Raw genomic sequence first — 72,089 nt, forward strand, 5'->3', positions numbered from 1 at the left:
TCCCTTGAAATCAAGGATTCAAATCGAAAGCACAAAATCTGATTTTCGCTATTTCTCTCATTAAGCGGATACAATACAACTTAGCAGTACCTTTTTTTACTTGATCTTAGTTTTAGGATAGAATTCATACCTATGCATTGAAAACTCAAAAAATTTGTTTAACGTTTCTTTTTTTTGTTGCAAGAAGCAGCATTTGAGCATTTGAGTGAAAAGGGAAAAAATTACTATAAAACTAATGTAAATGAGGATAACTGGATAAGAATAAGAGGAGGTTATGTATTGCAGCAAAACCTCCAGCGCCATTTTCTGAGGGTTTGAGGAGCAAAGTACCTTGCTTAGAAAAGCAATATATCACTTAAAAATTGTCTAGGAAAAGAAGAATTCAAAACATCGTGAAGAAAGTGAGATTTATATGAAATTGCACGGAATTATGGTGAAAGTGACGAGAATTTTATAGTAAGGTGCTACTAGTCCCCTTCCATCCCTTTTCAAAGGTAATCGCTAAACAAGTCTTTTACAACTGTTCCAATTTTTTAAAGCACAAACAGTCAGAGAAGACGTTTCCTGCGTAATCTAAGGATTACGAGCGTCAGATGAGCTTAAACTAAAGAATATTTAACACATAAATTGTAGAAAATAGCAAATATTGCTTTCCAGTAGAACCCAAATAATAAAATCAAGAACATCTTGAAAAGCACCAGTCTTAATTTATAGGTCTAAAACTTCTAGGAAGAGAATATATTTTGGAATGGAAGGAGCATTAAAACCGTACGAACGGTTAAATCATACGAGAATTATAGGTTACTGAATATTTACAAAAACGATGATTGTTGCCTGGGGGGTTTCAATTTGTGCTCCTGTATGCCTCCTGTGCACTGTCGTATGTGACCATTTCTTGGAAACTGTACTATTTGTTATCACAAGGAACAGAGAGAAAAACAACCTACAAAAGCTAACAATTTTTTGCTATGCAGCTTATCACAATTGAGTTACCTCATTTGCCTGTGAAATATGATCTCTCTTAATGTCTCGGATTTATTCCTGAAATCAAGAATAGAACAATACTTGGCCGTGTTTAGCTGCTTGGAACTTCCGGAGGTCAAATAACCGATTCATGATTATATTAATACGAGTTATGAGCATGTTCATGCTTTCCTTTACTCTAATAACTTAGTTCCATTCCTTTCATCCATAATTTAAATTTCTTGTCCAAATACTTTGAAAGCACAATGGTCTTTTTTCCCTGTTTCCTGAAACTTTAGTATTATCAAATCTCACTTTTCCTTTGCATTTCTAGGTAACTAAACTTCACCTTTTCTAGTGGATAGCGTCATGGGCGTACGTAGCTTCTTGTCTAGGGGAGGCAGCCAATCATTTGTTGAAGGGCGGGGGGAGGAAGCTGAATTTAAATTTTCACTTCACAAAACTCTATATTGCCTGAAACCTCTGTCATATTTATGAAATTTATATTAATAGACAGTTACAAAAAGTCATCAATAATTTTCAGTACTAATCTTCTTGTATTGGAGATAAAGTTCTCCAAGACTATTTGAATATTATCTTATTTTTTTACTTTTTTTTTTTCATTTCAGCTTTTTATTTACAGTTTTTCCAACAATATCTAGAGTACATTTAAAGTTCTAGGGGGGCAGCAGCCCCCTCTGACCCCCCCCCCCCCCCTCCGTACGCCCATGGATAGAGTGATTCATCCCAATATTATGAGGAGGGAAGGGACCACTTTCTAAATTCTCTATACAATACTTAAGTCTCCCTAAACATTAATTTGTAATGTTCGGCAGAAAATAAGTCTTTAACCTATTTTCCAGACTCCACCACCTAAAAAATTGTTGAAGGCTCGTCTGTTCCTTAGTACAAATTTAACTAGCAACCTTGGTTTACCTTAGTCAAAGCCTTGCTTTTCCCTATATGGAAATTTTAATTTGAGTGACCCCTGAAGTAAGCATCCAAAAGTGATATCTTGAGTATGGATAATCTAAGGCATTACTACAAATCCAGGTTTACGGGGGACGCACGCAGTAACCTAATTTTAGACCTGGAAATGGAGACAAAACTTTAAACTTTAAGTCGGACAAAAAAAGAGATACTCATATACACATTGCAGAGAAAACATTTGAAATGATGGGTAAGTCTGTTAAGACCTTGAGATTTCTTGTGAAAGCTGGGCCCAAATAGCTCCTTTTACCTGTGTACCTACTAAAACTTGGTTAATCAAATATGATGTGATACTTTTCAAATAGTTCATTTTTCACAACAATTATTCAAATTACTCATTTTTGTCGTAATAGTTAAATTTTTTACTGACAAGTATTTAGAAACAAAATTTGAAGATAAAAATGAGGTAAACATAAAAAAAAAAAAATCAGAGCTTCATTAGCCCTATAAGTGGAAATGCGTTTCATTAAGGAATGATTTTTTCCTGGAGGGAGGGAGTCATAATAACAATAGAAAACAAGCACTTTACATGAGAATTACAGGAACTTCGTGAATATCTACAAGAATACTAAAATTATGGTTGGGATTGGGGCTGCGTCATGCCCTCCCCCCTCTACGTGCAAACTGAGAGCAGCCATAGATGGCGACTTCTTGTAGGTATTAAGGTTTGATATGACAACAAGAGGAAGAAGAAATAGCATAGAAAAACTGGAATTTATTGCTATGCCCGCTAATCATACTGTAATGAAGTTATCGTATTTATATGTGAAATGAGATTTTTGTATCTTTTTAAGGATCTATGCATTCTACATTCTGCATATATTTTAAGTATTCTGCACTCAAGAACAGAACAACACTACCATGTTTAATGGTTTGGATCTTTTCTCAAAATAATAATTTACTCTTGATAGATTTTCAGTAAATCCGTTTCAAAGATGCGTCAACACTGACGGGAAACTAGATGGTTACAGCTACCGTACCTAATATATGATTCCAAGTTAAAGCTGCATATTTCCTCTCTTTACAGATGTAATCTCTTTGGACAGGGCCATTCACAAAAATTATTTCTGCTGGACAGGGATTTTACATGAAGAGATGAAGTGGACTTATCAGTTTATAGAATGCCTAAAAACGTACTATTCGGTGTAGTTACCATAAAGGTAACTACGTGTAGTTACCAAGGCAAGATCTGGTAAAACGATGGTTGATGACGGAGGACTGAACTCCGAGAAGCCCCAGGATATAGCATTAATTCGGTGTCATATTAAACTAGTAGCACGCAATTCTGATTAATTTATATTACAATTCATAAAAAGAAGAACCAAAAACAAACAATAAAAAACAAGACACTACTGCAACTATAAAAAAATCAGTAAAAACTTTTCACTCAAATAAGGAAAGGCACAGCCAAAATAACAAATAAAAAAATAATACTAGTGATTGTATCTTGATGTTTGAGGAGGACTGGACCCGTACAATGCTGTATCGAGAGGTGGAAGTTCTTTTTCGCCAGGTTGATCTGAAGTAGCGGTATCTCTTAGACCTTCACTAACTGGAGTCTTTCCAGTGACTTTGAGCATAGCAGCTGCTTCCATATCAACATCCAATATGCTTACTTTCTCTGTCACTTCTTTCTTGGGTTCAATTCCAACACCCCAAATCTCTAAATGCTGAACTTTAAATTCTTTCTCATGAGACAACTGCGGATTTCCATACGTGGAGCTACTTGGAGAACAATAACCTTTTCCGAAATCACTATCAATCCAAAGACAAAAGTATTCCAACTGACCTCCAAAGCCCAATCCATTGGGAAATGTATGACATTTTATGTTGAAATACTGATAATGCTCGTTATAACCCGTACAACCGAAAGTGGCCATAAGTGGCTTGACACTAAATAAAAACGCAGTAGGTTTTCCGTAAAAGTGTGGGTTGACCCTCCAGTCCTCAGCAGCAAAGCCACCAAACCTATGACCATGAGTATCCTCCACAAAGACCAGTGATGGCCCCTTTTCTAAGATATTTCCAAACAAAGTTGAAAAACTTTCCCCATGTGCAGAAGTGGAATATAAAAGTCTCCAAGTGTCTCGCACTTCAAGAGGAATGGCCGTATTTACAAATATAATTTCGGAAAAAGACAGGAATTTTTTGTAGCCTGAATTTGCTTGGACCATGCACAAAGGAATCAGAGGAGCAACGACATTGGGAGTTGACATATTAAAAAATCTTGTAAAAAGCATTGAGTGAATTTCGGCCAAAACATGGTTATGAATTAACCACTCACTGACTTCCAGTTCCTTAAAATTTTTGTCTGGAATTTCTTTCAAAGTGCTTCTTTCTTTAGATGGTATATCTTGGAAAAATAAGTCACGCCCCAAATATTGACAGAAATTCTCAATCATAGGATCTTCATCCATCATATAATTCTCCCAGCTCTTAAAAGATGGTTCCAAAGATGAGAACAGTTTGAAAAGTGAAGCGATAGTCTTCAAATAGTTGATTATATCCTTGCTTGTTGCAAATTCACTTTGACCAGAAGCCAAGTAGATTACAACGGAAGCCTTTCCTTCAGCTGGTCCCTTTAATAGCCTCACAGCATACTTTATGTAATTTTTAAGGGTTATATGAGTTCCACCTGTTGTATATTCAGAGAGTATGTCACAAAACCTTTCAACAAATAATTCATTCTCTTTGCTGCAAGTTTCGGTCAGCTGTTCAAATATTTTGCTTCTAGGAACTGTAGACAGGTGATCTAGTTTGTCAGTCCCAAAAAGTATAGCAATAGTTTGTCTGTCTTCATCACTTAAAAGTGACAAGTCTTTTTCTATCTCTTTGCTTTGAGTTGCTCCCATTATCCTAGAAAATATAGAAAACACGGTTTATCTTTTGTACACAAAGATAGCACGTCAGAACCGAAATAGAAGCCAGAAGATAAAAAATAAGTTTTTAATTAGAAATCTTACGATTTTTCAAGATTTTCAAAAGTAGATTTACCATATGTTTCATTACATAGCACTTTCGGCAAAAAGAAGAAGAAAAAGCCAAAAAAAAAACACACACTCAAAAAGATGGTACCAGGTCCATAATAACTGTGAAATCTCCAATCCAAAACAAATGCATTCACTGCAAAAACAAGCTCCGATTAAAATCCACAGCGTTTGATCATTGGCCCTATTCTATGGATTCACGACGTCTGCAAAATCGAGAAAACCTGCGTACTTTTCTTGCTAGATCTATCTTGTTAAAAACATATTGTTTGTCTTTACTCTACAGGCAACTTAGTAACTCCAAACTGTAATTGCTAAAACATGTGTTTTGCAGGTAATATGGGTACTTACGTGTTATCCCAACCACACTCAAGAAGTGAAGCTAGACAATCATAATGAAATGTACCAAAATCCGATGAAAATATACTTTAGTAACGAAACTATGGCAACTACAACAGAGAATTATAGAAAGCAGGTCGTCCAGAACTTATTATATTAGATACATAACCTAATTTAACCAACTGTATATATTAAATATTTAATTAAAATATACTTGCATAGTAGTTTATTTCACTTAGGCTAAGCTAATTGTCTCCTAATATAGACAGAGAAACTTGTTTTAAACAGATTAAACTTCTCGAGTGTGGTCTGGATAACACGTAAGTACCGTAATACGTGCTAGATTAGGACAAGCAAAATAATTAATTTTTCTTAAATTGCAGCTCTTAGTTTACATTTTATTTAAACTATAAGGTTCCTTGTATTCAATTTCTACAAATTAACAACAAACAATTCCACAAAGAAGTTTTGAGTTTCGTTTGAGAAGGGGTGTTCTACATACGTAGCTAATGGAAATAATCAAAAGTTGAAGTAGTATAGTGTTTTAAAAGAAATTACTGCCCTAAGTTATCAGCATTACAAAAGCAAATAACACATGAGAATTTTGTAATATTCGCGGATTAGGGACCAAATTGAGACATTTCACGAGACAATAAATGCTGACAATTCAAAAGACTTTAATCTCTATTTTATTTTGTTTCAAATGGACCAATCATAAAACAAAGAGAAATTCATGGATCTTTTACATATTAAAAAAAATAACGATAAATTATCTTATTGAGACTTATTGGGATATATACATCATATGTAGCACGCACAATAGCATTAACACTACATTACAATATACAAATAAAGCATTAACATTAGTGAGTTAAATAAACCAGAATACAATTTACTAGTAAAAAAACATGTTAGTTCATGTCACATGAGATGACTAAATAATATGAAAACCACAAAGCTTAAACAAAATACAAATTTCAACAAAACAACCACTTTGTGTATAGACTGGTAAGAAAAAATCCTCGAAGATGGTGCCTTAGAGCGCGATTAGATGCAAGAGGTTATTTTAATTTAACTCGAAAAAAGCAAAAATAAGAATCAACTGCTTTTTATTTTAATTAAAATAAAACCAAATTTGAATTAAAAAAAAACATGTATTCTTCTTTAGATGAGGTGGCTGCCCCTTCCTCAACTTTCACACTTTACACTAAAATCTTAAGGTTCTTTAAAAATATTTCTCATTGAAATTCGAGGGAGCTTGTAGGTGAGCAGTGTACCTTAAATAATTGTGGCAGAAAGTTTAACTTTATTGTAAAGAGCAATTGTTGAGGAAGGGGAAGTTCCCCTCATATATGGAATAATTTCTGTTCGTTTTAAGTATTAATGTTGCTCTTTAATTGCAGTTGAAAAAAAAATGCTTTTTTATTCAGTTTCTGATTGTTTTTCAAATAGTGTCACAAAATCCCCTTCTCTCCTCCCGTGTAAAATTTCCCCTGAAAAACTCCCCCGCAAAACTTCTCTCTCCATGGAAAATTCTCCCCGTGAAATAATGGGAACAATGAGGAAACTGCATAGCTTACAATCCTACCCCCAGCGACTACGGGGGATCATGTCATCCCCGAGGGCATTGTCATTTGACCTTTCAGCTATGCTGAATTAAGTGGCTATCTCAATTTTTTTTTTATCAGATATCTTCAGAGAAAAAAGGGGCGTTGGAGGGGGGGGGGTAGCTTCCCTCCAAACTTTTGGACACTTAAAAAGGGCAGTAGAACTCTCCCGATCTCCTAGGATCATTGCTTCCATGCGATCACCCCCTTAAAAAACAACAAAAAAAGAAAAACACACATCTGTGATCTTTCTTTTGGCAAAAAAAAAATAATACAAATTGCACATTTTTAGATAGGTGCTTGGAATCTCTGCAATGGCGTTCTCGGATATGCTGAATCTAATGGTGCGATTTTCATTAAAATTCATTGACTCTTTCGGGATATTCCCCCCCCCCTTTAAAAAAATAATATACAAATCTTATCAGGCTCGTGGCTTTTGATGGGTAACATTAAACCTAAAGAATTTTGAATATTTTGAACACAGTTTATATAATTATCCAGTATGATCATTCCCTATCTCACCCATTATAAAAACCCGACCGGGGTGCGAGAGCTCCGGAGAACGTTTTTGCAGATATAAACATAAGCGGTATCAGATCTTTTCCCGGGTAGACAAGTCAGACACGAAACAATCGGAAATAAGTGGAAACCCGCTATTACGAATAATGCACTTTGTAACCATTTCTCATTGATTGACGCAAACACACTGATCCATAAGTGAAGAAATAAGTGGGAGGAGCTTTTTGTTCGCACCGAGAACGAAGACCAGAAATGATCTGCGATAAACTTACTGGATAATTCTATAAACTGTGATTTTGAATTAGCATAAACGCCAATTCTTTTGATGTGTCTATTGTTGTCAAAATTTGTTTTTAGAGCTTTGGTAGCTATTGGGCCGAGTCGCTCGTTACTTACAGTTCGTCACCATGAACTGTTTGAAACAACTTTCCCTATCCTTAAGGGTAGGCATTGGATCTACCTAGAGATTAAATAAAAAAAAAACAAGTTTTTTCAACTGAAAGTTAGGAGTCACATTAAAACTTAAAACGAACAGAAATTATTAAGTATATGAGGGGGTTTGCCCCCTAGTCAATATTTCGCTCTTTACGCTAAAGTTCGAATTTTGTTCCAATTCTTTAAGAATCACCCTCGAATGATAAAGGCCGTTTAATTAGAATAGATAGCGCTTTTGAAAGTACTAAAAAAAAGCTTTAGCGTAAAGAGCAGGGTATAAACTAGGGGACAAACCCCCTCACATACATAATAATTTATGTCCGTTTTAATTTTTAATTTTGCACCTTACGTTCAGTTGAAAAAACTTGTTTTTCTATTTAATTTCTGATCGTTTTTTAAAAAATGGCGGGAAATCCGGCGCCCCCTTCAGAGAAACGCCAATTCCCCCATGAAAACATCCTCCATGGAAAGTTCCTCCCACGTAATCCCCTTTCCCCGCCTCCCTACTAGAAAAAATCCCTCCTAAAAACGTAAGTATACTTCCCAATAACCAATACTATATGTAAACAATGGGCAAAGTTCATAGCTTGCAGCTCTTCTCTGGGGACTGTGGGGCATTAAGTCATCTTCAAAGACATAATTATTAGATTTTCGACTATGCTAAACAAAATGGCTATCTCAAAGTTTTTATCGGGTGAATTTGAGAAAAGAATGAGCATGGGAGGGGGCCTAGTTGCCCTCCAATTTTTTTGGTCGCTTAAAAAGGGCACTTGAACTTTTAGTTTCCGTTCGAATTTGCCTTCTTGTGATATTCTAGGACCACTGGATCGATACGATCACTCCTGAAAAAAAAAAAAAAATTAACACGCATCCGTGATCTTTCTTCTGGCAAAAATATGCAAAATTTTACATTTTTGCAGATCGGAGCTTGAAACCTCTACAGTAGGGTTTTCTGATACGCTGAATCTGATGGTGTGATTTTCATTAAGATTCTATTACTTTTAGGGGGTGTTTCCCCCTTTTTACAAAAATAAGGCGTTTTCCAGGTTCATAGCTTTTGATGGGTAAGACTAAACTTGATGAAAGTTACATATTAGAAATCAGTATAAAAATCCGATTCTTTTGACGTATCTATTGGTATCAAAATTCTGTTTTTTGGAGTTTCGGTTACCATTGAGCCGGGTCGCTCCTTACTTACAGTTTGTTACCACGAACTGTCTGAAAACTGCGGTTGATAAGAAATAAATTTATAATAGACCTCTTCTCCAGAACCTGACTTGATCTGACCATAATATTGGAAATTCTACGATTTTCTTACTTTACAACACTACATTTGCATTTCCAGGTTCGCAATCGTAGTTCTAACTTCAGAAAACAAATTAATTTACACAAAGGTATCTTAGGGCACACTTGGTCAAATTCACATATGTAATAATTGGAAGTCAAAAGCCTTTTAGCATAAGATCTCCTTGAAAAATATTGTCTTGTCTCGATAATACTAGCTTATAAATTTACTGACCAAAATCAAACAGTTCGTGGTAACAAACTGTAGGTAAGGAGCGACTCGGCTCAGTAGTAGCCGAAACAGTAAAAACTCAAATTTTGATATCAATAGATGCATCAAAAGAGTTGCCGTATTGTTCTCGTTCAAGATATATAAGGGTCGTTAAGTTTAGTGTTAACCATCAAAAGCTACGAGCCCGAGAAAATTTGCCTGATTTTGGAAATAGAGGGAAAACGCCACCTAAAAGTCGAGGAATCTTGATAAAAATCCCACGGGAGAATTTTCATGTTTACATCAATTTCCAAAGGGAGAATTTTTCGTAAGGGAAAATTTCCAGGGAAATCTTGACAGAATTCCTACATAAAATTCTTTTTATCTGTATTAACTTTCTCTTTGCCAACTCAGTTTTTCACATGGAGATATTCCGGTGGAATTGTCCTGGGGAAAGTTTCAGCGGGTTTGGATTTCCGGGAAAAAAATTCCAAGGCAGGAGGGATTTCCAGAGTTACCTGAAAAACGACTAGAAATTAAAGTCTTTTCAAATCAAAGTATGATAAGTAGAATTTTTCAGACTGTATCGTCCCCAATAAATTTTATGGGGGGAGGGTATTTAACATGGGAGGAACTTTACACAGAGGAGTTTCCCGTTAGGGGAGGGAATTTTACATGGGAGGTGAGCCAGATTTACCAGCATTATTTGAAAAACAATAAGAAATTAAATGAAAAAAGAGTTTTTTCAACTGAAATTAAGGAGCAATAATAAAACTCAAACCGAACAGAAATTATTCAGTATATGAAGGTATTGCCCCCCTCCTAAATACCTTGCTCTTCACGCAAAAGTTTGACTGTTTGTCCTTTTTTTATAAACGACTCCTGAATCACAAGAGCCGTTTAATTAAAATAGGAATATTTTTTAGAAGTGCAAAAACTTTAATTACAACTTAAGTACATACTTTGAAAATTGCTTTTAGCCGAGTATTAACAAACCTCGAAGGCCGGTTTATAGATCCTTAAGTTATTCAGAGAAAGCATCGGGATAAATTGAGTTATTTGACAGCTATATATGCGTGAAGGATTTGAGAGCTTATTTTTACTTAGTTTTTGGGTGAGACGGTAGCATCAAGAGTAATGTAAAAAAAAGGTTAGCATTCATCTTTTAATTTAAGGAACTTTAATGTAAGCAAACCATTCTATGATTTTTATAGATATTCTATTATACTAGGTTGTAGCTTCGCTGCAATAATATCTACGCTTTCAGACGCAATCTCACTTAGATTTATTAGCTTTATCAATCTTTAATAAAAAAGATTTCTAGAGATACAACTTAAGATGCATACAAATCAAACATCAAGGACAACTTACTGTTTTTATCATTAATATAGATAATTATTCACTAAATTAACTTTTTAATAAACCTTTTAGTCTTTTCTAAATTGTGTTATGTCTAGTCTTTAGGTTATTTATTAAAAAAAAAAAAACTTTTCTGGGGAGGTAAAGAACAAAGTTGAAACTTAAAACAAATATATATTATTGCTTTGCACTCTATATAGTCTATATCATATTTCCATATGTTTGTATGATTATTGAAAACTAGCGCTTTGCTGAAAACAATATGGGAGTTCTGATAGAGTAAAAGCAAACCGATTAAGGATACTTTTTACAGTATAAAAATTAAGCATTTTGGGATTGTTGCTTAATTTGTTTCTTTTAATTTGGTATCATTTCTGCATAATAAGCTTAGTCCAATGATTGGCTCTTGTTTTGGTTCTGAGAAGGACATTCCATGTTTATTTTGTAGACAAGTCGAAAGTGAAGCCATTTTGATAGTATTAAGAATATAGACTAGCTTTAGAATTTTATCATAACTTGAAACTCTCTGTTGCAGAGAGAGAGAAATAACCAGATTTCAGGCATTCATATTATGGTTTATTTGTCCTTCATTTTGAGTAATACTTAAGCGTGTTTCTACAATTTAAGATTGTATATTACTGACGACTGGTATTATAGCTGGTGAGATCAAGATGTTACACCAATCCATTATTTTTATATGCTGTTTAATGACTTTGCGTATATTAAAATTCTATTTATTTTTATGCTTAAGTTTTTAAGAAAATTTTAATTGTATACTGAAAGTTACTGATATCACACCTGGTGTAAGGCTATGAAAAGCTTTATCGATTGAGTTTGTCATGATTGGGCTAAGTATTCACTGTTGACTCCTAAATCGAAATTCTTGTTTTTTATACCTGGCTTTTGCGTTTTCAGTAAAGCACTAGTTTTCTATAATCATACAAACATACGGAAATATGATCAGTTGGTTTATTTGCACTAGTTTTATCGAAATATGTTAGATAGACTGTGAAGCAACTATTTTTCTTCGTTTTAAGTTTCAACTTTGCTCTTTACTTCTTTCAGAAGAATTTTGTTTTTTAAAATTGATTTTTGTCCATTTTTAATTTAAATTTAATGTAGAAGCAATACTTCCATGATCTGTTTAATTTTTTAGTCTTGGGGGACAGGGCAGCCCCTCACATAAGGAATAATTTCTGTCTGTTCTAAGTTTCAATGCTGCTCCTTACTTCCAGTTCAAATTTATTGTGACGGTTTTTCAAATAATGTCAGGAAATCCCCCTCCCCCTGTAAAATTTCTCCTAGAAAGTTCGCCCAGAAACTTTCCATTATATGGAAAACTTTTTGTTGAAATCCCCCCTGCAAAAATCCCACCCTAAAAAATGTCCGTAGATTTTCCAATAACAAATACTAGGTTATATGTGAACAATGGGCACATTGAATAATTTAGAACCTTTCTTCGGATACCCTGGAACCAAAAGAAACAAAGAATTGACAAATAGGAATAACTAGATTTAATTTTTTTCCAAAATGCTAAAAGAAGATGTAAAAAAAAGTGAATCCATTTTATTTACCCAGAAATTATCAGAAATAAATCAAGCTCAAAATCATTCTTGGCAGTTAATTGCAATTTTTGGCGTAATAGAAAAAAACAAGTTCTCCAAATAATCATAGGCAGTGCAAGAGCACTGCCTAAGTAAAGAGCAATGTGGGCACAATGTTTTTTTTTTTTTTTTTTTTTTAGACCAGGGAACTTTGTATAAAATAAGTTGTCTTAACAATTTTAAAAAGAGCTCATTTGATTGGAAACTGAGAGGGCTAGTGCCTTTCTTAATAGTCAAAAGTGATTGGAGGACAACTAACCCCCCTCCTATGCCCACTATTTCCCCGAACACATCCAATCAAAATTTTGACATAGCCATTTTGTTCAACGTAGTTGAAAAGTCCTGAAATTATGTATTTGAGGAAGAAAATCCCCTTACAGTCCTCAGGGCAAGGGTTATAAGTTATGCCATGGGGGCATATAAGGTCTATATAGAAAGGGTGATTGTATAATCATTGGAGGGGGCTCATTGGATTGCTAGTCAGAAGTTTTAGTGCAATTTTGGAGATTCAGAGTTATGGGAAGGTGGGTATATTTCTACCCACCAAAAGGTAGTAGAGGTTCTACTACGTTTTTAAGATTAAGAGTGATCAGAGGGTGGATACCCCCTCCCACACCTCGTATTTTCAGAGTGATGGGAAGGTGGGTTCCCCCCCCCCCCCCAACCTCGTATTTTCCCAAAATGCATCTGATAGAAATTTTAAGATGGCCATTTGTTGTCAAAGAAACTTCAAAAGAGCTCATTCAATTGGAAATTGAAAGGGCAAGCGCCCTTTATAATAGTCGAAAGTGATTGGAGGGCAAACCACCCCTCCTCCCACCCCCACCGTTTCCCCAAAAACATCCAATCAAATCTGTGAGATAGCCATTTTGTTCAACGTAATTGAAAGGTCCGGCCCTGGGAGCATATAAGGTTTATATAGAAAGGGTGATTGTATAAACTTCGGAAAGGCCTCATTCAATTGCTAATCAGAATTTCTAGTGCCCTTTTTGAGATTCAGAGTGATTGGAGGGTGGATACTCTCCTCCCACACCTCGTATTTTCCCGAAATGCATCTGATAGAGATTTTGAGATGACCATTTGTTGCAGTAGAAACTTACAAAAGAGCTCATTCGATTGGAAATTGAAAGGGCTAGTTCCCTTTTTAATAGTTGAAAGTGATTGGAGGGCAACTAACCCACCTCACATGCCCACCCTTTCCCTAAACACATCTAATCAAAATTTTGAGATAGCGATTTTGGTCAACGTAATTGAAAGATCCAGAAACTATGTCTTTGATGATATGACAACCCCCACAGCCCTCAGGAAAAGGGTTGAACTTTTGTGCCCCCAGGGCATAACTTAAAAACCCTTGACCTAAGGGTTGTGAGGGATTGTCCTCCTCAAAAACATTTTCCATCTGGAAATCAACTACGCTGAACAAAATAGCTATCTCAAAATTTTGAAGGGAGGTGTGTGGGGGAAGTATGGGGGTGGAGGGGGGGGGGGGCTAGTTGCCCACAAAACGCGGTCGACGATTAAAAAGGCCAGTAGCATTGAATTTCCAGTTGAATGTGCCTGTTTTTAAGTTTCTACGACAACGCCTTCTATATAGAAAGATTGATTGTATAAACTTCAGAGGGAACTCATTGGATAAATTAGCTTATGCAGAAAATAGAGACTAAATAAATGAGAGCCTTGGGGATCTTCAGTCCCAGGCCAACAACATTCCATCAACCAGCAGCTGCTTTAGAATGACCATCAGTTCCTCAAAGACAAAAGCCATGCTCTAATCACAAAAGCCTGAAAACAAAGAAAGCTCAAACAGCCAGCTCAGTGGTGACAACACAGAATGGGTCGAAGGTTTCCCCTACCTTGGTAGTCTTATAACGTCTGATAACAACCACTCAATAGATATTAAGAGGCACCTGGCACTTGCCAACTCTAGCTTTAAAGCCTTGATGCTGATCTGGAGGAACAAGAATTTGTCAAAACGGCTAAAAACAAGACTCTTCAACACACTGATTATCCTCAATGCCAATTACGCTTGTGAATCATGGACCCTAAAAACAGATGACCAACATCGCCAAGCCACATTCGAAACAAAGTCACTTCACAGTATTGTGGGCATTACGTACCTAAACAGGAACTCTCATCTTAGGCTGTTTGAAAGCCTCAATATTAAACACACCATACTTGATAAAATAAAACTGCAACAACCTAGGTGGCTAGGTCACATCCAGCGTATGGAAAATTCCCCTGTTCTGAAAATAGTCTTCCATGGTCACATGCATGGTTCTTGCCCCAGAGGTCGGCCCCCAAAGAGATGGAAAGACAACTTCTCTACACTCAACCTTCTGCAAATTCTATGCCAGTCTGAAGATAAATGATCATACAGATGCCACGTCAATAACATACTGAATGAAGAGGCCCCAAAACAACCTTCAAGGATGGATGGGACTTAAGTGAAGTAAGTCATACAAAAATGAATAAATAATGATTCTTTAATCTGAAGTCAATTCTTTTTTTCTCTAGTTAGAATGAAGTGTTGGAGTTGGAGTAATTACTTATCCTCAACATAAAAGAATGTATCCAAAATCTTGTTAATTTGTTCCAAAACTGTAATCTTTTTTAACCTTAAAACCTCATCAGCATGAAGATCTATTGGTTTTATATACAATTCTCAATTAGAAGTATGGGAGTTATTGCATCTGTATTCATATTTATTATTTGGTATAATGCTTTCAATTTTTGAAGTTATTGGAAAAAATTTAATATTTGATTACTAGCTATTTGAACTTTTATCCAGGGATATATTAAAAGTTACACCTAGGCAAAAATATATTAGAATTGGAAAGGTTTTTGGTTATATTAATCTGCTGTCTATTAAATGCTATAAATTATAGAGGCTAAGTCAAAGCAGCTGTTAGAAATACTGCAAGTCTTCAGTCAAATTATAGAGGGAATTAAATTCCCTGAACACATTAAGCTCTCTTTCAATTGCCTATCTGACAGAAGCTAGACTGGCCAGGTACCAAAGAAATCATCTTTACATATTACATGCCAAATTGGAAACCATATAAAGCATAGCAAGCAAAATGGCCCTAGGACTTCACACTTGATATTCCTCAAACAAAGTGATACTTTTATCTTTTCTACCATCTATTTTAGAAAGATGAATACAAAGATGGGTATTGCTTCTGTTTTGTTTCTAGGGTACATGTTTCTCTACTGTTTATATCAAAGAAACAGAACAGAAATAAATGTCCTGTTCTTAGTTTACCTGCTCTGTTTCAGTTTTTTCCTGGCTGTTTTCACATATCTTAGTCAGTTTATAATCACCACAAAATATTATATTAATAATGGTTTTCATTACCATCACCTAGTCTAGTAGGGATCAAGTGACTACAGTGTAAGATGACAAAAAATTTATTTTTAATGAAGTTAAAACTACATAAAAGGTGATATATTTCTTCATTGCTGTATGTTTTGTTCATTGTATTGTAATAAGCATTTGGCTACCTTTGAGATATTGGGAAAGTCTGGACCACTTTCGTGGACCAAAAAGAGTTGAGAACTCTCTAAATTAGAACCCTGTATATGCCCTCTGATTTTATTTGTGAAAACGTTGGAGCCATGGGTATCAAAATGCCATTTCTTGTTTTTTGATTTTTAAATAAAACAGTTTGAGGAGCAAAGTTTATTAGTCTCCCCTCTCTTAAAAAAGGGTGAAGATCCTCTCCACAAGTAACTTCATAGTCTCATATTTGTCAGTCTCACTTTATTGAACTTGAGTCTATTTAAAATACTGGAAAAGGGCAAATTTGTTCTAGTAAAAAAGATGAAGTGAGGGACTATGAGCCCATTGCTTCCCTCAAAATATCAAGATTCTTGCATTTTTTTTTTTTTGTAATTTCTTATCATTACTCACCTATGTTTTGCACTTTTTAGAAGTTGTGCCCCATCCACAAAAGAAGATAAAGAACACACTCCTGCTTTGTTTAATAATTAGATCCATCAGTATTATAATTATGTGGCAACTGTAATTTTGGAAATTCTGTAAATAAACAAACATCCATACTATTGAGAATACTGAAGTTTGGTTTATTGTGATTTATTAATCTAATTTTAGGGGGAATAAAAAGGCTTGTTTTATTAAGAAGGCATCATTTCAGTTCATTCCTCATTTTCTACCTTTTATTAAGAACAATATTAATTTTAGTTCCACTACACTTTAAAGAGTGCAACTCTACTCTCCTCTATAATTTTACAGCACACTCTAGTCAATCAGTGGGAAGAAATCAACAGACTGATAAATACTTGCTGTAAAATAATAAAGAAAAAAAGGGTAATACTATTGTAGAACATAGTAGGCATATACATAGTGGTCTCTGCATCCATCAAGGAGGGGAAAGAGGGTGTAAAGCAATCTGCTTTACAAATGGGATATGTAAATATTAATGATTGTCTTGAAGTAGCTTACTTATTCTTAGAATTTTAGTAAACATTTTTCATTGACAAATAAAATGGCATAAGGTATCACTTTTGGCCTCTTTGAGGGCTCAAGCAAATCTTTGACATGACATAGATAGTTGGGGCAGGGCTAGATAGGATTTATTGGCTACAATTTAGGAAAACTTTATGAATGAGTCTGTCTATGACTTGTATACTTTGTACTAACTTTTACACCATGTCAAAAATTGGGCAGAATTTACCAAGTGCGGGCTCAAGCCTAAAGTGTTTGTCCATGATTAGTCCCTACTGTTGACTATCAGTGGATTTAAACTTTTTAGTGTTGTATAGAGTTAAAATAATCAAATTTGTCATATACTTATTAAGAAAATTTTTACAAATCCAATGGTTCTCTTTCTGGGTTGTGTAATAGATTTCACAGTAAGGCCTGTAAAGACATTATAATTGAATTTAAACCAAAAACAATTATTATATTCAGAAAGAGTGTAAAAAAAGGCATTGAGTGGTATGTTCACTTCCTGGGACATGCTTTAGTTTGTAGACACATCCCTGAAAGTTTCATGTTCCTAACCTAACCACTTTCCAAGATACCAAAAAGTAGCTAAGCTAGAATTTTGGTGTATATGTATGACCATTCTACTACATAAGGAGATATGTTAATCTAACCTAGCCTAACCTAATTTATCAATATTTGGCTATTAATATCTTTTTGGTAGATTGCAGTGATAATGTTTAAATTTCATAAATAGGGTAAAAGACCTCTTTTTAGGAAGGACCACTTTTCTTTGGCATCTGAAAAAATAGCAAAAAATACGGTTTTTGACCACCCCTTTTTACTACAGCATGATGCAATGTGAGGGCAGCAACAAGAACCCTGCCTTCATGATCAAATTTCTAGCAATAGGCCTAGTTTGACAGCATAAATTAAAAATGTTGTCTCTTTTTGACAAGCAATTGTAAAGAAAAATTATATTTAATATTTATCATTAATAGAACAAATATCAGATAATAAAAGTTACATCTCTAGAATCAGAAGAAAATCAGCTTTCTGTTAATATGTGAATAAAACCAAAACACTAAAAGAATATACATATCAAAATAGGATAATTGGTATTTTCAAAAAGAGGTTCCTGTAGGTAAGTCAATAAATTATTAACTCTGTGTTTGATCTTAAATAATTTTAATAATAACCACATTAATGCATAATTTAGATTTTTAGCTATTCATTAATATATGCAATTCTTCTCAATACCTCTTTGGTAACAAGATGTGAGGGTTTTAGTATTCCATAGACTAATTTTACTCAATTGGATAGCGGAGAGAGGGGCGAGACCGCACGGGGGCGATTCCGTACGTTTGACCTGTCGTGTAAAGTTTTTGAGCTAATCCTTTCAAAAAATTCCCGCTAGATGCCCTTCATGTAACGCACATTTGCTGCAAGTTTTAAATTTTGTAGAAAAGAAACAACCGAGAAAAGAGGTAAAGAAGTTTTTATATGCTTGCCGGAAATCCTGACACAGGCAGTCTTTGTCAAATATTTTTAAGTTATTGTAGCTCTTGAGCCGTGAGTTAGCTGGATCAGACAAGGTATACCCATGCTATTTGCATGGTAATTTTCATCAGTAAATATCAGGCCGTTATCTATGAAAAAAAAAAAAAAATTAAAAATGGCGTCAATATGGGGTTACTCCGGACACTTTTTTGGGGGTGATTCCAGACACTTTTCGTGGTGTCCGGTGTCCTGTACTGACGGAACTCTTTCATAAGTTGCAAAACGGAACTATATGTAGCTGGAAGCAGAATATTGGTAAAATTGATCATATTCCTGTTGTGTTATAGAGAAACTGAAGTAATTTATTTTGACTATCAAACTTTGTTTTGAACATTTACGCTTAGACAAAAGTTACCCCTTGCCTTACAGCCTAGTTTATTTAAACACAACTACTCTGCATGACAATCTTTGTCTTGAATCAAAGTTGTCCAAGATTAAGTCTGCCTATTATTTAGATGCTTTGTTCCAACTTTAAGATCCTGTGTTCAAGATTGGACAGCATTTTCTATGATTTGGCTAAGCTTAACCTTTAATTTCTATCCAAAATTAAGCTGTACTTTTGACTGTCTATACGTTTAAAATAGTCTCGGCATGTCACTGTTTATGGCAAACATATTCAAGCTAATCTTAATTGAATATTCTTCAATACTTTCTAACTGGTGTACCAATAAACCTTACCCGAGCAGAGTGGTACATCTCGAGCAGAATGGTGCTAGTGGTAGCAATTTTGACAATGACCTTGTTCAGGAGAGCACTAAGTTTGTTTTTACTTCCAAACAAGAGAAAGAGCTTGCTGCATACCTCGAACAATGCTCACTGCTTAACCATGGACTGACTCCCTAAGTAACAAGAAAGTTAGCCTACCAATGGACAATAACATTGAAGATAAAATTCCCATCAAACTGGAAACTGTAAGAGAGAGCAGGAGTGGATTGGCTAAGAGGTTTCATCAAGCGGAACGCCAGTTTGTCCATCAGAAAACCCTAAAATACAGGCCAGGCTCGTGCTGCAGGCTTTAACGCTGTTGTAATTGGTGTCTTCTTTAGAAATCTTCAGGAGTTATATTGCAAGTATCATTTTCCTCTTGGTCGAATTTGGAACTGCGATGAAACAGGATTACCCACAGTTGTTCAGGCCCTAAAGGTGATTGCTAAAAGGGGAGCAAAACAGGTAGCACAGACTGTGTCAGCAGAAAGAGGGGAAAATACCACAATGCTATGCTTTGTATCTGCAATTGGTCAGACAATTCCACCAGTGTTTGTTTTTCCAAGGGTCAAAGCTCCAGAGAGGATGTATCGAGATGGACCACCAGGATGCATTGGCTTAGCCCATCGCGGTGGATGGATGACTTTGGACAATTTCCTTTGTTCCATGGAAAACTTTCTAAAAGAGGTCACACCCAGAAAAAAAACCCCTGTTTTACTCTTGTTTGACAATCATGAAAGCCATATTTCAGTAGAAATAGTTTCCTTGTGTAAAGATAACAGCATATATCTCCTAACCTTTCCTCCCCATTGCTCCCATTATCTCCAACCCCCTGATGTTTCAGTGTATGCACCATTGAAGCATGCAATCAGGGAGTCGTTTGACAATTGGATGCAATTAATCCCTGGTCAGAGAATTTCAATACATGAAATAGCAAAATTGTGTAAGTATCCCTTTCTGGAAAAGCTGAATCCTCAAAGCCTCACAGCTAGTTTTGAGAAGGCAGGAATTTGGCCTTTAAATCCAAATGTTTGACTGTTGTTGGGTCAACAGCAGTCAAACTTGCCTACGGCAGTAACTCCTGAAAGCATCAGACCATATCCACAGGCAAAAATACAAGTGGGTCCGCGCAAAAACCTTAAAAAAGGCAAAAGTAGAATTCTGACAGAAACGCCAGAAAAAAGAGCACTAGAAGCAGAGACTGAGCTAAGGCTTGCTAAGAAAAAGAAAAAGTCGCTAAAAAAGTCAAAGGTTTCACTCATTGCTGAAAAAACTAGAGACAGCATTTCAGACATAGATATACAGCTCAATGACGAGTCAGATGACGAGTCTTTACATTGTGGAAGTATCAGTGAGTTTGAGACAGATGAAGAATTATCTTGTGGAAATTTTGTGCTTGTGAGGCTTATTGTTGGAAAGAAGCAAAACTCTGCTGTTTACTATGTTGGTGAAATTGAAGAAATAAGTGGCAGAGTAGCAAAAATAAACTAACTGCGCAAATCTGGTAGGCAGCTCAGCTTTCTTGAATGTCAAGATTGTGCAAAAACTGACTTTCAAGACATTATTATGAAGCTTCCCGCACCGGTATCAGTAGGAGGAACTGGGCGAGCAGCCAAAGCTCTTGTATTTGGCTGTAATTTGGCCCCAATTTCCCATAAAATAAATTTAATGTTACATTTAACTTGTATGTTATCTGAATTAAATGTTAATATTATCTGAACCAATAATTACAAGCATTAATTAATGATTGTCCGGAAATGCCCCATGTGTGTCCAAAATCACCCCCTGGTTGGGGTGACTTTGGACACTTGAAGAGGTGACACATTTTTGGGTCTCACCAAGAAACGACTTGATGGATGGCATTGAAAAAAAACAATCACAAATCACCAAATCACCAAGAAAAGTGAATAATTGAGTTATCTATTCATGTAAAAAGGAAGTTTGTATCTTTAGAAAAACGCTTTTTAGGGGTCAAAATCCTCAAAATGTACGGTTTCACCCCTCTCTCCCCTAGTTGTTTTTACCCTAGACTATTTGAAAACAGATAAATGAAGTCAAATCTATGTTTATTTTTCATAATTTCGTTAAAAAATTGCACAACATTCAAAGAAGTGATGATAAAGATCCTCCCACTGCAAAATATGTCAAATAGGATTATTTTGCAGGTAAAATTCTACTTTGATTACTTTTGGCTATCTTGGAAAGGGGTTGGGTTAGGAAAATGAAACTCTCAGGGATGGATCTACATACTAAGGTATGTCCCAAGAAGGTACTTTAAAGTACATACCTCCACTCCTTTCCCCCCTCTATATAATGGTAAATTAGTGCACATTACTAGTTGTTTTAGCTCACATTTTATCCTATATTACTATCATAATTATAAATCACTGCTTACCTTACACAACTTCAGCTTTTAACCTTGTTCATTAAAATATATTCCAAAATCCTATTTTCATTTAACGATCCATTTAACTTATTTACTATATAGCTGACATTGCTTATGGAACCCGTTTGTGATGTCACAACTTTGCTTATCATAACCCCTTTAATAGAAGCATGCAGGTCCCATGGGGTAGAAGGCAACTCTATGTTGATAAGCCATTTGAACTTAATTAATTACGGAAAGGATTTGACAAGAGATAGACCAGTAAAAAATCCAAATTGTTTATAGAGGACAAATTATGTTATGAGAAGATGTTTTTATTTTTATAGGTCCATGCGCTTATGAAGTGAAGAGGTTTTTAAAATCCCCCTTCCCCCAAAACTCAAAATTTTCTAAAATTCTACTTTATAAGCTTTAAAAATATACTCAAAATTTTCCAAAATTCTACTTAAGAGGCTTTTTTAAATATTTCTAAAGCGCTAAGACATAGAGCGCTACAAACATCAGAATTGACTTTAGAGGACAAGTTATGTCATGGGGAGATTTTTTTGAAATCCCCCTTCCCCCAAACTCAAAATTTTCTAAAATTCTACTCTAGAAGCTTTTTAAATATTTCCAAACCACTAACATATAGCGCGCTAAAAACATCAGAATCGACTTTAGAGGCCAAATTAATTCTACAATAATTCCCCCTTCCCCCCAATCTCAATTTTTTTTTCAAATCCCCCTTCGCCCCAAACTCAAAATTTTACAAAGTTCTACTTTTGAAGCTTTTTTAAATATTTCTAAACCGCTAAAAGCGCTACAAACATCAGAATCGATTTTAGAGGACCAGTTATATCATGGGAAGATGTTTTTGAAATCCCCCTTCCCCCCAAACTCAAAATTTTACTTTAGAAGCTTCTTTAAATATTTCTAAAGCGCTAAGACATAGAGCGCTACAAACATCAGAATCAACTTTCAGAGGACAAATTATGTTATGGGAAGATGTTTTTGAAATCCCCCTTCCCCCCAAACGCAAAATTTTCTAAAATTTTACTTTAGAAGCTTTTTTAAATATTTCTAAAGCGCTAAGACATAGGGCGCTATAAACATCAGAATCGACTTTAGAGGACAAATTATGTCATGGAAAGATGTTTTTGAAATCCCCCTTTGCCCCAAACTCAAAATTTTCCAAGATTCTACTTTAGAGGCTCTTTTAAATATCTCCAAAACACTAGGAACTAGAGTGCTAAAAAAATCAGAATTGACTTTAGAAGACAAGTTATGTTATGGGGAGATGTTTTTGAAATCCCCCTTCCCCCCAAACTCAAAATTTTCTAAAATCTCTAGAAGCTTTTTAAATATTTCCAAAGCACTAACAGATAGCGCGCTAAAAACATCAGACTCGACTTTAGAGGCCAAATTAATTCTACAATAATTCCCCCTTCCCCCAAACTCAATTTTTTTTTAAAATCCCCCTTAGCCCAACACTCTAAATTTTCCAAAATTCTACTTTAGAAGCTTTTTTAAATATTTATAAAGCGATAAGACATAGAGCGCTACAAAAATCAGAATCGACTTTAGAGGACAAGTTATGTAATGGGAAGATGTTTTTGAAATCCCCCTATGCCCCAAACTCAAAATTTTCCATAATTCTAGTTTAGAGGCTTTTTTAAATATTTCTAAAGCTCTAAGACATAGAGCGCTACACACAGCAGAATCGACTTTAGAGGACAAATTATGTCATGGGGAGATGTTTTTGAAATCCCCCTTCCCCCCAAACTCAAAATTTTCTAAAATTCTACTCTACAAGCTTTTTCAATATTTTCTAAGCACTAATAGATAGCGCGCTAAAAACATCAGAATCGACTTTAGAGGCCAAATTAATTCCACAATAGTTCCCCCTTCCCCCCAAACTCAATTTTTTTGTGACATCCCCCTTCGCCCCAAATTCAAAATTTTCCAAAATTCCAATTTATAAGCTTTTTTAAATATTTCTAAAGCGCTAAGACATAGAGCGCTACAAACATCAGAATCGACTTTATAGGACAATTTATGTCATGGGAAGATGTTTTTGAAATCACCCTTTGCCCTAAATTCAAAATTTTCAAAATTCTACTCTAGAAGCTTTTTAAATATTTCTAAGGCACTAATAGATAGACCGCTACAAACATCAGAATCAACTTTAGAGGTCAAATTAATTCTACAATAATTCCCCCTTCCCCCCAAACTCAAAATTTTCCAAAATTCCACTTTAGAAGCTTTTTTAAATATTTCTAAAGTGCTAAGACATAGAGCACTACAAACATCAGAATCAACTTTAGAGAACGATTTAGGTCATGGGAAGATGTTTTTGAAATCCCCCTTCCCCCCAAACTCAAAATTTTTGAAAATTTTACTTTAGAAGCTTTTTTAAATATTTCTAAAGCGCTAAGACATAGAGAGCTACAAACATCAGAATCTATTTTAGAGGACAAATTATGCAATGGGAAGATGTTCTTGAAATCCCCCTTCCCCAAAAACTCAAAATTTTCCAAAATTCTGCTTTAGAAGCTTTTTTAAATATTTCTAAAGCGCTAAGACATAGAGCGCTACAAACTTCAGAATTAAATTTAGAAGACCAGTTATGTCATGGGGAGATGTTTTTGAAATCCCCCTTCCTCGCAACCTCAAAATATTGTCGAAGTCTAATTTGGACGCAGTTTAAATATTTGCAAAGCCCTAATAGATAGCGTGCTCATAACATCAGAATCGACTTTAGAGGCCAAATTAGTTCTACAATAATTCCCCCTTCCCCCCAAACTCAAAATTTTTTTGAAATCCCCCTTCGCCCCAAACTCAAAATTTTCCAAAATTCTACTTTAGAAGCTTTTTTAAATATTTCTAAAGCGCTAAGACATAGAGCGCTACAAACATCAGAATCGACTTTAGAGGACAAGTTATATCATGGGGAGATGTTTTTGAAATCCCCCTTCCCCCCAACCTAAAAATTTTCTAAAATTCTACTCTAGAAGCTTTTTCAATATTTCCAAAGCACTAATAGATAGCGCGCTAAAAACATCAGAATCGACTTTAGAGGCCAAATTAATCCTACAATAATTCCCCCTTCCCCCCAAACTCAATTTTTTTGTGAAATCCCCCTTTGCCCCAAACTCAAAATTTTCCAAAATTCTACTTTAGAAGCATTTTTAAATATTTCTAAAGCGCTAAGACATAGAGCGCTACAAACATCAGAATCGACTTTAGAGGACAAGTTATGTCATGGGAAGATGTTTTTGAAATCCCCTTTCCCCCCAAACACAAAATTTTCTAAAATTCTACTCTAGAAGCTTTTTCAATATTTTCTAAGCACTAATAGATAGCGCGCTAAAAATATCAGAATCGAGGCCAAATTAATTCCACAATAAGTCCCCCTCCCCCCCAACCTCAAGTTTTTTGTTAAATCCCCCTTTGCCCCAAACTCAAAATTTTCCAAAATCTACTTTAGCGCGCTACAAACATCAGAATCGACTTTAGAGGTCAAATTAATTCTACAATAATTCCCCCTTTGCTCCAAACTCGAAACTTTCCCTAATTCTGCTTACGAAGCCTTTTTAAATATTTCTTAAGTGCTAAGACCTAGAGTACAACAAACATCAAAATCAACTTTAGAGGACATGTTACGTCCTCTAAAGTTATGGGAAGATGTTTTCGAAATACCCGCTACTAATTGAAATTTTGACAAAACAACATTTTACCTCAATTGTCAGTTATCAGTTTCTTTTTCTCTGGCTTTAGTTCTGAAAACGCAATTTCAGTTATTTGAGCAGAATTTTAAGCAATATCAATGTTACAAGTTTATGGGGTTACCCAACTCAAAATGTTAAGGGGTTTAAAAAAAAAATAATAAAAACGAATATAGATTATTCGGTACTTGTGCATTATAAATAACCCACCGCTATAGACTGTACAAGGAAACCAGACAAACGGGTATTTGTTAGACAAATAAACCAGATAAACGGGTATTTGTTAGACAAAGACATAAAACATATTCAAATAGCTTAATCCTATAATGTTGAAAAATTTTGCTTTTCTTTTTTACATCCGCGATTTAAAATATGTAAAAAATGCTGTAACTTATATAAAAATTTTCTTTCGTGGGTGGAAAGGTTAGCTGCACGGGTATTTGATTGCTGGGGGAGGGCGGGGGCGGTGTTAAGAAACCTGCTCGCGGTGCCCCTGCTTATACTAATCTAAGCTGACCATTTCGTTGCAACGTGTTGCACCGGAATCATACTCTAAAATCTGGTTGATAATTTACCTGTCTAAAAAATTTGTCTGAGTTTCGTAAAAGGGGGAAACAACCCCTAAAAGTCAAAGATTTTAATAAAACTCATACCATCAAATTTGTGGTACTTGGCGAATACCCGCCGGAAAATCCCCCCGGAAAATACCTCCCCGCAGAAAATACCCTCATGTAAAATACCCCCCCCCCCAAAAAAAAATACCCCCGTGAAAAATACGGCTTTTCAAATTTCAAATCATCAACCAGATTATGGAGTAATTAGGGGGAATGGGCTGAATGGTAAGGAAGATTTCATAAAATTTGAATGACCTTTAAAAATCTGACAGTTATTGCAATGGAACCTTGCAAAATAGATCTTCTGTTTAAATGAAGCACAACAAAATTATTTTAGCTTCAAAACTTTGCTCAATCCCAACTTATAAGGTTTTAAATATATGCAAACACATTTCCTAAATTTTGGAAATAAAACATTGATATGGCTTAAAATTCTGCTCAAATGATTTTCAGAACTAAAGCAAGAGAAAAAGAAACTGATAACTGCAAATTAAGGTAAAATGTTGTTTTGTCAAAATTTCAATGGGTAATGGGTATTTCAAAAACATCTTCCCATGACATAACTTGTAACATTGATATGGCTTCAAATTCTGCTCAAATAACTGAAATTGCTTTTTCAGAACTAAAGCCAGAGAAAAAGAAACTGATAACTGACAATTAAGGTAAAATGTTGTTTTGTCAAAATTTCAATGGGTAATGGGGTATTACAAAAACATTTTCCCATGACATAACTTGTCCTCTAAAGTTGATTCTGATGTTTGTAGCGCTCTATGTCTTAGCGCTTTAGAAATATTTAAAAAAACATCTAAAGTTGAATTTTGGAAAATTTTGAGTTTGGGGGGAAGGGGGAATTATTGTAGAATTAATTTGGCCTCTAAAGTCGATTCTGATGTTTGTAGCGCGCTATCTATTAGTTCCTTAGAAATATTTAAAAAGCTTCTAGAGTAGAATTTTGGAAAATTTTGAGTTTGGGGCAAAGGGGGATTCCAAAAGCCTCTTCCCATGGCATTACTTGCCCTCTAGAGTCGAGTCTGATGTTTGTAGTGCTCTATGTCTTAGCACTTTGGAAATATTTAAAAAAGTTTATAAATTAGAATTTTGGAAATTTTTGACTCTGGGGGAAAGGGGGATTTCAAAAAAAAATTGAGCTTGGGGGGAGGGGGAATTATTGTAGAATTAATTTGGCCTCTAAAGTCGATTCTGATGTTTTTAGCGCGCTATCTGTTAGTGCTTTGGAAATATTTAAAAAGATTCTAGAGAAGAATTTTAGAAGATTTTGAGTTTGGGGGGAAGAGGGATGTCAAAACATATTCCCATAACAAAACTGGTCCTCTAAAGTCGATTCTGAGGTGTGTCGCGATCTATGTCTTACTGATTTACACATGTTTCAAAAGGCCCCTAAAGTAGAATTTTGTAAAATTTTGAGTTTAGGTCGACGGGGGAAATGAAAAATAAATTGAGTTTGAGGGGACGGGGAAATTATTGTACAATTAATTTGGCCTCTAAAGTCGATTCTGATGTTTTTAGCGCGCTATCTGTTAGTGCTTTGGAAATATTTAAAAAGCTTCTAGAGTAGAATTTTACAAAATTTTGAGTTTGGGGGGAAGGGGGATTTTAAAAACATCTCCCCATGACATAACTTGTCCTCTAAATTCGATTCTGATGTCCGTAGCACTCTATGTCATAAAGCTTTAGAAACATTTAAAAAAGCTTCTAAAGTAGAATTTTGGAAAATTTTGAATTTTGGGGGAAGGGGGATTTCAAGAACATCTTCCCATAACAAAATTTGTCCTCTAAAGTTGATTCTGATGTTTGTAGCGCTCTATGTCTTAGCGCTTTGGAAATATTTAAAAAAGCTTCAAAAGTAAAATTTTGGAAAATTTTGAGTTTGGGGGGAAGGGGGAATTCAAAAACATCTTCCCATGACATAAATTGTCCTCTAATGTAGATTCTGATGCTTGTAGCGCTCTATGTCTTACATCTTTAGAAATATTTAAAAAAGCTTCTAAAGTGGAATTTTGGAAAATTTTTGAGTTTGGGGGGAAGGGGGAATTATTATAGAATTAATTTGACCTCTAAAGTAGATTCTGATGATTGTAGCACGCTATCTATTAGTGCCTTAGAAATATTTAAAAAGCTTCTAGAGAAGAATTTTTAAAATTTTGTGGTTGGGGCTAAGGGGGATTTCAAAAACATCTTCCCATTATATAACTTGTCCTCTAAAGTCGATTCTGATGTTTGTAGCACTCTATGTCTTACCGCTTTAGAAATATTTAAAAAAGCTTATTAAGTAGAATTTTGGAAAATTTTGAGTTTGGGGCAAAGGGAGATTTCACAAAAAAATTGAGTTTGGGGGGGGGGGGAAGGAGGAATTATTGTAGAATTAATTTGGCCGCTAAAGTCGTGTCTGATGTTTTTAGCCCGCTATCTTTTAGTTCTTTGGAAATATTGAAAAAGCTTCTAGAGTAGAATTTTAGAAAATTTTGAGGTTGGGGGGACGGGGGATTTCAAAAAAATATCCCCATGACATAACTTGTCCTCTAAAGTCGATTCTTATGTTTGTAGCGCTCTATGTCTTATCGCTTTAGATATATTTAAAAAAACCTCCACAGTAGAATTTTGGAAAATTTTGAGTTGGGGGGGACGGGAGATTTCAAAAAAATCTCCCCATGACCTAACGGGTCCTCTAAAGTTAATTCTGATGTTTGTAGTGCTCAAGGTCTTAGCGCTTTGGAAATATTTTAAAGAAACATATAAAGAGGAATTCTGTAAAATTTTTGAGTATTGGACGAATGGGGATTTCAAAAACATTTTGAATTTGGGGGGAAGGGGGAATTATTGTAGAATTAATTTGGCCTCTAAAGTCAATTCTGATGTTTTTAGCGCGCTATCTGTTAGTGTTTTGGAAATATTTAAAAAGCTTGTAGGGTAGAATTTTAGAAAATTTTGAGTTTGGGGGGAAGGGGGATTTCAAAAATATCTACCCATGACATTACATGTCCTCTAAAGTCGATTATGGTGTTTGTAGCGCGCTATCTATTAGTCCTTTAGAAATATTTAAAAAGCTTCTTAAGTAGAATTTTAGACATTTTTGAGTTTTGGGGAGAATTTTGGAAAATTTTGATTTTTGGGGGAAGGGGGATTTCAAGAACATCTTCCCATAACATAATTTTTCTTCTAAAGTTGATTCTGATGTTTGTAGCACTCTATGTCTTAGCGCTTTAGAAATATTTAAAAAAGCTTCCAAAGTAAAATTTTGAAAAATTTTGAGTTGGGGGGGACGGGGGATTTCAAATACATCTTCCCATGACATAACTTGTCCTCTCCTGTTTATTCTGATGCTTGTAGCGATCTATGTCTTACAACTTTAGAAATATTTAAAAAAGCTTCGAAAGTGGAATTTTGGAAAATTTTTGAGTTTGGGGGGAAGGGGGAATTATTATAGAATTAATTTGACCTCTAAAGTCGATTCTGATGATTGTAGCACGCTATCTATTAGTGCCTTAGAAATATTTAAAAAGCTTCTAGAGAAGAATTTTGAAAATTTTGAGTTTAGGGCAAAGGGGGATTTCAAAAACGTCTCCCCATGGACATAACTTGTCCTCTAAAGTCGATTCTGATGTTTGTAGCGCTGTATGTCTTAGCGCTTTACAAATATTTAAAAAAGCTTGAAAAGTAGAAATTTTGAAAATTTTGAGTTTGGGGCGAAGGGGGATTTCACAAAAAAATTGAGTTTGGGGGGGGGGAAGGAGGAATTATTGTAGAATTAATTTGGCCTCTAAAGTCGTTTCTGATGTTTTTAGCCCGCTATCTATTAGTGCTTTGGAAATATTGAAAAAGCTTCTAAAGTAGAATTTTAGAAAATTTTGAGTTTGGGGGGAAGGGGATTTCAAAAACATCTCCCCATGACATAACTTGTCCACTAAAGTAGATTCTGATGTTTGTAGCGCTCGATGTCTTAGTGCTTTAGAAATATTTAAAAAAACCTCTACAGTAGAATTTTAGAAAATTTTGAGTTTGGGGGGAAGGGGGAATTCAAAAATATCTCCCCATGACATAACTCGTCCTCTAAAGTCGATTCTGGTGTTTCTAGCACTCTACGTCTTAGTGGTTTAGAAATATTTAAAAAAGCTTCGAAAGTAGAATTTTGGAAAATTTTTGAGTTTGGGGCGAAGGGGGATTTCAAAAAAATTTTGAGTTTGGGGGAAGGGGGAATTATTGTAGAATTAATTTGGCCTCTAAAGTCAATTCTTATGTTTTTACCGCGCTATTTGTTAGTGCTTTGGAAATATTTAAAAAGCTTTTAGGGTAGAATTTTAGAAAATTTTGCGTGTGGGGGTAAGGGGGAGTTCAAAAACATCTCCCCATGACATAACATGTCCTCTAAAGTCGATTCTGATGTTTGTAGCGCTCTATCTATTAGTGCTTTAGAAATATTTAAAAAGCTTCTTCAGTAGAATTTTAGACATTTTTGAGTTTTGGGGAGAGGGGATTTCAAAAACATCGTCCCATGACACAACTTGTCTTCTAAAGTCAATTCTGATGTTTGTAGCCCTCTATCAATTAATGCTTTAGAAATGTTTTAAAAGCTTCTAAAGTAGAATTTTAGAAAATTTTGAGTTTGGGGGGAAGGGGGATTTTAAAAACCTCTTCCTGTGAAATAACAGGTCCTCTGAAGTCGATTCTGATGCTTTTAGCACTCTGTTTATTAATGCTTTAGAAATATTTTAAAAGCTTCTAAAGTAGAATTTTTGAAATTTTTGAGTTTGGGGGGAAGGGTGATTTTAAAAACATGTTCCCATGACATAATTTGTCCTCTAAAGTCGATTCTGATGTTAATAGCGCTCTAGGTCTAAGTGCTTTACAAATATTTAATAAAGCTTCTAAAGTAGAATTTTGGAAGATTTTGAGTTTGGGGCAAAGGGGGATTTCAAAAACATCTACCCATGACATAAGTTGTCCTCTAAAGTCGATTCTGATGTTCATAGCGCTCTATGTCATAGCGCTTTAGAAATATTTAAAAAAAGCTTCTTAAGTAGAATTTTGGGAAATTTTGAGTTTGGAGTGAAGGGGGATTTAAAAAAAATCTTCCCGTAACATAACTTGTCCTCCAAAGTTGATTCTGCTGTTTGTGGCACTCTATGTCTTAGTGCCTTAGGAATATTTAAAAAAGCTTTTAAAGTAGAATTTTTGAAAATTTTTAATTTGGGGTGAAGGGGGATTTCAAAAACATCTTCCCATGACATAACTTGCGCTCTAAAGTCGATTCTGATGTTGTTAGCACTCTATGTCTTAGCGCTTTAGAAATATTTAAAAAAGCTTCTAAAGTAGAATTTTGGAAAATTTTGAGTTTGGGGTGAAGGGGGAATTATTGTAGAATTAATTTGGCCTCTAAAGTCGATTCTGATGTTTTTAGCGCGCTATCTGTTAGTGCTTTGGAAATATTTAAAAAGCTTCTAGAGTAGAATTTTAGAAAATTTTGAGTTTGGGGCAAAGGGGGATTTCAAAAAAATTTGGAGTTTGGGGGGAAGGGGGAATTATTGTAGAATTAATTTGGCCTCTAAGGTCGATTCTGATGTTTTTAGCACGCTATATGTTAGTGCTTTGGAAATACTTAAAAAGCTTCTAGAGTAGAATTTTAGAAAATTTTGAGTTTGGGAGGAAGGGGGATTTCAAAAACATCTCCCCATGACATAATTTGTCTTCTAAAGTCGATTCTGATGTTTGTAGCGCTCTATCTATTAGTGCTTTAGAAATATTTAAAAAGCTTCTTAAGTAGAATTTTGAAATTTTTTAGTTTGGGGGAGGGGGGATTTCAAAAACATCTTCTCATGACATAACTTGTCTTCTAAAGTCAATTCTGATGTTTGTAGCCCTCTATCAATTAGTGCTTTAGAAATATTTAAAAAGCTTCTAAAGTAGAATTTTAGAAAATTTTGGGCTTGGGGGGAAGGGAATTTCATAAACATCTTCCCATAATATAATTTGTCCTCTAAAGTATATTCTGATGTTTGTAGCACTCTATGTCTTAGCGCTGGAGAAATATTTAAAAAAGCTTCTAAAGTAGAATTTTGGAAAATTTTGAGTTTGGGGCGAAGGGGGATTAAAGAAAAATTTTGAGTTTGGGGGGAAGGGGGATTTCAAAAACATCTTCCCATAACATAATTTGTCCTCTGAAGTCGATTCTGATATTTGTAGCGCTCTATCTATTAGTGCTTTAGAAATATTTAAAAAGCCTCTTAAGTAGAATTTTAGACATTTTTGAATTTGGGGGGAAGGGGGATTTAAAAACATCTTCCCATAACATAATTTGTCCTCTAAAGTTGATTCTGATGTTTGTAGCGCTCTATGTCTTAGCACTTTAGAAATATTTAAACAAGCTTCTAAAGTAAAATTTTGAGTTTGGGGGGAAGGGGGATTTCAAAAACATCTTCCTGTGACATAATTTGTCCTCTAAAGTCAATTCTGATGTTTGTAGTGCTCTATGTCATAGCACTGTAGAAATATTTTAAAAAACTTCTAAAGTAGAATTTTGGAAAATTTTTAGTTTGGGGCAAAGGGGGATTTGAAAAAAAAAATCTAGTTTGGGGGGAAGGGGGAATTATTGTAGAATTAATTTGGCCTCTAAAGTTGATTCTGATGTTTTTAGTGGCTATCTGTTAGTGCTTTGTAAATATTTAAAAAGCTTCTAGAGTAGAATTTTAGAAAATTTTGAGTTGGGGGGGACGGGGGATTTCAAAAACATCTCCCCATGACATAGCTTGTCCTCTAAAGTCGATTCTGATGTTTGTAGCACTCTATGTCCTAGCGCTTTAGAAATATTTAATAAAAGCCTCTAAAGTAGAATTTTGGAAAATTTTGAGTATGGGGCAAAAGGGGATTTCAAAAAACATCTTTCCATGACATAACTTGTCCTCTAAAGTCGATTCTGATGTTTGTAGGGCTCTATGTCTTAGCGCTTAAGAAATATTTAAAAAAGCTTCTAAAGTAGAATTTTGGAAAATTTTGAGTTTGGGGGGAAGGGGGAATTATTGTAGAATTAATTTGGCTTCTAAAGTCAATTCTGCTGTTTTTAGTGCACTATCTGTTAGTGCTTTGGAAATATTTAAAAAGCTTCTAGAGAAGAATTTTTCAAAATTTTGAGTTGGGGGGGAAGGGGGATTTCAAAAACATTTCAAAATTCTACTTTAGAAGCATTTTTAAATATTTCTAAAGCGCTAAGACATAGAGCGCTACAAACATCAGAATCGACTTAGAGGACAAGTCATGTCTTGGGGAGATGTTTTTGAAATCCCCTTTCCCCCCAAACACAAAATTTTCTAAAATTCTACTCTAGAAGCTTTTTCAATATTTTCTAAGCACTAATAGATAGCGCGCTAAAAATATCAGAATCGAGGCCAAATTAATTCCACAATAATTCCCCCACCCCCCCAACCTCAAGTTTTTTGTTAAATACCCCTTTGCCCCAAACTCAAAATTTTCCAAAATCTACTTTAGCGCGCTACAAACATCAGAATCGACTTTAGAGGCCAAATTAATTCTACAATAATTCCCCCTTTCCTCCAAACTCAAAATTTTCCAAAATTCCACTTTAGAAGCTTTTTTAAATATTTCTTAAGTGCTAAGACCTAGAGCACTACAAACATCAGAATCAACTTTAGAGGACAAGTTATGTCATGGGAAGATGTTTTTGTAATACCCATTACCCATTGAAATTTTTACAAAACAACATTTTACCTCAATTGTCAGTTATCAGTTTCTTTTTCTCTGGCTTTAGTTCTGAAAACGCAATTTCAGTTATTTGAGCAGAATTTTAAGCAATATCAATGTTACAAGTTTATGCGGTTACCCAACTCAAAATGTTAAGGGGTTTCAAAAAAAAAATAATAAAAACGAATATAGATTATTCGGTACTTGTGCATTATAAATAACCCACCGCTATAGACTGTACAAGGAAACCAGACAAACGGGTATTTGTTAGACATATAAACCAGATAAACGGGTATTTGTTAGACAAAGACATAAAACATATTCAAATAGCTTAATCCTATAATGTTGAAAAATTTTGCTTTTCTTTTTTACATCCGCGATTTAAAATATGTAAAAAATGCTGGAACTTATATAAAAATTTTCTTTCGTGGGTGGAATGGTTAGCTGCAAGGGGATTTGATAGCTGGGGGAGGGCGGGGGCGGTGTTAAGAAACCTGCTCGCAGTGCCCCTGCTTATACTAATCTAAGCTGACCATTTCGTTGCAACGTGTTGCACCGGAATCATACTCTAAAATCTGGTTGATAATTTACCTGTCTAAAAAATTTGTCTGAGTTTCGTAAAAGGGGGAAACAACCCCTAAAAGTCAAAGATTTTAATAAAACTCATACCATCAAATTTGTGGTACTTGGCAAATACCCGCCGGAAAATCCCCCCGGAAAATACCTCCCCGCGGAAAATACCTCCCCGCAGAAAATACCCTCATGTAAAATACCCCCCCCCCCCAAAAAAAAGACCCCCATGGAAAATAAGGCTTTTCAAATTTCAAATCATCAACCAGATTTTAGAGTATGAAGGGGGAATGGGATGAATGGTAAGGAGGATTTCAAAAACTTTGAATGACCTTTAAAAATCTGAGAGTTATAGCAATGGAACCTTGCAAAATAGATCTTCTGTTTAAATGAAGCACAACAAAATTATTTTAGCTTCAAAACTTTGCTCAATCCCAACTTATAAGGTTTTAAATATATGCAAACACATTTCCTAAATTTTGGAAATAAAACATTGATATGGCTTAAAATTCTGCTCAAATGATTTTCAGAACTAAAGCAAGAGAAAAAGAAACTGATAACTGCAAATTAAGGTAAAATGTTGTTTTGTCAAAATCTGTGCTTGGACCACTTTTGTTTTTAATTTATATTAATGATCTCGTTGATGGTCTTCATCCCCTTGTGCACCCTATTCTTTTTGCTGATGACAGTAACTTTTTCATTGCTGCAGTGGACTTGCCATCTGCCACTTCCCTAGCTCAAGGTCTTCTTGAAAAAGTAAAAGATTGGTGCTGTTCAAATGGTATGACTCTCAACAGCCAAAAAAGTGCCATTGTACACTTCAGGACCCCTTATCGTATGAGAGATGTAAGGGAGCCAATCATCCTGACTTATGGGAATGATGTTATACCGCAAGCTGCTATGGTGAAATTTCTTAGTGTGTATCTTGACTGTTTTCTTTCTTTTCAACCTCATATAACTCACAGCCGTTCCCTCATCTTCCACCAGTCTTCAACGTTGCACCAGGTTAACTCATTTCTTCCCCCAAATGTTATGCTTTCTCTTTATTATGCTTTTATTTTTCCTTACCTTTCTTATTGCTGCTCTGTCTGGGGTAATACTAATAAATCTCTTCTCTGCTCACTATAAAGAGCCCAAAATAGGGCAGTGAAGGCTACTTTTCTTCTCCCTCGGCTTTACCCTTCCTCTGATCTTTATAATGATACTGGAATAGCTCCGCTGGATCGTATTGTGAGTAAAAGTAATCTTTATTTAGCGCATTCTGCTTTTCTAGGTACACTTCCACCGCCTCTACAGCAATTTTTTTCACGGACAGGCTCAGGTAGGTACTCTACTTTTCTACGTAGTTCTTCTCGTAGATTTATTTTGCCCAAACGTTCATTTACAGCAGCCCAGAGGTCTCCTGTTTATAAATCAATTCAATTATGGAATTCAATCTCACCGGATGTCCCGTTATTTCTGTCTGCAAAGGCAGTTATTCGTCGTGTATTTCCAGTTTAGTAATTTCTCTCTCCTTTGTTTATTTTCCCTGTTTTCTCTTTTCCTAGTGTTTCTCCTTTTGTATTTTTCCCTTATATATCGTTATTCTTTTTTTTTTTTTTTTTATTGTATGGTATTGTTTATTCTCTTTAATATTTATTTAATATATATTGTTTGATTTAGAGTAATATTTATGGTTGTCTTAGTACTTTATTATTGTATTGTAAGGCCCACAACAAGCCAAGCTTCATGGGCTAAATAATTTTTCTTTACGTTTGTAATATAGTTTAGTATTAATAAAATGATTGATTGATTGATTGATTGACATAACTTGTAACATTGATATGGCTTCAAATTCTGCTCAAATAACTGAAATTGCTTTTTCAGAACTAAAGCCAGAGAAAAAGAAACTGATAACTGACAATTAAGGTAAAATGTTGTTTTGTCAAAATTTCAATGGGTAATGGGGTATTACAAAAACATTTTCCCATGACATAACTTGTCCTCTAAAGTTGATTCTGATGTTTGTAGCGCTCTATGTCTTAGCGCTTTAGAAATATTTAAAAAAGCTTCTAAAGTTGAATTTTGGAAAATTTTGAGTTTGGGGGAAAGGGGGAATTATTGTATAATTAATTTGGCCTCTAAAGTTGATTCTGATGTTTGTAGCGCGCTATCTATTAGTGCCTTAGAAATATTTAAAAAGCTGCTAGAGTAGAATTTTGAAAATTTTGAGTTTGGGGCAAAGGTGGATTCCAAAAACCTCTCCTCATGGCATAAATTGTCCTCTAAAATTGATTCTGATGTTTGTAGTGCTCTATGTCTTAGCAATTTACAAATATTTAAAAAAGCTTCTAAAGTAGAATTTTGGAAAATTTTGACTTTGGTGCAAAGGGGGATTTCACAAAAAAATTGAGCTTGGGGGGAGGGGGATTTATTGTAGAATTAATTTGGCCTCTAAAGTGGATTCTGATGTTTTTAGCGCGCTATCTATTAGTGCTTTGGAAATTTTGAAAAAGCTTCTAGAGTAGAATTTTAGAAAATTTTGAGTTTGGGGGGAAGGGGGTTTTCAAAAACATATCCCCACGACATAACTTTTCCTCTAAAGTCGATTATAGTGTTTGTAGCGCTCTATGTCTTAGTGCTTTAGAAATATTTAAAAAGGCCTCTAAAGTATAATTTTGGAAAATTTTGAGTTTGGGGCAAAGGGGGATTTGAAAAAAATTTTGAGTTTGGGGGGAAGGGGGAATTATTGTACAAATAATTTGGCCTCTAAAGTCGATTCTGATGTTTTTAGCGCGCTATCTGTTAGTGTTTTGGAAATATTTAAAAAGCTTCCAGAGTAGAATTTTACAAAATTTTGAGTTTGGGGGGAAGGGGGATTTCAAAAACATCTCCCCATGACATAACTTGTCCTCTAAATTCGATTCTGATGTCCGTAGCACTCTATGTCATAAAGCTTTAGAAACATTTAAAAAAGCTTCTAAAGTAGAATTTTGGAAAATTTTGAATTTTGGGGGAAGGGGGATTTCAAGAACATCTTCCCATAACAAAATTTGTCCTCTAAAGTCGATTCTGATGTTTGTAGCACTGTCTGTCTTAGCGCTTTAGAAATATTTAAAAAAGCTTCAAAAGTAGAATTTTTGAAAATTTTGAGTTTGGGGCGAAGGGGGATTTCAAAAATATCTTCCCATGACATAACTTGTCCTCTCCTGTTGATTCTGATGCTTGTAGCGCTCTATGTCTTACATCTTTAGAAATATTTAAAAAAGCTTCTAAAGTTGAATTTTGGAAAATTTTTGAGTTTGGGGGGAAGGGGGAATTATTATAGAATTAATTTGACCTCTAAAGTCGATTCTGATGATTGTAGCACGCTATCTATTAGTGCCTTAGAAATATTTAAAAAGCTTCTAGAGAAGAATTTTGAAAATTTTGAGGTTAGGGCAAAGGGGGATTTCAAAAACATCTTCCCATGACATAACTTGTCCTCTAAAGTCGATTCTGATGTTTGTAGCACTCTATGTCTTAACGCTTTAGAAATATTTGAAAAAGCTTCTAAAGTAGAATTTTGGAAAATTTTGAGTTTGGGGCAAAGGGAGATTTCACAAAAAAATTGAGTTTGGGGGGGGGGAAGGAGGAAGTATTGTAGAATTATTTTGGCCGCTAAAGTCGTGTCTGATGTTTTTAGCCCGCTATCTATTAGTGCTTTGGAAATATTTAAAAAGTTTCTAGAGTAGAATTTTATAAAATTTTTAGTTTGGGGGGAAGGGGGATTTAAAAAACATATACCCATGACATAACTTGTCCTCTAAAGTCGATTCTGATGTTTGTAGCGCTCTATGTCTTAGCGCTTTAGAAATATTTAAAAAACCTCAAAAGTAGAATTTTAGAAAATTTTGAGTTTGGGGGGAAGGGGGATTTCAAAAATATCTCCCCATGACATAACTTGTCCTCTAAAGTCGATTCTGATGTTTGTAGCGCTCCATGTCTTAGCGCTTTAGAAATATTTAAAAAAGCCTCGAAAGTAGAATTTTGGAAAATTTTGAGTTTGGGGCAAAGGGGGAGTTCAAAAAAATATTGACTTTGGGGGGAAGGGGGAATTATTGTAGAATTAATTTGGCCTCTAAATTCAATTCTGATGTTTTTCGCGCGCTATCTGTGAGTGTTTTGGAAATATTTAAAAAGCTTTGAGGGTAGAATTTTAGAAAATTTTGAGTTTGGGGGGAAGGGGGATTTCAAAAACATCTCCCCATGACATTACATGTCCTCTAAAGTCGATTCTGGTGTTTGTAGCGCTCTATCTATTAGTCCTTTAGAAATATTTAAAAAGCTTCTTAAGTAGAATTTTAGACATTTTTGAGTTTTGGGGAGAGGGGATTTCAAAAACATCTTCCCATGACATAACTTGTCTTCTAAAGTCAATTCTGATGTTTGTAGCCCTCTATCAATTAGTGCTTTAGAAATATTTAAAAAGCTTCTAAAGTAGAATTTTAGAAAATTTTGAGTTTGGGGGGAAGGGGGATTTTAAAAACCTCTTCCTTTGATATAACATGTCCTCTAAAGTCGATTGTGATTTTTTTAACCCTGTATGTAAGACCGCTTTAGAACTATATTAAAAGCTACTAAAGAAGAATTTCAGAAAATTTTGAGTGTGGGGTGAAGGGGGATTCCAAAACATATTACCGTCAAAGAAATTGTCATCTAAAGTAGACTCTGAGGTTTATAGCGCTCTAGGTCTAAGTGCTTTACAAATATTTAATAAAGCTTCTAAAGTAGAATTTTGGAAGATTTTGAGTTTGGGGCAAAGGGGGATTTCAAAAACATCTACCCATGACATAAGTTGTCCTCTAAAGTCGATTCTGATGTTCATAGCGCTCTATGTCATAGCGCTTTAGAAATATTTAAAAAAAGCTTCTTAAGTAGAATTTTGGAAAATTTTGAGTTTGGGGGGAAGGGGGATTTTAAAAACATCTTCCCACAACATAATTTATCATCTAAAGTTGATTATAATGTTTATAACGTTATATGTCTTGGTGCTTTATAAATAATTAAAAAAGCTTTTCTAGTAGAATTTTAGAAAGATTTGAGTTTGGGGTAAAAGGGAATTTCAAGAACATATTCCCATAATATAAATTGCGCTCTAAAGTCGATTCTGATGTTGTTAGCACTCTATGTCTTAGCGCTTTAGAAATATTAAAAAAACATCTAAAGTAGAATTTTTGAAAATTTTGAGTTTGGGGTGAAGGGGGAATTATTGTAGAATTAATTTGGCTTCTAAGGTCGATTCTGATGTTTTTAGCGTGCTATCTATTAGTACTTTGGAAATATTTAAAAAGCTTCTAGAGTAGAATTTTAGAAAATTTTGAGTTTGGGGGGAAGGGGGATTTCAAAAACATCTCCCCATGACATAACTGGTCCTCTAAATTCGATTCTGATGTTTGTAGCGCTCTATGTCTTATTGCTTTAGAAATATTTAAAAAAGCCTCTAAAGTAGAATTTTGGAAAATTTTGAGTATGGGGCAAAGGGGGATTTAAAAAACATCTTCCCATGACATAACTTGTCCTCTAAAGTTGATTCTGATGTTTGTAGCGTACTATGTCTTAGCTCTTTAGACATATTTAATAAGGCTTATACAGTAGAATCATAGAAAATTATTAGTATGGGACGCAGGGGGAAAACGACAATATTTTAGTGTGGGAGGAAGGGGAATTATTGTAGAATTAATGTGGCCTCGAAAGTCAATTCTGATGTTTTTAGCGCGCTATCTGTCAGTGCTTGGGAAATATTTAAAAAGCTTTAAAAATAGAATTTTAGAATATTTTGAGTTTGGGAGGAACGGGGGTTTCAAAAACATCTTCCCATGACATAAATTGTCTTCTAAAGTAGATTCTGATATTTGTAGTGCTGTATGTCTTAGTGCTTTATAAACATTTAAAAAGATTCTTAAGTAGAATTTTTAGATATGTGGGCGCCGGGGCGAGGAGGGATGTTAAAGACATCTTCCCATGACATAAGTTCTCTCTTAAAGTCATTTCTTATGTTTATAGCGCTCTATCAATTAGTACTTTAGAAATATTTAAAAAGTTTATAAAGTATAATTTTTGAAAATTTTGGGCTTGGGGGGAAGGGAGATTTCAAAAACATCTTCCCATGATATAACTTGTCCTCTAAAGTATATTCTGATGTTTGTAGCACTCTATGTCTTAGCACTTTAGAAATATTTAAAAAAGCTTCTAAAGTAGAATTTTGGAAAATTTTGAGTTTGGGGCAAAGGGGGATTTCAAAAAAATTTTGAGTTTGGGGGGAAGGGGGATTTCAAAAACATCTTCCCATAACATAATTTGTCCTCTGAAGTCGATTCTGATATTTGTAGCGCTCTATCTATTAGTGCTTTAGAAATATTTAAAAAGCCTCTTAAGTAGAATTTTAGACATTTTTGAATTTGGGGGGAAGGGGGATTTCAAAAACATCTTCCCATAACATAATTTGTCCTCTAAAGTTGATTCTGATGTTTGTAGCGCTCTATGTCTTAGCACTTTAGAAATATTTAAACAAGCTTCTAAAGTAAAATTTTGAGTTTGGGGGGAAGGGGGATTTCAAAAACATCTACCTGTGACATAATTTGTCCTCTAAAGTCAATTCTGATGTTTGTAGTGCTCTATGTCATAGCACTGTAGAAATATTTAAAAAAGCTTCTAAAGTACAATTTTGGAAAATTTTTAGTTTGGGGCAAAGGGGGATTTGAAAAAAAACATTTAGTTGGGGGGGAAGGGGGAATTATTGTAGAATTAATTTGGCCTCTAAAGTTGATTCTGATGTTTTTAGTGGCTATCTGTTAGTGCTTTGGAAATATTTAAAAAGCTTCTAGAGTAGAATTTTAGAAAATTTTGAGTGGGGGGGGAAGGGGGACTTCAAAAACATCTCCCCATGACATAGCTTGTCCTCTAAAGTCGATTCTGATGTTTGTAGCACTCTATGTCCTAGCGCTTTAGAAATATTTAATAAAAGCCTCTAAAGTAGAATTTTGGAAAATTTTGAGTATGGGGCAAAAGGGGATTTCAAAAAATATCTTTCCATGACATAAATTGTTCTTTAAAGTCGATTCTGATGTTTGTAGTGCTCTATGTCTTAGCACTTTAGAAATATTTAAAAAAGCTGCTAAAGTAGAATTTTGGAAAATTTTGAGTTTGGGGCAAAGGGGGATTTTAAAAAAATTTTGAGTGTGGGGGGAAGGGGGAATTATTGTAGAATTAATTTGGCCTCTAAAGTCAATTCTGATGTTTTTAGTACACTATCTGTTAGTGCTTTGCAAATATTTAAAAAGCTTCTACAGTAAAATTTTAGAAAATTTTGAGTTGGGGGGGAAGGGGGATTTCAAAAACATTTCCCCATGACATAACTTGTCCTCTAAAGTCGATTCTGATATCTGTAGTGCTCTATGTCTTAGCGCTTTAGAAATGTTTAAAAAAACCTCTAAAGTAGAATTTTGGAAAATTTTGAGTATGGGGCAAAGGGGATTTCAAAAACATCTTTCCATGACATAAATTGTCCTCTAAAGTAGATTCTGATGTTTGTAGCACTCTATGTCTTAGTGCTTTAGAAATATTTAAAAAAGCTTCTAAAGTAGAATTTTGGAAAATTTTGAGTTTGGGAGGAAGGGGGATTTCAATAACATCTTCCCATAACATAATTTGTCCTCTAAAGTTGATTCTGATGTTTGTAGCACTCTATGTCTTAGCCCTTTAGAAATATTTAAAAAAGCTTCTAAAGTAAAATTTTGGAGAATTTTGAGTTTGGGGAGAAGGGGGTTTTAAAAAATATGTTCTCATAACATAATTTGTCCTCTGAAGTTGATTCTGATATTTGTAGTGCTCTATCTATTAGTGCTTTAGAAATACTTAAAAAGCTTCTTAAGTAGAATTTTAGACATTTTTGGGTTTGGGGAGGGGGGATTTCAAAAACATCTTCCCATGACATAACTTGTTGGTAAAGTTCTACCAAATCATATTATTGAGTTAGGAATAAAGTGAATACACCATTCGATGCCTTTTTTTTATGCTGATTACAAATATAATAATCATTTCTATTGGAAATGAATTTCAGCCCCCCCCCCCTATATATATACCTAACCTAACCCTGAATATGCATATATAGGGGGGGGGGAGGCTGAAATTCATTTCCAATAGAAATGATTATTATATTTGTAATCAGCATAAAAAAAGGCATCAAATGGTGCATTCACTTTAGCCCTAACTCAATAATATGATTTGGTAGAACTTTACCTAGAAATATTTAAAAAGCTTCTAAAGTAGAATTTTAGAAAATTGGTAAAATTCTAGTTTAGTTACTTTTACCTATCTTGGAAAGGGGTGATGTTAGGAAAATGAAACTTTCAGGGATGAGTCTACAGGCTAAAATATGTCCTGGGAAGGTATTTTGAAGTACTTATCTCCTCTCCTTCTCCCTCTAGAGGATCCTGAAATTTGCCCTACATGACAGGTCTATACCTATTGAAATTTTGACAAAACAACATTTTACCTTAATTTTCAGTTATAAGATTCTTTTTCTCTGGCTTTAGTTCTGAAAATGCATTTCCTATTATTTGAGTAGTATTTTAAGTCATATCAATGTTAGTTTTTAAAATTTAGGAAATGTATTTGCATATCTTTAAAACTCTATAAATCAGGATTGAGCAAAGTTGTGAAGCTGAAAACAATTTTGTTGGACTTCATTTTAAGCAGAAGATCTATATCACAAGGTTTCACTTTTATAACACACAGATTTTTAAAGGTCATCAAAGGTCAGGACCCTCTAGAGGGAGAAGGAGTGGAGGTAGGTACTTCAAAATACCTTCCCGGGACATAGGCCTACTGTAGCCTGTAGATATATCCCTGAAAGTTTCATTTTCCTAACCAAACTCCTTTCCAAGATAGCCAGAAGTAGCTAAAGTAGAATTTTACCTGAAATGTGAGCTAAACAACTAGTAATATGCAGTAACTTACCATTATATAGAGGGGGGAAGGAGTGGAGGTAGGTACTTCAAAGTACCTTCCTGGGACATACCTTAGCCTAGCATGTAGATCCATCCCTGAAAGTTTCATTTTCCTAACCCAACCCCTTTCCAAGATAGCAAAAAGTAACTAAAGTAGATTTTTACCCATAATTTTACTAAAAGGCATCAATTGGTATGTTCACTTTACTTGTAGGTCATTAATGTGAACTATTCAATATTTACTAGGCTATGCATTCACCTTATCCCTGTGTCGGTTATGGAATTTTATAGGCAATATTTCACCGGAAAAACACCTAATATAGAATGTTTTCTCAATTTGTAAGGGCGTAGAATATTGGGTATTATATTATTAGGCTAGTAAGAATTCTTACTTCTTCTTCTTCTTGTATTTCACAGTAGGCGGGTTTGCAGTTGATACTATTTAGCCCTTTTCCTTTTGCTTCACTCTGTGGGACTACAGAGCTACTGGCTTGGTTGTCTCTTATTTATTAGATATTCTCAGATATCTTTCAGTAGATCTTTCGACTCAAGGAGTTCAGATATAAGATGATAGATATCGATTTCTCTGCTCTGTGTGCAGGTATAGTCGGCTAGGCTCTTGGCTGATAGTGAGACTTTGTGGTGTTTGAAGCACTTTAACAGTTTACAATGCAAATTCAAATTCAAGCGAAATTCAAACCGAATAGAATCATTGTTTGACTGAAGCTAAAATACAATTTCTCTTTTTGCTTACTAAGAACTTTTATTTTTTGAAACTAGATTTAAACTTAATTAAAGAAATCGGAATTATCTTTAGAAAGAAGGAACTTTATTTTTGTATTTTAAATACATCATATTTTACTCACGGTACATATAACCCTTCCCATTATTTAATGACGTCCCGTCATTAGCACTTGCTTGCCCTCAGGCCTTTGAAATATTCGCTATTTATTAACTATTTATTCTACACAATTTTTATTGACATCGTATTATTTTATATTTTTATTTTGGCTTAATCAGGAGTGCTAAAAAATTTTCTCTATTACTTTTCTTATTTTATTATATATCCCTTTCTAAAGTTCATCTACCGGACTAAAATTATCTATGGTTCTAGCCTATCTACTATACTAAAGATTTTTTTTTACATCTAACACTGATGATTTTTACATTTCCAACAAGTTTGAGGCTATTCTACTTTTGCTACGAGATTTTTTGAAAATTCACCTTTTACCAGTTTTTATTTTTTTTTATTTTTGCTGACTGTAGGGCACACTGCTTCCTATCTACGCTACATTAAATGAATAGTACGACAACGCTACACATAACTCTATCTGAACATCTAACACTACATATAAGAACGACTTAAAACACACAATATTGGGTTTACATGTTCATTGGTAACATTAGAACACTTTTGCTGGGGATGTTTGCTACTTAACATTAATGATAGGATGTTGGAATTTTTGAGATATCGAAGTTATTAAGATGTAACGTATGTAAATTCACACCTATTTCATCACCTTCGTGTCTCTTTAGCGTACTAAATCCTTCTGTTGTAAATTATGGTCCTTCACTCTTTTCGTCTTGGCAAAATTTTTAAAACACTTACGATACAGTTTCTTCACCGAACAGTTCGAGCATGGTTATGTTTATCTTAATTCTCCAGTTGTCAAACGGGAAATGATAATCCCAGATACAGGTGTGTGGAATTTTGATATCAGAATTCATTCTCACCTGCTGTTTTTGGATAGTTCATAGGGTGCCATATAATTAAGGGGCTGAACACTGGGACTGCGTTCATTTTCTTCTCAGCGTTTCATTCTTTGGGATATTTTAAAGCACATAGAGAACGTAATTCTCGTATAAAATTGTTCATTCGTGCACTTAGAGATTATAGTTCTCTTATAAAGTTGTTCGTGCCTGGCTTGCGTCTATTAACCTTTGCGGTGATTCCTTGGTTAATCACGAGAGAATTTAAGTTTGGATTTGGAATGGGTCGACATCAAACTTTAGTGACTCCCTCAACATATTGTGTTTAACATGCGGGAGGAGTATACTGTCACTAAGGGGCTAATCATTAGGGTTCATATTGGTTTCTATAATTCAATGGTTGGTTTCCAGGTCCATTTTTCAGAAAATTCTTCTTAACATTTAAGGGATAACGGAGATATGAAATTTTCACATAGAGGGGGTAGGATGGATTCAGAGAGATGGTCGAAAGGATTCGACGCGTGAATCTGTGACACATGAATAATTTTTGGGGTCATCAGATATCAAAACTATACAGTCATATGCTATATGGGTCCATAATGATTATCAAGGGTGATATTTATGTACTTATATCTTGTACTGGTCGATGAGGCTCTCAGGATTTATGTGACTATATAGTTCAATAGTTCACTGGACACTTAAATTCAAATATAATGTTACCTGATACGTAATATGGTTCGTGCTCGAGGAAACAACGATCAAAAGGTTACTGTAATCTTCGTAAACGAGGCTAGGGCACAAGTTGTCTGGAGTCTATGGTGAGTACTCTTCGTTGGTTGAGGTATGATGAAAATAGATGCTACTAGGTTTTATCTGCACTGGACAACTCATTGTAATGATCGATTTCCAATATGTCAATCCACTTCCTGTAATAAAAATAACGAGGCAGAATCACACGTTCTTTAGAATCAAGTAGTCTTAATATATAATAATCAATACGATTAGGTGCATTTTGGGGTGAATGTTACCCTACAAAAAAATATAAAAAGATACAATGATATTATTACATAAACATTGGTTTTAATAAAACGACATTATTATCATCTTGGTTTCAGATACATATATTTCCCATTGCGAAATCTAAAATAGAGATGTGTTCAAATTTGTTTTGAGAAAGGAAACAATGATACAAGGCTTATTTAATTCTTCAATACTTATTTGATTCTCCCTTAGATTTAAAATAATCCTTCAAACATAAGTTACCATACATTGTTAAATTTGAAGTCTCAGTTTACAACATATTTCATGCCTTCATTGTTCACGCAAGTCCGTGCTGTTTAAGAAACACATATTGCAGCGTCATAGCCACACGGTTTTACATAAACGACACTACAATGAGGGAACAAGACATAGCAAGGACAAGTGAAGACCTCTATACCCACTCGTTTTCTAATTTCTTCCCTTTTTCTTGGCTTAGACGTTCTCATGGGGTTCCGGGTTTAACTTCTGCATTTCAGCCGTTTCCCCATATTCTTCCCTTGGGTTTTGCCTTCTTAGTCTCAGGATTTTTCCATAATTAAAAGTCAGTAAGATTCTCATAGTCAGGGAAATCGCGAACACGAAACATACGGTCAGTAGTATGTTCCACCAGAAATTGGTTGAGAATAATCCGTATCTATTATCCACATACTTTAATCTCTGGTCCGCGTTTGTAAATAGGGGAATCTGGGAGTCTAATGCTTCTCTTATTTTTGTAAGCGGTAATGTCCCTTGATTCTTTTCTATTTTGGATCATATCGAGGCTTTCATTTCTTCACTCTCTATATTGGGAATAGTGTACGACAGATTAATTGCCTTAAAATTGATAATTTTAGGACTTATTATGTCTGCGCTCGTGGTAATTAACGGCGTTCGAACAGTTGACTCTTTAGTTACAAGTCGACATCCTTGTTTTATTGTTATCGTACCCACATCTTGTAATAGTAATTAAGTCCTGTAACTTGGATTTATTCTTTCTGTATTATTATAGCAAGACAAATTTCCCATAGTTTCTCTTGGAACAGAAAATAACCAAAGATCATTTCTAAGGTGTATGAATATTTCTCGCTTAGTGCTTCCTATCACGCCTTCTTTCAGCTGGACTGGATACATCGTACTGGAATGGTACGGGTAGACATTTTATATTGAAGGAAATTATTCGAATTAATTATATGAAACGTGACTTTTTAATTAGAGTTTGTTTTCGGGAACTGATATATGTTGAACAGAATTTTTCTATAGCGTTTTTATAATTGTATAATTTTTACATATGAGCTAATGGTTTTTATTTGAATTATTATTCCTTTATGACGCCTATCCATTAAAATCTTTTTTTGTATTTTTATGGGTATTTTAATCTGTCCGGTTTCTTAACCGTTCTACCTGACTGTGTCGTTACTTTTTCTTCTGTTTCTTGCGGTTTTTCTTTTTAGGTTTTGCTAGTGAAATGAGATCAAATTTTTTGTATTGTTTTGTTCAAAAATTCCTGCCGTTTTAATACTGTTTCTTTTGCGTGCGCAGCTGCTGAAGTCGGTTTCGATTTCCCTAGTTCTTTAACTACTATATGGTCTGATTCACCATCAGACTCTTCGGAACTGGTTTCCGACGAATCCACATTAGAACTTTTAGAGGTGGCACTTTTTGAGGTATCATCTGCCCTTCCTTCGTAAATTCCTACTCCTCTGGAAGTAGAAGGTTTATTCTCTAAGTCCTCACCTTGAGTTTCCGACTCGGGAGATTTTAAAGATTCCCGAGAGCCTTGTGAGGAATCAAAAGTTTTTGCGGGATTCCTCCACCGCTTAAAAGCCATGTCTTCAGGGGGATGGGGCATTCTTTGCACTAGTGTTTCCCTCCATGAAGTCCATTGTTTACGCTTGACCTTTGACAAAGTTAAATCATGATATTGTCCTTGCTGGTCATTCTTGGGGATTTTATTCCTAGGTATTTTACTTTGGCTCATTTTTATTGGGAAGCTTATTAAATCCATAGCTTCTCGCAGATTTGTTTTAATTGAATCTTTGGGAGGAGTTTTCTTTACAGCAATACCCGGAGTTTCTACAGCTCTGTTCAATTCCTCCTGCAATGACAGGGGCCTTTCCATTGGTGTTGCAGGGGAAACCATATCGTCTGGAAATCTTTTGGGGGGAGAAAGGGTTGAAATTCCTTCAGAGAAATATTGGTTTTTCGGAAGTATCGTATAATCTAATTCTCCCGCACTCTCCGATGATGAACTTTTTGGATCTTTTGGCGTTTTTATTCTCTCTGGTAGTAGGAATTTTCCTTTAGGAATAACTAAATTTTTCATAGCTAAAAATTCTTCAAAGTTTTTCTCATCGCTCTCATCCTCGAAATAGTCTTGCTTGAAATTAAAGGGTTTTAGCTCTGCCAATCTTGATTTAGTGGGCTCATTTTCTGCATCTGACGAATCAGTAGAGGAGGTACGTGATACCCATCTCTCTGGAAATTTTGCTCTTTTTATTCGGCTAACATGTGCCTTGTAAGTTCTTCCACTATCGGGGTTCACCATTTTAAACATATAATCGTTATCGTACTTTTTGACTATTTTGTACGGTCCAGAATATTTGTCGGAAAGTTTTTTGCCTTCCGTCTTTGCCTCATTCTTTAGGTAGACGCAATCTCCTATCTTGAAATTTATGCTCCCCTTGACCTTGGGTTGGTTTTTTAGTTCGTGGTTTATTTTACATTTTTCCAATATTTACCTAACTATCTTATAAGTTTTTCTCATCCTATTTATGAATTCTTGTTTGTAATCCTCCGAGTTATTGTAGTATTGTCGGGACTCAATAATATCATCATACGGGATTCTAAAATCACGACCAAAAGGTAAGTAAATTGGATTATCTTTAGTTGCTTCTGAATGAGCAGTATTGATCACGTTAGTTAAATAAGGTAAGAATTGACCCCAATCGTTCCTGTTGTCTTTTGTATAAATGCTTAATATATTCGAAAAATTTTATGCCTATTTTCTATTTTACCATTCGCTTGTGGGTGATATGGAGATGTCACCAATTTCTCTATATTAAGAAAACTCATTAAGTCTTTTGTTACTTTTGAAACAAAATTGCTTCCGTTGTCACTTAAAACTTTATTTGGAATGCCAAATTGTAAAAATAATTTCACTAACGCCTTACTTGTGGCGTAAGCGCCTTGATTTTTTAATGCTTATGCAAAAGTAAATCCGGAAAAGTGATCTATAACTGAAAGAATACAAGTAAGGCCTCTGTTAGAAACAGGCAAGCCTCCGCTGGTTCCATATAATTCAAATGAGACAATATCGAAAGGGAATCTCGGTACCGGGACTCTTCCCATTGGAGGATTTTTTTCTTAAGTTACACGCTTCGCATGTACTTGCAAATTCCTTGAGTTTTGTTACTGCCGACGGCACGTAAAAATATTGTTTTAGTTTATGAAAATTTTTTGCTATTCCTAAATGTCCACCTATATCTGAATGAAAATATTCGAATGCAGGTGTTATTAAGTTTTGGGGTTTTACAGGTATTATTGATGTTTGGTTTCTATTTGCCTCAGCGGTCACGATTCTACACAGTATTTCTTCATCGATATCATAGTAAAAATTATCTATCTCTTTTCTAAGAGTTTTGAATTTATCTGGTAACGCATCATCATTCACAAAATAATTAATAAGTGCTGCACACATTTCGTCCTTTTTCTGATATGTTCTTATATTTTCTAAAGACAGGGGACAATGGTTACCCTTATTTTCCTTTACTGTGTTTTTGTCTTTGTTTTTCTTACATTTATGTTTGCTTTTAGCATTGATAGCGTTAACTTCATTTTCCTCAGTTTCCGACGGAATAATTTCTTGGTATCTACTCAAAAAGTCACAAGCTGCATTTTGTTTACCTTTTAAATATTCAAATTCGTAATATAGGTCTTGGATTTTCATAATCCATCTAGCTAGAATTCTCGTGGGGTTTTTAAATGTGCGCAGGTACTGCAAGCTTTTATGGTCTGATCGTAGTATAAATTTTTTACCCATTAAATAGTAACTAAATTTGTCCAAGTGGCGGATTATAGATACTAGTTCTAAGTTTGTGGCGGAATAACTACTTTCGCCTTTTGATAAGGTTCTACTCGAATAGCATATAACTTTTTCTATTTTTTTGTTTAGGCGTTCCCTCTAGAGGATTAGGGTTTTCTATCGGGATTATTTGCGAAAGAATACCGCCAATGCCCTTTGAACTAGCATCGGTTGTGACGACAAATTGTCCGTTCTTAAAATCAGGAAGCGATAATACTGGTTCCGAAGTGAGCGCCGTTCTTAGACGGTCTTTAGAAGTTTGAGCTTCCTGTGACCAGATTATATTGTAGGAGTTCTCTTCAGTTAAATCCATGAGGGATTTCGTAATTTGGGTGAAATTGCGCATGAATTTTAAAAAGTAGCCAGCAAGACCTAGAATTCCGCTTAATTCTTTCATAGTTCTTGGGGTTTGAGGTTTTCAACACATTTTATTTTATCAGGGTCTGGAGATATCTCTCCTTGCGTCACCACTACTCCTAAAAATTTAATTTTTGGTTGAAATAAATTTACTTTTTCAGGCCGGCATTTTAAGTTGTCCTGTCTGAATTTCTCGAACACATTAGCTAATATTGCTATGTGTTGTTCAGCGTTTTCTTCCACGCATATGACATCATCATCAAAATGAATAATATTCTTTAATCCTCTTAATAGATGCAATAAAGGTCTACATAGTGCGCTTGAACTTGTCTTAAGTCCAAAAAGTACTCTTAAATATTCGTACGAACCGCATTCAGCCGTAGAAATGCAGTTTTATGGACATCTTTTTTGGCTATTTTCACTTGGTGGTAGCCTTGGGTGAGGTCCAAAGAAGTAAAAATTTTGTTGTTGCTTGAAATAGAGTCAAGGATTTCATCTATTCTTGGTAAAGGAGATTTATCGCTAAGTATTTGTTTGTTAATGGATCTATAATCTACAATTAGTCTTAGATCACCATTATGTTTTAGTACTAAGATCACTCCTGCTGAATACTTATTTGTACTGAGATGTTTAGTCTAATTTTTCTAATTAACTGGTTGTATTTTTTAACAATTCTTTATGCTTATGCGGCATATGATATGGCTTTCTCATGGTGTGATCACCGGTTGTAGGGATTGAATGCTCAAAAAATGGTATAAGTCTGATTTAATCTTCAGATGCGGAAAACACATCCTTAAAATTACATAATAATTCGCATAATTTTTTCTTAAGATCTAAGTCCGTAATATGATCCATATTAAATTTGTTTAAGAATTGCGATTTAGTTAGAGGGTATTTGTTATTAGAGGTTTTAAAGCCATTTACCAGGTTTCTTTTGGAATTTTCCCACCTGTCTAAATCATTCTCCGATATAACATGGATTTGAACTAAACACGTCCCCTTTTTTATTGTAATTGTATCATTTTCGTGGTTAATAGCTACCGAAATAAAACCTTCTCCTTTGTCGTAAGATATAATCTGTTCCTCGCATAATAGATTTTCGGGAATTTCATTTGACGAGATCGTAAGCCATATTTCGGATATGCTATCCACTGGTTCAATCATCTGTGATATTTGAATTCTTTGCATCGTTTTGGGAGGGATCTTTGTTTTCCGTATCGCGAATCCGTACAATTTCTCTTCACTATTATTGTCTTTTAGATTCATACTGGCGCTATGCTGCGTCATTGCGGCATCTTGCGGGGTCACATTGGGTTTTACTATGTTTTACCAAAATTCCACTATTTTCTTGATTTCGTTTGATCTATGCTGTCGCATATCTCCTATTTTTATTTTCGCAGATTCAATCCACTTATTATTTAAATTTACTTCATCTCTGCGATGTCTCTCAGAATAATTGAACAAATTTCTGGTTATGCCATGTCCTCCTTGCGAGACATGAGGTTCAAAAGATTGCGACATTGTACCGCCGGAAATTTTATTTACTGTTACGTTGTCTTCGTAACCTCTGTTACAATTTCTTAAGGTAGAAATTCCTTTCCCTACCTTAGCCGGGTAGACAAAACTTTCGTTTGCCACGTCTAATAGTACTCTATTAGACCTTAAAAAATTTGCTCCGATAATGGCTTCATACGGAAAGTTATCGCATATTATAAAATTTGTCGAAAAAATTCTATTATCTCTACTTACATCTAAGCGAATTGAACCTCTTGCATCCACTTTATGCCCTGTCAGGTTAGTTAAATTGGGATTATTAAAATTTCTTTGTCGCCTACTATGCGGAGGCAACATATTAAATGCGCATGAGTTTATGATGTTCGTCGTAGCACCAGAATCAATTAAGGCTTTAAATTAATCATTTGCTACACAAAAATCATTAAATATAGGTAACTTGTTATTACTATCACTACAAGACGGTACTACTATCGGTTTGGACTTATAAAACATTCTAGGCGCCCTCTGGGTCCAATTTATTCTTCTGAGGGGCCTAACGCGTTTCCCTGAGGATTTATTTCATGCGTCGGTGCCTGCAATAGATATTCGGACATGTTCATGGAATCTCTAGCTGTAGCAGTGCCGGGTGCTGGTGCTGACTGCCAATGCCGTTGGCGTGGAAAATTTTCATTTCCCGTCGGCCAATTAACTATTTGCCGTCGGCTTGAAAAATTTGTATTTCCCGTCGGCAAATTTTTGGGATTTCTATGTACCATTCTCGCTTTATATTGGCTTTGGCGAGTATTCGGGTTTTCAAATCGATAATTAATTTGTCTCTTGGGGGAGGAGTGTACAAATTGGGTTGGTAGGTGTTGTAAGGTACTGATTGCCGCAATCTTCCCTGGCTATAACCTAATGCACCACTGGTGCTAAAATTTTTTCTTCCGAACAAATGGTTGCCATAATTTTGTGTGCTACCGACAGCAATTCTTGGTTTGCGATTGGGGAATTAACGGCACTCTCTTGCGAGATGCCCAGGTCGATTACAGATATATCATCTTATTATTGTAGGGTTATTTTTATAACTAAATTGTTTGACGGGCTGAAAACGTACTGTTTTCTGCCTAGCGAGTTCTTGCGTTTTATTTCTTTGTGGCACTGGGGAGTTTTCCCTTGAAAAGAAATTGGGAGACGCCTCATCACCCTTGAAGGTCAGGCTTGCGTTTGAATCGCCTAGGCTATTAATTTTTGCTTTACTGTGATTAGCCACCATCTTTTCAACTTCGATCAATCGCTCTACCTCCAGAACTGCAAGATCCAACGTCTGAATATTTTTGGATATTACCGTTCTATACAGTTTTGGGGGTAGCCCTTGCAAAAAGGTATGTAGTATGACTTTTTCATACAGTTCTCCTCAACCTTTTCCAAATTTTGCTTCTACTGAAATCCGTATGTTATTAAGATATTCTCTTACGTTTTGTGAATGGTCAAAGCATACCATTCCGTGTTTTAATTTATTTGTGGAACTGGTTTAGATAAATCTATCTTTAAATGCCGTTAACAATTTGTCCACCGTATCTATTGGCAAGCTGGCGTCATCACCTATAGTACGTTCAATTTGCTTTAGAAAGGTTAAGGCCTGGCCTTTTAATCTTAATAGAAGCATGCCGACTAACAATTCTAGCTCTGTTTTTGTTAATTCTACAAACTGGGCCAATTGGATATTAAATTCGTCGATATCTGATTGTCCCTCGTATTGCGGAATTGATTTTACTATTTCTGCATATTTTGTGACCAACTTTTGCGCCATTAATAGTTTGCTTAATTCTTCTGACATTTTTTTTGCGTTTGAATTAACTCAAAATAAATTTATTATTTCACTTAACCTATTTTGGGGGAGGATATTATCTCCTATGAGATATTTTAAAGGGTTTTCCTGTAATAGATTAGCGGTTATAGGCCTAATCGCTTTTTTTCTATAAGTCTCTATCTCTCCAATGATTAAATTTAAATTACAAAGTTTATAGCCTAATTAGTTCGCCTGTTTTCCTCCCACTTCCGACTGCGCCATATGTAGCGATAAAAATTTATGGCTATATGTTGATTGTGGTAATAAGGACTGACCTCGTCAAATGTAATATTATGCTTTAAGGCTGTGAACTTACACCTTATAAGTTCTCCGATAGCGCCACTTATGGCGCTAAGGATTTTGTCATATGTAATGTTATGATTTAAAATGTTGTACCGATTGCTCCAGTTCTTCCGGGGATGATTCTTCCTAGGCTACTTAATAGGCTAGGCAAGCTTTAAAAATAATGAGAAAATTAAGTTTATGATCACGCCACAGCAATGGGGAGTAAAGTAAATTTATGACCGCGCCACCCTCAATCTTTGAGAGAAAATAACATGTGTAACTATATAAATGTAACCTCTTTTCCTTGAGCTATTTGGAGATCAGATCCCTGGGAACGTACCTTGGAGGCGTGCGAACTAACTATATGTCGTGCGACTAGATATAGACATATAAAATGAAATAAACACAGGTAGAAAAGCTATAGTTTTATTGAGACTTATATTTAAGCGTACAGCACTTCAAATGACGACAACAGTGGCTGAGATAACAACCTTTGTCCAAATCTCTACAATGACTGCCTCATAATGACAATTTGAATTGCAATGCCTCAATGCCAAAATAATTCTCATTTACTAATCCCGAATCTGATTTACGAATGCCTGAATCTGATTTACTAATCCTCCAAAAAAGCACTTTTATAACACTATAAAACATAGTTTTTGTCCTGCGTTCTATGAGCTGACTCACAATTGGCCCAAGTTCTGAGGAGGAGGTCGCTATTATGTAATTATGTTCGCAAACCCACTACCTTATGCGAACTATCTATCCAATGATTTGTTTTAAATATTTCGATGATTTGAACATTCACATTCTCTTACAACTTAGACTTCCTGATAAAAATTATACCCAGGATCTTTTTTATTACCAATTATCTTAGCGAAATTCAAACCGAATAGCGTCATTGTTTGACTGAAGCTAAAATGCAATTTCTCTTTTTGCTGATTACGAGATTTTCTTTTTTGAAACTAGATTTAAACTTAATTAGAGGAAATCGGAATTATCTTTAGAAAGAAAGAAACTTTATTTTGTTTATTTTAAATATATCACATTTTACTCACGGTACATGACTTTGGCAACCCTGTCCCAACTACAGTTTATTGAAACCTGTGTAAAAAGTGCCGAAAATCCGATAAATTTCGTCGTACTCGGAGAAGAATGCTCCGACCTTTATACCACAGTTTGCCTTTAGTCCAGTCCATTGTTGCCAACGCTTTGAGATAAACTGTTCCAGTTTTCCGACCAAAGTCTTATCATACAAAATTAATTTGCACCATCTGAACAGTAGTTTAAAAATTTGCCGCTTGCATTGCTTTGCGACAGTTATGTTTAATTGATTTCACTGAAAGCGGAGAAAACATTCTAGGACAAGAGCAGTAAAAATAAACCAAAAGCAGTAGCAACCTCATAACTTGAAATATGAAGAATGATTCTATTGACTTTTTCAGCTTAACAAAATAGCAGTCCCAAACCACTAAAAGCATTTTAGAAGAAGGTTTCAGTAAATTTTTCTGAAAGCTTTCTCAAAGCTGATTGTTGGGGTAAATACTTTCTTTAAAGATTTTCGGCATTAAGGTGAATAATGAATAAAGTAAGAAGACAAATAACGTAGTGTCAAGAACCTATAATCCACCTACATGATGAGTAACGAGCGCCAGAAGCTAAAAACAAAACGAAAACAAATCAAGCCATGAAAGTGGCTAACACCACAGATTCCCATGGGTTTACGGACTAGGCTACCCACTGGCACGTTAAGAGTCGACCGCATAACTCAATCTTCATCTTATAAAAGTTTTTGGTTGATTCTACTTATCAGAACTAAATTAGTTTAGCAGAAGTATTTTGACTATATTGCAAAGGAAATGAAATTAAACCGTACAAAGGTAATAATACTGTAACATTAAAAAAAAGGGGAACATTTGTGCTTGTTGGTCATTTTTTATACTGTTTTTACTTGTAGCCCAGATTTTTCATTTCCCTTTCCACAGTTTTTCCACTTTGGATACAGAGCAATTTTCAAGGGTAGTTTCCAATCCTTTGAGATGATCCGTTTTGCAATGAAAAGCTTGTTCAAAGTAGTGAAACGGAGATAATTTCTAATGCTAATTTTGTTCAGATTGACAGCTTAGAGAGTTCGCCCAGCAGCCGCGGAAGCGTTTGGAATAATAAGTAGGCTTACATTGTAACGCCCGAGAAGAGGAAGACGGTTTGTCCCATCAACATCTTTTTGCTTGTAAAACCGGGTCCAAAACACGGCTGGATCTGAGTCAGTTGAAGTACCAAGGTCAGAGTAAAAGGGTAATCTCTTCCACTCTTGGACGACATCTTCCAGGTCATTGCCACTCAGTAAATTTAAACTGAGCCAGAAGTGGTGCTATGTTTGGCTGATCACACTCAACTTCTCATAGCATGGCGTAGATGAAGCCTATCAAAGTTTCTTACCGATGATTACCTGGAGTTGAAAAAAAAACGCTTTCTCATCTCATCACACAGTACGATCAAAAATTTCCAACACTCTTTTATAAACTCAACTGCATCAGATAGAGATGCCTTTTCTTTGGTAAAAATTACTTCCAATCGGCCCCCACAATCCACGTCCTTGACATAAACGAAGTAGTTGGTGTCATGTGGGTCTATGGAGCGGAAATCGCTTTCTTTGGTATAACTAGTCAGCAAAAACCGGGATGCTATTTTCTTGTACACTTCAGAGAAACGATCATAGACAAGATGCATCTGAGTGTATTCTGCCTGAAATTGCTTGTTTAGGTCTTTGATATACCTGCAAAATATACGCCAGGAAGGCAAAGTAAGCCTTGAAAACCGGTGACGGCAGATTTTTATTATGGCAGTGGCCTTCCCTGGCTTGTTGGCTAATTTAAGACTTTTCGCATGGAAGAATAAAGTCAAGCAATCCTATTGCTCCAAATATCACGCTACAATGGCTTGTCTAGACAACCATCAAGTAGCTATATGTCTAAAAATTCGATGTTCTTTTAATTTCATAGACTTTTGCGATTCTAAAATCTCACTGGCCCGTTTTGGGCTGCGACAAATACAGCCGTATTCATCCTAACAAATATCTTCAATTTCTTGCTGCAATTGTTTGCCGGCAGCACTAGCACATAGGTGAGTAGAATGGCATGGCCAACCAAGTACAAATAAACTTGGGCAGTCGTCTGACAGCTTCGTCTGCACAACACCTTGCTCCCCATTATACCCGACGCATTGTCTGCGGGTAATCCTATTAGTTTTGCTTTTGGAGCTCCAATTTCTTGAAAAAGTAGTCTAGTTTTGGCCGGGTAAATATAATCGGCAGCGCATTGCTGAACTTTTATAAGTCTTAAGAAGGAGTCTCTCACAGGAAAACTGTCTTCTCGATTAGCAGGATTCAAGATGGCAAAAAACTATAATCAGGCTCTTTTTGTTACTTAAGTCTGTTCTTTCATCAACTATTGTCGAGAATTTATGCTTCTTTATGATTTCACACAGATCTTCGAAACCAACTTCACCAATAACGTCGTTCACGAGATGTGCGGCCTTTGTGCGACCGCAGCTCTGGTTCTTTGCAATATTAGAGTCAGGAAAACAGGTCTTTAGAATTTCTATTAGTACATCTATGATGTCAATAGCGACATTGTGACGCATAATAAAATCAGAAAGCCTAAGTTCTGCACTTCTCACCTTTTTATCTAAAGTCAACTTTTCAATGAATTAGAAAAAAATTCGAAATTTAAGGGCAAGCCTTTCCAGAAGGAAACACCATAAAATTCTGAAAATCAAAAAAAAACATTTTACAATATTGATTTGCACCAATAAATATTAACTTACACCATTCCTAAGAGAAAATCAATATACTTTTGACCCTCCTATAATGATATAAAAGGCCTATCTTGCTTAAATCTTACATTTCTTTTAGATTTTCTCAATGCTTAATGCAATTGATGTTGCTTGTTTTCTGTAATATTATATTCAAGAAAAGTTACATATGGAAATTGTACTGGACATATTTAAAGCAAATAAAAACAAAATGTCCCGGAATATTTGGATAGTATCACAAATTTTTCAAATATATCGCATTGTACCATTACCTCTAAATTGTGCCAAAAACAGTACAATTGTGCCGCGTTGGCAACGCTGGTCCAGTGTTTATTCACAGTCTTCAATTCCAATTTTTGCTTAGGTAGCGCTATTTTGCCAGCAAGATCGTAGGATAAAGATGTAGATTAGGGACCAAAAAAAATCTGATAAAGCGGGCTCTACAGAATTCAACTCTTATGAGAAGATTAGATCATATGAAGTTTAAAAGCCTTTCAGGGACTCCAAAACTTTCTGAAAAAAGTACCAAAATATCATAGAAAACCATAGGAACTATCTGAGGAATCATAATTTTTCTTTGGCAAAGCTGGTGGCTTAAACCAATTTTCGGCAAGTGATGCCATATAGTTATTTTTCTACGGTCAAATTCTATGGATGGATTGTGTGAACACTTGAAGCCAGAGTCAGTGTAACATAACTGAAAATTCATACTGGCCTTTTCGTATGTCAAAAGCCTTTCATTGACTTCTCTAAGGTGAAATTTGTCCCTGGGTGTATCTATATATGTGAATTGCTCAATAAAATAATTTTTAGATAGTTTTTTTTCAAAATGGATGAAATGTCTCAGAAGTATGCATCCTGAGTAAAATTAACCCCTCTTGAGTCCTAAAAGGCGTAAAGGCTACTAATTAACAAGTGTTGACAGGTATATCATGGTAGAACAAAAGGGTATGTTTGATCTTTACTCTCTGATTAGGTTGGAACTCTTCAATGTAGTTCCTTAGGGGGTAGCCACGTGCTTTTATAAATTATACATTTACGAAATGAAATGTTCCCCTGAGAACATCAAAAGAACTTATTTTCACACAAATTTTCAAAATATTCAATTTACATGATCTTGCACAATGAAGATAAAATCTTCGCTAAGTGCGAGGGGACCAGGGGGCTTAAAATTTTGTTTGGGTGGGAGGAAGTGAGGGGGGAGGCTAAAAGTATTTATTTTACTATAGGTCTGAAGTGTTTTTGCTCTTAGCCTTTTTTTACAATTGAGTATTAAGGTGAATTGAAAGGTATATGCTCATATTTGCATAATATTTTATCTACATCATCTTGGGAATCAATCTGATGATCAAAATTTAATTGTAAAAGTGTTCAGTGGATATGAAAGCCTCCAATTTGAAGTCTATGAGTGAAGTGGAATGGGGGGGTAAACATTTAAATAATCTACTAATAAAAAAGTCAGAAAAAAAATATTTAGTTCTATTCAGGTCAGACCGAGAACAGATCAGAACAGAACAAGAACAGATCTGGTCAGAGAGAGAACAGACTAAGAGAACTTGAGACTAAGAACAGAGCAGATCAGACCGATGAATGATCAGATAAGACCGAGAGCAGATTCGATCAGACCAAGAATAGATGAGAACAGACCGAAAAGATATCAGATCAGACCGAGAACACATCGAATCAGACCGGGAACAGATAAGATAAGATCGAGAGAAGATCATATCAGACTGAGAACATATCAAATAAGACCGAGAACAGATAAGGTCAGGCGAAGAGAAGATCATATAAGACTGAGAACATATCATATCAGACTGGGAACAGATTAGATCAGACCAAGAACAGATCAAACTAGAACAGGTAGAGATCAGGTCAGACCGAGAACGGTTCAGTTGAGACTAAGAACAGAGCAGATCAGACCAATGAAAGATCAGATAAGACCGAGAGCAGATTCGATCAGACCAAGAATAGATCAGATCAGACCAAGAACAGATCAGATCAGGCCAAGATCAGATTAGATCAGACCGAGAACAGATCAGATCAGACCGATGACAGATCAGATAAGATCGAGAACAGTTTAGATCAGACAAAGAACAGATCAGATCAGACCTAGGACAGATCAGATCAGACCGACAACAAATTAGATCAGATCAAGAAGAAATCAGATCAGACTGAGGATAGATAAGATCAGATCGAAGACAGATCAGATCAGACCGAGAACAGATCATATCAGACCGAGAACAGATCATATCAGACCGAGAACAGATCAGACCAGACCAAGAACAGATCAGGTCAGACCAAGAGCAGATCAGATCAGAGCAAAAAAAACATCAGATCAGACCCAGAAAAGATTAGATTAGGCCAAGAACAGATCAGACCAAAAACTGATCAGATCAGACCGAGAAACGATCCGATCAGACCGATAATGTTTCAGGTCAGACCAAGAACAGATCAGATCAGACCAAGAACAGATTAGATAATAATGAGAACAGATCAGATCAGACCCAAAATAGATCAGATCGGACCGCGAACAGATCAGATCAGACCGATAACCGATCAGGTCAGCCCGAAAACCGATTAGACTAGACCGAGAACTGATCCGATAAGGCCTTAAATATTTCATATCAGACCGAGAACAGATCAGATAGAACCAAAAGCAGATCAGACTAGACAAATAACAGATCAGATAAGACAAAGAACAGATCATATCAGACCGAGGACAGATCAGATCAGACAGAGAATAGATTAGATCAGACCAAGAAGAGATCAGATTAAACCGAGAATAGACCAAATCAGACCGAGAACAGATTAGATCAGACTGAGAACAGATTATATCAGACCGAGAACAGATCAGATCAGACCAAAAACAGATCAGATCAGACCGAGAACAGATCAGCTCAGAGCGAGAACACATCAGATCAGACCGAGAACATGTCAGGTCAGACCAAAAACAGATAAGATAAGACCGAAAGAAGATTATATCAGACTAAGAACATATCAGACCAAGAACAGATCAGACCAAGAACAGATCATATCAGACTGAGAACAGATCAGATCAGACCGAAAACAGATCAGATCAAACCGGTAACAGATCAGATCAGACCGAGCACAGATCAGATCAGACTAAAAATAGATACGCTAAGACCGAGAAAAGATCATATCAGATTGAAAACATATCATATCAGACCGAGAACAGATCTGATCAGGCCAAGAACAGATCAGATCAGACCGAGAACAGGTCAGATCGGACCAAGAACAGACCAGATCAGAACACAAACAGATCAGATCAGACCGAGAACAGATCAGATCAGACCGAGAACAGGTAAGATCAGACCGAGAACTGATCAGATCAGACAGAAAATGGATCAGGTCAGACTGAGAACCAATCAGATCAGAACGAGAACAGATCCGATCAGACCGAGAACAGATCAGATCAGACTGAGATCAGATCAGATCAGACCAAGAAAAGACAAGATCAGACCGAGGAAAAAATAAGATCAGACCGAGAACAGATCCGATTAGACCAAGGACAGATCAGATAGGACCAAAAACATATCAGACCAAATCGAGAACAGATTAGATGAGACCAAGAAAAGATCAGATCATACCGAGAACAGATCATATTAGGCAAAAAACAGATCAGATTAGACCGAGGACAAATCATATCAGACAGATAACAGATTAGATGAGACCGAGAACAGATAATATCAGACCAAAAACAGATCAGATCAGACCGAGAACATATCAGACCAGACTGAGAACATATCAGATCAGTCAAAGAACTGATCAGAACAGACCGAGATTAGATCAGATCAGACCGAGAACAGATCAGATCAAACGGAGAACAGATCAGATCCGACCAAGAGGAGATCAGATCAAAATGAAAACAGATCAGATAAGACCAAGAAAAGATCAGACCAGACCGAGAATAGAAAAGATGAGACCGAGAGCAGATCAGATCAGACCGAGAATAAATTGAATCTGAGCGAGAACAGATCAGATCAGGCCGAGAACAGATCAGATCAGACTGAGAATAGATCAGATCAGACCGAGAACAGATCAGATAAGATCTGACCTGTTCTTGGTCTGTTCTCTGATCTATTATCTGGCTCATCTAATCTGTTAATGGTATGATCTAATCAGTTCACAGTCTTATTTGGTTTTTTCTCTGTCTCATTTGATCTGTTCTTAGTCTGATCTGATCTGTTATTTGCCTGATCTGATCTATTCTTTGTCTGATATGATCAAATCTCGGTCTGATCTGTTGTACAATTCCCAGAGGATGACCAGCTGCGTAATGTCTAGAAGCATAAATGACAAGTGTAAAACATTTTTCGATGTCGACTGTCTCACTTCCAAAAATAAGCTAACTGGGTAAAATGAAAGTCTTCTAGATGAGGTGTGACGTCACAAAACTCGTTCGGCCTATTTCTTGTTGCGCTGAAAAATGGCCGTCTAGGTAGTGGAAAGCAAAACCACATTAACATTTTGTTTTGTTTCAATTACTATATAAATAAATTGCGTCAATGCATTTGGGCCACGACCTAAAAGTTTTATGCAATAGTCCAAAGACGGAGAATCATCTCTCATTATATCATTAAGCATTCCTTGAAAAACATTTTCCTTTGAAGAGATAATTCTAGAAGATCATCATCTAGAATCAAACATTTTTCCGAATTCACTAGATTCCATATTATTTTTTAGTTCTCAAATCCACTCATTTTTAATCCTGATACTCTCACTATCAATTATAGACTAACAATAGATCTCGCTAGTAGCAAACTTGATCCTTTTCTATAGATTGATTCACGGTTCAATGAATGTGTTCATGGGTAAACTATCATTGTTGCTTGTATTGGGGTTGTTTTTCATCGATTCACTTTTAATTTTCTTGCAGATGATCTCCGCTAGTGCCCTTTTTATTTTAGCTGCGATTTCTTTGTCTATCAGGACATTATTTTCACATAGGTACCAGTTTCGACATCTAGACAAGACATGTTGCATGAGGTTGCGGGGATATGGTTGTCTTCTTTTTACGTTTTCTTGATTGGGAATAGTAGGAGGATGGTGATAAAATCTATCAACGGGTAGCGTTTTACCATCAGCAAGAAATTGACCTTCTTCATCAACAAAAAGTTTTAGGTTTGCGTTCTCCTTCAACACTAACTTCTCTGGAGATACTACTCTCGCATATCCTCTTTTATAACACTTGTTTTTTGTCTGAAGCAAATTCATGCAAAATCCGTGTGACTCTCAACTCCAATTACGTAACAACAAAAAGTAAACATTCCCTATGACGTAACACACACCTGCTAGCTGTCATGGAATGGCGGGTTTGGGGTTATGATGAATCCATGGATAGGGCTGTTTCGGAAAAGATTAAGGGGATACTACTAACTTGTTTTTCCAGTTTTGTTTCGTCACAGTTTATTCGATTTACAGGTACATTGGTTGAAACAACTGAGACGCATTGGGAGAATAAATAGGAAATATATAATATGGGCTAAATATTTGCACATCAAGGGGGGTTTGGGGTATAAAATATCGGAACTAAATGCAAAATCTGTTAACTATCATATGTTACATTTGCAGTAGTAGCGACCAATTTTCCATTTAATCTTCTGTTTCTCATTTTGTTTATTTTTGTTTTTTTAAATCTTTTCTTCTAAAAAGTGTAGGTGAATGCGCAGATACGTCAAAAAATCCTTTGTTAAAACTTTATAACTGATACGTCAATTACGCTTCCAATAGAATGAAAAAATTCAAGTTACGTAAAACGGATTTTGACTCGTAGCATTGTATGGGAGTGTGATACGCTAAAACAGAGACCAAGTTCAGAAAGAGCACAAGATTTCACACTATATTGCACTGATAACTCAATTTCACTTAGAAGGGCCTAGTATGCCCATTCCGCTTCCAGAGGACGATTTGGAGCCTACAAAACCAAAAATTTTAGTTTATGTTAGCTTTTATTATCAACACTTATTAGGCAATTCGGTACTTATGTATTATCACAGTAGACAGAATATACCAGTAAGCGTATCGCAGATCATTTCTGGTCTTCGGGAACAAAAAGCTCCTCCCACTTATTTCCGCCTTAGCTTGTCTCGCTTGTCTAGCTTGTTTCTGCATTAGCTTTATTTCCGTTTGTTTCAATGCACTTTGATGGAAACAGTCCGAAACAGACTAACCTGTCTAGCATGTCTAACATGTTTATATCTGCCAAAACGTTCTCCGGAGCACTCACACCCCGGTCCGGGTTTTTATAATGGGTGAGATAGAGAATGATCATACTGGATAATATACGAACTGTGTGCATTATATTCCACACACACACAAGCACTACGTTTAATTAGGACCTGTCTTCTTGACGCTCAATCCTAACCAAATATCACAAAATATGATGAAAATATAATAGTTTAGAAAAAAATTTGGGCTATATATTTGCACATTAGGGGGGCGTGGGGGGGTGGTGGTAAAATATAGCGAGTCTGCATGCGAAATGTGTTAGGTACAATTTTTCTGCATGGTATGAAGTAAGATTTGTTTTCTAACTTCAAACTGTCCAAATTCTTTACCCCCACCTCCCCCTATTGCGCAAATATATAGCCCAAGTTATATATTTCCAATCTATTTTGTCACTTGTCTTTGTCTTGTCTCACGCTAAGCTGAAAGAAACTAGCGAAGAAACCGGTTGTTCTCGAGTTTTACACAGCGTAAACTGGAGTGTGTGGCGTATAATACATAGGTACCGGCAATTCAATGACAAAGAAAAGAATCAGAGCTTTAGTTAAATACTGGAAATAAAATTAAAACAATTAAAGGGATCACTGGAGCAGATCCCCCTCTACCAATTTTCATGGCCAAATTACAACTGATTTGGCCTACCTAGAACAAAAATCATTTTAAAAAGCAGTAAGTCTTATTTTTTTTAATGGTTTCTTTTTCATTCAGGAAATTATATTTACTGTATATCTACCTTCTTAAACTTCAATTATTTTATTTCTGTTCTATTTACAGATGTTGAGGGTGTATTCATTTTCACTTTTGAGAGCTTTGAAACAAGAGAATCTAATCTTGAACTGATAGATTTTAGGAAGTAAAAACACCTTAAATATCAGGGGGAAAACATTGACCTGAGCAAATTTGACAAAGCAGGAAGTATATAAAATTTTTCAATTTTGCCATTAACTAGACTCATATATTTACTTGATGATAAGGTTTTAAAGGTAGTATATTTGGAAAAATATTTATGTGGAACATATTATGAAGTGTAATGGACCCCAATTTTTCTCGTTTTTCTTATGTTAAAAACGAACGTGGATAAATTCAAAAAAAAAAAATTGCTCAAAGCATAAAGCAAATTTTACGTTTAAAACGAGCAACAGTTACAAAGCTTCTTAATAAATTATAATTTTTTCCCAAACTATTGGGGGACAACTGCCCCCTTGCCTTTTTACAACGACGCTATTGTTCCTCCATAGCTGCAGGTATGTCCTAACGAAATTTCACTTTTGTGTATATATATTTAAAATCTTGATAGAAATCATCATATAATTGTATTTTCTAATTAAAAGTGTTTCCGAGAGCCTCTAGCTAAGAAAATCTCTGCTTTGGTTCACATATTAAACTTTAAGTTATTATAGTTGAACTAAAAGTCAATTTTAAGCGTTAAATCCACCGTAATCACAACTGGTATTTTATTTTGCATTGCATCTCTAGCTGAATTCCTTAGTTCCTGTCTTTGATTAATTTTCAAACTACCCAAGCTTACTTTTGACCATTGAGAATAATAGCAGTAATTCACAAAATGTAGGTGAAGGTGACAAGAAGCAAGATCTATTTTTTAAATCTAGGGGTAAAATGCGCTGTCTATTTGGCACTAATGGTTAAGAATTTCATTTATGAATCTTGGAATTTTTGCAAAAAATAAATTTAATCTCTTTAGAAAGATTTGAAACAGAAAGACTCGATTTAAATTTCCTCAAAAGACTTTTTCTTGCTGCCTGACAAGTACCTTAGTGACAAAAAAGCAAAGACTTGATGTTTGGACCTTGTTAGAATCGTGTCGGATGTATCAATTTTGATATTACTGAACGCTGTCAACTACTGTACTTCAGGGTCGAAATACGCTTCCTTTCTTTCAATACATTCCTTTTCTTTCATGAAATTCTATTTTCGTCTTGCAAAAAAAATCCCAGTCCTTTTCGCTGAATTTTCAAAACTGAAAGCCAAAACATTCTTATAGACAATGATGTAAATGATTCAAATTTTCCAGTCCAGAAGAAAACTATCCAGATTAGATTAAACATCCATCATTAACTTCTAAGTTGCTTTCATCGAAGCCTTGCACCATGCATAGAATTGGAATCAGTCAAGCCTCCTTCAAGGTAGCCTTCATTATTAGTTATGGGTTGTCATCAAAATAGCCAGGCTTATAATGGTGTCTTGCTTGTTCTGTTCTCCCCTGAAGGTAGGCTAAGCCTTGCATAAAGAACCTCTCATTAGCATTTGGTAAATTCTAAGTTGCAGGATAGCATGTCTCCTGAAGGAGACCTTGGTAAAGGTATAGATTAAGGGCTATTTAGAAGGAAACTTGTTAAGAAAACAGTTCTTACTTCATCATATAGGGCTACAGAATAATTGTAGCTACAATAACACATTTTGAATGAAGTTCCATTATACTTTACCCTGACCTCCCTAATGTGGAAATGTATAGCCCAAGTTATATATTTCCAATGCATCTGTCTTGTTTCAACCCATGTAGGCTACCTATAAATTGGTTAAATTTTGATAAATATTTACCAAATCATATTATTGAGTTACAAATAAAGTGAATATACCACTCAATGCCTTTTTTATGCTCTTTACAAATATAATAATCATTTTTGTTGGAAATGAATTTTACCCCCACCCATAGGCTATTTATACAATTCAGGGTATATATTTGCACATTAGGGGGTAGGGGTAAATTTTATTTCTGAAGTAAATGAGAGGTAAGTTTAAACTTTCCCCCTACCCTTCTAATGTGCAAATATATACCCTGAATTGGTAGGCATATATATAGGGGGTGGGGGTTAAAATTTATTTCCAACAAAAATGATCATTATATTTGTAAAGAGCATAAAAAAAGGCATTGAGTGGTATATTCACTTTATTCCTAACTCAATAATATGATTTGGTAAATATCTACCAAATTTTTGCAGTTTGTATTATTGACTTACATATAAAGTAAACATAGTGCTTAATGCCTTTATGGTAAAATTATACTTTAGCTACTTTTGACTATCTTGGAAAGGGGTTAGGTTAGGAAAATATGCGTGTTATAAAAGTGAAACCTTGCAAAAATATCTTCTGCTTAAATAAAGTACAACAAAATTGTTTTCAGCTTCACAACTTTGCTCAGTCCCAATTTAGCCTCCCCAGTAGTAGGTAAAAAAATTATTATATAGCCCAAGCTCCTTGAATATCCAAAAGCATACCCCTCTTGCCCCCTCCCCCCCCCCCAATGAAAATGTTATAGATTCAACCCTGCAATTCAGGATATATATTTGCACATTAGGGGGGGGGGGTAAAGTGTTACCTTTCATTTACATCAGAAATAAAATTTACCCCCACCCCCCTAATGTGCAAATATATACCCTGAATTGGTATAACTAGGGGTGGGGGGTGGGGGGGGTAAAATTCATTTCTGAGCAAAATGATTATTATATTTGGAAAGAGCATAAAAAATGACATCAAGTGGTATGTTTACTTTATTTGTAAGTCAATAATATGACCTGGGAAGAATTTACTGTAAATTGAATCAAATGTGAAAAAAAAGAACCAGAAAAATAAGAGTGACACAGATAGAATGGATGAAAAATATATAATTCCATCTATATATTTGCACACAAGGAGGGGTGATAGGGGTAAAGCATAGTAGAGCTGCAGTCAAAATGTGTTAGCACAATTATTCTGCATATTATTAAGTAAAAACTGTTTTCTTAACATATTTCTTTTTCAACTGGCCTTAATCTAAACATTTACCAAGACATGCTACTACAAATAGAGAGGCATTTTTGGGTTGCTAATTTTGTGCTCTTAGTTGTGATACAGAATTACTTCTCCTCATAAGGAAACATTATAAGATTCTGAAAACTACTTATAAAGAAAATATAAAATACTTATTAGTTTAGTCTATAGTTAGACCCACTCAAAACAAAATGCTATAAAACTTGAAAACAGCTATAAAAGAATCTTAAAACACTTACTTATTGCTATCATTCCTAAAAGTACTTCATTTTATATTACCAACACCCCCCCTGCTAATGTACAAATATATAGCCAAAATTATGTGTGCTCCATATATATAATGGATTTAACAGCAAAGAAGCAACATCAACAAAATCAAGAAACAGAAAAATACATAATATGTGATTTGGGCTTTCAAAGGTCTAGAATCATGGCCATTCAAAAGGACATATCCTAGAAAAAAAGACACATATTTTGATTAATAATTTTATGTTTATTTTATGGCTTTGTCTACAGTTTTTGACAATTCAGCCCCCCGCTCCCTTTTAATGGTCTCCTATAGACCTAGGCAATGTAAAAAAAAACAACAAAAAACCAAGATCCCAACTGATAAAAAAAAACTCATTCAAAACAAATAAAATAGATCTAGGAATCTAATTGTTTGATGAGAAGTTCAAAGTTTTATCTGAAAAGGGTACAAAACTCTGATTTTCCGAAATTAGAGCATTTTCACCTACAAATTTGACACAACAAAAAAGCTACCTGTTTTCAATGTAAGTCAGAACCCAATTTGACACATGTAAAATACTTGAGAAATACATGTGGGCAGAATCTGGTGTATTTGAAATGTGTTGAAATACTGGGGGAATACCTGTGGTTGGAACCTGGTGTATTCAACGTGTATATTCTTGTTTCTTTGTTTTTCTTCAACTTCATTTAATATATAAAACTATTCCAAAAGTAGAAGTAATAAAATAATCTTTATAAATCTTTAAATCTTCTTTTTTCTGAGCGTTGCATATATTCCATAGGAATAGCATCTCCGAACGCCCTCTGGAATGAATTACTTCCTGCCTGTTTTAATGGTCGTGCAAAGATTTTTTCATTATTGACAGTGTAAATGTCATCAACATTTGTCCATTTCAAAGTGTGATCTGTGATTCTAAACCACTTGGAAAATTTTACTTTGGACTATCCTTTGTCAAGAAAGTCCAGAATCCTACCAACAAAATATGGCACCTTGCTTTTTTGTCACTAAAGAAAAAGGCATAATATTCATCAAGCTGTGGTTCAACTTCCAACAGGTGGTGGAATTATGGAGTTAGATCCGGAAAATGATTGTGATTTGCCATCTTTGACTATCACCTCATTACAAACTTTGTTTCCTCTTTTGGCTTTTGTATGGCAATAGTCAAGATTGGAAAGATGCTGATAGATGAAAAATAAAAAAAAAACTTTAGCATAAAAAGCAAGGTCTTGAGGAGGAGGCAGCCACTTTCATATAGCAAGACTTGTTATTGTCTTGTCTCACACTAAGCTGGAAGAAACTAACAAAGAAACCAGTTTGTTCTTGAGTTTACACAGCGTAAACTTGAGTGATTTGTGTATAATTAAATAAAAAGAAAAACAAGTTTTCTTAACTGAAAGTAAGGAACAACGTTAAAACTTAAAATGAACATAAATTATTCCATATATGAAAGGGGCTGTCCCCTCCTCAATGCCTTGCTCTTTACGCTAAAGTTTTTCATTGTTTAAAAAAAATAGAGTTGTGAAAAAGTCAAACTTTAGCATAAAGAGCAAGGCATTGAGGAGGGGACAGCCCCTTTCATATATGGAATAATTTCTGTTCATTTTAAGTTTTAACGTTGTTCCTTACTTTCAGTTAAAAAAACCTGTTTTATTTATTTCATTTTTGAACGTTTTTGAATTACTGCAGGTTTTGATTTTGGCTCATGGTACATGAATAATAAAAAAAAAAAATTGAATGTTAATTTTACTTTTATTTAGTTAAATGGCTTTCTTGAAACCTGTTTAATTTTATTTACAAACGTTCTTATTAGTAATAAATATATGTAACTTACGAATTAACATACATAACAAACCTCTATATTCTTATATTTTTAATATGTATATTAGAGGGTTTTCCCCCTAGTCAATACCTTGCTCTTTAAGCTAAAGTTCGAATTTTGTTCCAATTCTTTAAAAATGACCCTTAATCACAAATACCGTTAATTAGAATAAATAGCTCTTATGAAAGTACTAAATAATCTTTGGCTTAAAGAGCAAGGTATTGACTAGGGGATGAACCCAATCATATACGTAATGTTTTCTGTTGTTTTAAGTTTTGATGTTGCTCCTTACTTTCAGTTAAAAAACTTGTTTTTTTATATATATAATTTCTGATCTTTGTTTAAATAATGCTGGGAAATCCGGCGCCCCCTTCATAGCAATGTCTCTTCTTCCATGAAAACTTCCTTCATGGTAAGATCCTCCAACATAGCCCCCAACCCCCGCCCCCCTCCCACTACCAGAAAAAATCCCCTCTGGAAACGTCTGTATACTTCCCAATAACCAATACTATGTGTTAACATTGGGTAAAGTTCATAACTTTCAGCCCTCCCCCTGGGGAATTCAGTCATCCTAAAAGACATAGTTATCATATTTTCAACCATGCTGAACAAAATGGCTATCTCAAAATTTTGATCGGGTGACTTTGGGAAAAAAGAGTATGGGAGAGGGCCTAGTTGCCCTCCATTTTTTTTGGTCACTTAAAAAGGGCACTATAACTTTTAATTTCCGTTCGAATGAGCCCTCCCAAGATATTCTAGGACCACTGGATCAATATGATCACCCCTGGGAGAAAAAAAAAACAACAAATAAACATGCATCCGTAATCTTTCTTCTGGTAAAAAAAAAAAATGCGAAAATCGACATTTTTGTAGATAGGAGCTCGAAAGCGCTGCAGTAGGGCTTTCTTATATGCTGAATACAATTGTTTGATTTTTATTAAGGTTCTATAGCATTTAGGGGGTCTTTCCCCCTTTGTTCAAAAATAAGGCAAATATTCTCAGGCAAGTAACTTTTGATAATAGGACTAAACTTGATGAAGCTTGTATATTTGAAATCATCATAGAAATCTGATTCTTTTGATATATCTATTGGTATCAAAATACTGTTTTCTAGAGTTTTGGTAACAATTGAGCCAGGTTGCTCCTTACTTACAGTTTGTTACCCCGAACTGTTTGATACACCAGTACCAAAGTTCCTTCCCCCTACAAAAAAAAGACAACAAATAATATTCTCAAATTTGAAAAGCCTTATTTACCACCGGGGGGGGGGTCTTTTCCAGGAGGGAATTGTCCATGGGGGGTGGAGGGATTTTCTGCAGGGGTTGGGGGTAAATGCCTAGAACTGTATTTCTTATTTAAGATTATTAGACATTGTGACACCAAGGAGTTTAACATGTTTTACTAGCATTTTAGAAGGGATAGGGTCTAGGGAAATGGGAGTGGATTTCAAGAAATTTAAGAAGTTTATTGTCATTATATTTGATTTAGTGGATTTTAATTTTCATATGCAGATTCTTAGTTTCATCCAAAACATAGGTTAGTATTTCTTTCTTCTTTTTTTTTTGGGGGGGGGTTGGTCACTTGATATTTTCTATGACATGGTTCTAGGCGTTTCCCCCACCCCCCGCAGAAAATAAGATTTTCCAAATTTGAATTTTTTTTTTAGTTTCATTGATAAGTGCCACGGAAAGAGAAAAATGACTTCCATGCAAACCTCTGCAATTTTTGGCAGTAGTGGGCACCCATAAATTTGATAGCTATATTTTTGTCAGTGGATCCTGGAATTTCAACACCAATTATTTCTCACTTGTTTTCCATGTTTAGTGAAGTTTTGACAGAGTCACCTATATTTTGACAGGGCCTATTGCTGTCTCGAAAATTTTGACAAGGTTACTACAAAATATTTGTAAAAGATATAAATGAATTTATAGAAGCCATTATCTACATTTGAATTGGACTGAAGGAACATTTTTAGTGCACCTGGTATTCTCCACTACATTAAACAATAATTTTCAACACTTGGAATCTAGTTTTGACAGTGTAATATTTGTTGCCATTTTAATTTAATCTTTTCAAGAAAAAGCTAATGTGACTAGAATTTAGATAAAATCAGATGTATCTTGATGCATTGGCGCTAATCCCGACTTTTTTTTTGCAATAAATAACCAAGTAACAGCTGTTTGAACATTACATACCTGAAAAATTGTTGATAGCTCCTTTCTTGTCAAAAACAGGAAACTGACTGAATTAAAGGTTCTTTTCATATCTGGGTCTACTGAGTATTGTGTCAACTTTTCCTGTCATTGAAATACAAAAACAGCTTCAAGAAATGGTGCTCCAAGTCATGGCTAAGCAGAGTTATTCCATTTTGAAGGAAAACTTTGATAGGGGTCCCAAAATTGCACTGTCAAATCATTGGTACGTTTACCCTATAAAG

The 72,089-nt window shown here is 35.1% G+C and overlaps 2 protein-coding genes across 5 annotated transcripts in view; one reads left to right on the plus strand and one right to left on the minus strand.

Moving 5' to 3' along the window:
* Positions 1 to 3,236: 3,236 nt before the first annotated feature.
* Positions 3,237 to 43,345, minus strand: LOC148951250 (MTOR-associated protein MEAK7). 3 transcript variants are annotated; one of them, XM_089090203.1, is made up of 2 exons: positions 43,220 to 43,345; positions 3,237 to 4,809 (listed from the first exon to the last, which is right to left on the minus strand). In XM_089090203.1, the coding sequence occupies exon 2, from the start codon at positions 4,803 to 4,805 to the stop codon at positions 3,387 to 3,389; it is 1,419 nt and encodes a 472-aa protein (XP_088946329.1). In that variant the 5' UTR covers positions 4,806 to 4,809; positions 43,220 to 43,345; the 3' UTR covers positions 3,237 to 3,386. The 3 variants fall into 3 exon arrangements, with proteins under 3 accessions (XP_088946329.1, XP_088946330.1, XP_088946331.1); XM_089090204.1 differs by having other exon boundaries at positions 43,264 to 43,308; XM_089090205.1 differs by lacking the exon at positions 43,220 to 43,345 and adding an exon at positions 14,152 to 14,173.
* A 22,464-nt stretch (positions 43,346 to 65,809) lies between these two features.
* The window catches only part of Mitofilin (inner membrane mitochondrial protein mitofilin), a 107,850-nt gene continuing 101,570 nt past the window's right edge, over positions 65,810 to 72,089 (plus strand). For both annotated transcript variants that reach the window (XM_089090761.1, XM_089090762.1), the window contains exon 1: positions 65,810 to 65,959. In XM_089090761.1, coding sequence (XP_088946887.1) covers positions 65,924 to 65,959 — 36 coding nt within the window. In that variant the 5' untranslated portion in view covers positions 65,810 to 65,923. The remainder of the gene's footprint in view (positions 65,960 to 72,089) is intronic.

This window comes from Artemia sp. Qi Xiang Cuo, chromosome 6, assembly GCF_049724085.1.
Source record: "Artemia sp. Qi Xiang Cuo chromosome 6, ASM4972408v1, whole genome shotgun sequence".
NCBI lineage: Eukaryota > Metazoa > Arthropoda > Branchiopoda > Anostraca > Artemiidae > Artemia > Artemia sp. Qi Xiang Cuo.

What these genes read in the sequence shown, in the direction of transcription:
- LOC148951250 (XM_089090203.1), bottom strand. Translation starts at nt 4,805, where the DNA reads ATGGGAGCAACTCAAAGCAAAGAGATAGAAAAAGACTTGTCACTTTTA.